This window comes from Erinaceus europaeus, chromosome 8 (genome assembly GCF_950295315.1).
Source record: "Erinaceus europaeus chromosome 8, mEriEur2.1, whole genome shotgun sequence".
NCBI classification, from domain to species: domain Eukaryota; kingdom Metazoa; phylum Chordata; class Mammalia; order Eulipotyphla; family Erinaceidae; genus Erinaceus; species Erinaceus europaeus.
The window spans coordinates 56757892-56829980 of NC_080169.1; the positions used below are offsets into that span (position 1 = coordinate 56757892).

At 39.5% G+C, this 72089-nt stretch overlaps 2 protein-coding genes across 7 annotated transcripts; both read right to left on the reverse strand.

Annotated features, from left to right (window-relative positions):
- Window positions 1–6088: 6088 nt before the first annotated feature.
- On the reverse strand, window positions 6089–20655 carry CLDN12 (claudin 12). Of its 6 annotated transcripts, none has more exons than XM_016191345.2 (4): window positions 20438–20655; window positions 17276–17362; window positions 8911–9373; window positions 6089–7352 (listed from the first exon to the last, which is right to left on the reverse strand). In XM_016191345.2, the coding sequence occupies exons 3-4, from the start codon at window positions 9338–9340 to the stop codon at window positions 7318–7320; spliced, it is 465 nt and encodes a 154-aa protein (XP_016046831.1). In that variant the 5' UTR covers window positions 9341–9373; window positions 17276–17362; window positions 20438–20655; the 3' UTR covers window positions 6089–7317. The 6 variants fall into 6 exon arrangements, with proteins under 6 accessions (XP_016046831.1, XP_060052239.1, XP_060052241.1 ...); XM_060196256.1 differs by adding an exon at window positions 10434–10504 and having other exon boundaries at window positions 6089–9373; window positions 20438–20654; XM_060196258.1 differs by lacking the exon at window positions 20438–20655 and adding exons at window positions 10434–10504; window positions 20307–20405 and having other exon boundaries at window positions 6089–9373.
- Window positions 20656–30603: 9948 nt separating this feature from the next.
- GTPBP10 (GTP binding protein 10) lies at window positions 30604–56103 on the reverse strand. Its single transcript, XM_007530228.3, has 10 exons — window positions 55948–56103; window positions 50477–50670; window positions 48715–48806; window positions 46239–46383; window positions 42204–42277; window positions 40198–40250; window positions 37573–37680; window positions 36100–36177; window positions 33205–33328; window positions 30604–30891 (listed from the first exon to the last, which is right to left on the reverse strand). Exons 1-10 carry the CDS (start codon window positions 55978–55980, stop codon window positions 30641–30643), a joined length of 1152 nt encoding a protein of 383 aa, XP_007530290.1. The 5' UTR covers window positions 55981–56103; the 3' UTR covers window positions 30604–30640.
- Between the last annotated feature and the right edge of the window lie 15986 nt (window positions 56104–72089).

Here is a 72089-nt window from a genome sequence, read left to right on the forward strand (position 1 = left end):
GACTCATCTAACTGGGAACTGTATCTAAGTCCCATGAATAATTGCTAGATTATCTCTCCAGCAAAGCCTGCTACTTTGATGGGGAGAACAGTGGAAAACTTAGTTGTCCCAAAATATCAGAAAGGACACTATAATAAAGATGTATATGTTAAATATATTTTCACTGTGTATTCTAGACACTTTCACATCTCTTTGAAGAATCAGAGAAACTCACTAGCCCTCATTATCCCTGGAATAGAAACATGAAGAGCAAAACTACTCTAAAGTAAGTCACTAACACTTAAGAGAACTGCTTTGGAGTATTGCACTAAAGTAAAGGACTCTGAGATGGGAGGAGGGGGTTCAGGTCCTGAAATATGATGTCCTGAAATAATAAAGGGGGTTGAATTGTTATGTGGAAAACTGAGAAATTTTATGTATGTATAAACTATTATATTTTATTTTTTGTTACTTTATTTTATTGTTGACTGTAAACCATTAATCCCCCAATAAAAAAAGAGAAATAACTGCTAATTTTCTTGTCTTTAGTATCATTTCAACTGAAATAATAAGTCACAAAGATCCTGCCCCCACATAATAGCTGTGGCAATGTAAAACTACAGCTATCTATAAATTGTAAAACAAAAATTTTCATCTGTCTTTATAAGTATACTAATTATTATGACAAACACTAGGAAGAAGTTAGGATCTGACATTTTAACATCACTTTTCTGAATATGATCACAGTGAAGCCAGCTATACCTCACTAGATGCTTTTATCTCCTTTGCCTCACAACTGTAATCTCACAGTAACAACCTAGTGGGCGTAGTTATCATGGTCATCCTTGCAGATGGAAATTTGAGGGTCAGAGTATAAGTAATTGTCTCACTGCATAGCAAATCAAAGGTAGTCAGGATAGAGTCTTAAATCTGTCTGCTTTCAATGCTGGGGTATTGACTTCCATAGAGGGGCCTCAAACTATCTAATTTGTGAGATCTGGTGCAAAATGATAATGCAGGATCCCTTGTTTTTTCAAATTAAGTGTTTCAAGATAGCCACTACAGAATATTGAACCATGAACAGCAAGCAAAATCCTGAACTTAGAGCCTAGTATAACTACATAAATCTCATGCCCGTGAGGCCAGTTCTGTCCTCATGTCTCAGAGCCTTCCCAAAGCACAGGTCCAGAAGATGCTGCAAAAGTGTATGGAAGTAAGAGAACTTCTAACTTCTCCTTGGTATGATTCATGTCTCTGTGGAAGTGTTGCTAATTGCTCTTGGCAGTGTGATTTTATTCCTAACAAAAAATTCAGAAGCATCTGGAGAAATGAAAACAAATTTATAAACACTGAAAGACAGGCTGCCAGTCTTTTGCTGTGTGACTGACAATAGTAGGGATTTTAACTCAAACAAGATGATTTATTTCTTCTTTGTTATTTTACCTCTTTGGAGGACTATAAGTTTGGTTCCTTTGTTCTCTGAATAAGTCTGATTTTTCTTTGTCATTTGTTCACATTATCATTTTCACTTAATTTGGGCTAAACCACAGATAATTCTAGTTTCTCACAAGGTATTAGGGCATCTTTAAGTCCTGCTCTGTCCTCCTTCCAAGCTAGCTTAATTTACAGGTACTGTTGTACCTGGTGAAAATTGACTTCCCATTTCACTTGAGCATGTACAACTTCCCACACTACATGTAGTTCAATCTGTACAGACAAGTAGGGAGAAAAGCAGCTTTAAAAAACAGGAGAAGATATACCTGAAAGGAAAAGTACACAACAGTCTGCAGTGAGTCAGTATGAAGTTCATAATGAAGTAGTGTCTACTTAGACTTAGATACCCTCCTTGCCTGCTTCCTTTACACTTCACTCACTCACTTCAAAGCTAACCTTATCAAAGCAAGGACTGCAAAAGCTGAATAAAGGCAAGAGACTGGCATACTTTAATGATGACTCTTCAGTCACTATCAGGCCCTAGTCGAGGAGTCCTGAGATCCCCAAACAGACATGATGAGCCTAGACCTCCAAAAAATCCCTCTCTCCATGGTTACTGGTCATCTATATCAGGAGCAACAAAACAGACCCCTTTGTGGACCCCCATAGGACCTTGCCCTCAACTTGGATTAATGATGGTAGAGAATGTTCCATCCTCTGAAGGGAGGCTGGACAAAAAACTCAATCTACACCTGAGGAAGATGGGTCCTGAAATTGGGGCAGCTTGGAACATTCCTGCTCATGACCACAGTATGTGAGCTCAGATCTACAGGGATGCAGAGGTCACATAGGCTCCTAAACTGAATATGGGCCTCAGATCACATCAAATCCATGGGGTTTACAGTTAACAGTATTTATACACCTTTCCCATATTTGGGAGCTACTCTCTTCCCTGATCCAGCTTTCTGGTCCTTTTTCTAGCCATGACACCATCTCCCCAGACAATAACTAGGATCAACCTGCATACCAGATGTCAGGTTCAGGGGAAAAAAAACTAGTATAGTCATGGGCTCTTTGGAATATAACTGAAATATGTCTACTAGCTATCTACAAAATGGAGAAACCCCCCCCCCCAACTCTTCATCTGCGCTATTCCAGCCTTTAGATTAATGATTAGTCAACAACTTGTTTGGCTTTATATGTTAACTCTCTTTTCAGTCACCAGGTTCTAGATGCTAGCATGATGACAACAAGACTTCCCTGGACAGGCAGTCCCACCAATGTCCTGGAGCCCGGCTTCCCCAGAGCCCTGCCCCACTAGGGGAAGAGAGAAACAGGCTGGGAGTATGGATCGACCTGTCGATGCCCATGTTCAGCAGGGAAGCAATTTCAGAAGCCAGATCTTCCACCTTCTGTACCCCATAATGACCTTGGGTGCATACTCCCAGAGGGTTAAAGAATAGGAAAGCTATCAGGGGAGAGGAGGGTGCTGGTGCTCAAGTGGGTGGCCTTGCAACAGAGGCAAACCACTGGCTTTCCCGTCAACGATTCAAGGGATGCACGTGATGCAGAAGCAACACCAGGAGAAATTCAAGCATGAACTTCCAATTTTACTCAGAGAGGAGAGGGCTTATATAGCAAAGTGGAACAAAGAACATTTTTCACATATGTCAGTAATCAAAAGGTCAGTACCCCTATGGTGGGGAGGGCTAAGGAATGACCAGAATTGATGAGATAGAAAAAGGTCAAAACAATTAGTTTCCATGAGGCAAAAAATGTTAATTATCTAAAGGTGTTAAGAAAAGCATGGTTGTTAAACCAGCAGAGTGAGATAAAGCATAGAATGGCAGAGTATTGATATAAGACATAACGATCAAAGAACTGGGAAGTGAGGTGTATGGGGTCTCATTTTTATGTTACTGGCAAGGCAGTGTAACAGAATATTCAAGCAGGCAACCATTTGGTTTGTAGCAGGGGAATGAGTTAAGTGTTAGAAGTTGCAGGCTGTGAAGCCTGGGATACTGACAAAGGGGAACTAAGTCAGGAAAGCATTTCCTGCCAAGCTCTATCCCTGAAAGGGAGAGACTGACAGGTGGGGTTTCTTTTCAGACCTCTATCTCAAGGATGGGGGAGTTCCCCTATGCTCTACCATGCTTTCACGCAATCCCAAAGAGGGGATATGGAATTGTGGTGGTGGGAATTGTGTGGAGTTGTACCCCTCTTATCCTATGGTTTTGTCAGTGTTTCCTTTTTATAAATTAAAAAAAAAACATAACAAAGGAAAAAAAAAACAGGAAAAGTAGGGAGCCAGGTGGTAGCCCACCAGGTTAAGTGCACATAGCACAAGGACCACCTCAGTATGCCAGTTAGAGCCCTCGGCTCCACAACTTCAGGGGGCTGCCTCATAAGCAGTGAAACAGTTCTGCAGGTTTCTGTCTTTTCTCTTCTCTTCTCTTCTCTTCTCTTCTCTTCTCTTCTCTTCTCTTCTCTTCTCTTCTCTTCTCTTCTCTTCCCTTCCCTTCCCTTCCCTTCCCTTCCCTTCCCTTCCCTTCCCTTCTCTTCTCTTCTCTTCTTGCCTTCCCCTCCTCTCTCAATTTCTCTCTATTATGTCTAATGACAGCAACAATAAAATTAACAATGGAAAAAAATATGGCCTCTAGAAGCAGTGGGTTCGTAGTACAGACACCAAGCCCCAGTGATAACCCTAGGGGCAAGAGAAAAAAAAAAACAGGAAAAATTTGTTTTTGATATTGTCCATTATTGACTCCACTTGTATCATGTCTCTCCCTCTCTCCCTCTTTTTAATTGCCTCTAGGGCTATGACTAGTGCTCAGTCAGTGTCTGCACAATGAATCCAGGGCTCCTGGCAGCCATTTGCTTTTTCTTTCTATTTTTATTTGACAGGATAGAGACATTGAGAAGAACGGGGAGACAGAGAGGTAGAAAGACACCTGCAGTACTGTTTCACCACTCATGAAATGTACACCCTGCAGGTGACAAGGGCCCCCAAACCCAGTCCTTGTGCTTGGTGATATGTGTGCTTGACTAGCTGAGCCACTGCCTGGCCACCACAATAACTTTTTATCATAGAAAAATAAATATTCATCAGTACTGATCCTCTCATTAGTACTATACTCACTGTACCAATTATCTTTCACAGTTTAACAAATCCCACAACCTAATTTAGCAACTTGAAATGGTAATAAACATCACTTTGAACTATTTTATTTTTAGTTATTGTCCTAAGTAATCTACATTTCTCATTTCTGGCTGGTAAACCAGTCTCTTGTGAATATGGCTAGCATGAACAAATTCATCAGCATTTAGTCCCTCTCAGTGCGTCTAACCCGTGAGGGGCTGACATTGTGGTATAACGGTGCAATCCTTGGGAGGTGGGAGGCTGGGGATACAGAACTTTGGTGGTGGGTGTGATGTGGAACTCTACACTGTAATCTTACAATCTTGTAACAAACTATTAATAATAAATAAAATAAAACAGTGAAATCTTCTGGGGATACTGAGCTTGAGATAGCTCCAGATTTCTAGTGCAGTGCAAGTTCTGCCATCTAAGACACTATCACAAAGATAGGAGTTCAGTGAGAAATCTATGTAAGAACTATTCCCAGGAACTCTAGTCCAAAAACTAAAAGTTCATCCTAAATTTCAGAAATTTTGAGATCATTAACCTAGCGATCTGACCTACAACTGACCACTTCTCTTGATAACCTTAAATTCCAAAGAGTCCTCCTAGTCATTTGAAAATCTCCAAGATTAGACCACTAGAAAACTCCAATTTTTGGGCAAATCTGGAACATAGACTTTTTGTGTGTGTGGCATGTTAATTTAAACCGTCCATGTAACTCCTAGAAAAGAGTTAGGGCCTCTAGCATAATAAATCCATATTTCTGGAGTCGGCTGTGGTGCACCGGGTTAAGAGCACATAGTAGAAGGACCTGTGCAAGGATCCTGGTTCGAGCCCCCAGCTCCCCACCTTACAGGGAGGTTGCTTCACAAATGGTGAAGCAGGTCTGCAGGTCTCTCCCTCTTTATCTCCCCTTCCTCTCTCAATTTCTCTCTGTCCTGTCCAATAAAAATGAAGAATGGCCGTCAGGTGCAGTGAATTCATAGTGTAGGCATCAAAGCCCAGTGATAACACTGGAGACCAAAAAAAAAAAAGAAAGAAAGAAAGAAAAAAAGGAAGGAAAGAAGGAAGGAAGAAAAAGAAAGGAAGTCCTTATTTCCCAACTCCTTTCCAATGGCTATTTTGTAGGATACTTAAATTGGCTTTTTTAGGGAGTCGGGCTGTAGTACAGGGGGCTAAGCGCAGGTGGCGCAAAGCACAAGGACCGGCATAAGGATCCCGGTTCGAACCCCGGCTCCCCACCTGCAGGGGAGTCACTTCACAGGCGGTGAAGCAGGTCTGCAGGTGTCTATCTTTCTCTCCTCCTCTCTGTCTTCCCCTCCCTCTCTCCATTTCTCTCTGTCCTATCCAACAACAACAACAACAATAATAACTACAACAATAAAACAGCAAGGGCAACAAAAGGGAAAAAATAAAATAAATATAAAAAAAAATTGGGCTTTTTTTTCTTTTCCAGCTTACAAATATTAAAGACACATTTCTCAGCAAATTTCACCTTCAAACACTGAGTAAAATAAGGACAGAAACAGAAACTTGTAAAAATACATCTTTTAATAAAACATCAAGAAGTACAGTGTACTTTTATTGAGGTTTACATCACAGTTTATAGCAAACATACCTATTATATTGCATATTTACAAGTAAACTCAAGATTCTCTTTCTTTCAAGGCTTGACAGACTGAATCTGGTGCATCACACCACATTTAAGGTTGTTCTCCAAGCTGGATTCTATAAAAAGGCTTTCAATATTAATAGGCTTTTATAACAAAAAGATATCCCCTGATCACAATGCCAGCCTGATGAATGCTCAAAGGTTACTAAAAGAATTGCAAACTCTTCCCTTTTTTTGGATGGCTTTGAACAACAGCTGCTATCACAAATCTGAAATAGTTAAGATATCAAAAGAAACAGATGTTTCTTTTACCTAGTGAATCCCTTACAAATACTAATTTAAGTACATATAACGAAGCCAAAGATTACTATAAGAAAAGCTGAACATTTCATAATCCCCTGGACTAAATACTATTTAGTGTTTTAATGGCTAATCCCATTTTCCTTTAACACTATTTTTACAAGAGACAGGAGAATTCTTGACACTTCTGGACAGCTTTGGTGGGAGAGTGAAATTAATTAACCAGTGGAAAACTGACATTATCATAAAAATTCTACGTGCCATCATCTTGAAATGATCAAGACTCATCTATATCTGAGGACAGTTAAAAGAAATGAAACTGAACATTAGAAGCTATAACTAAAAAAGAACATAGTCTTGCATGCATTTCAAAGTTAAGCAACTGGATTTATTTACTACATACACAAAGTAGTACTGGGATGGGGGTGGAAGTCCGACTTGTATATACAGAAGTATCAGAATCATACTCAGATTTGCTAAGGAGGCATAATCTGTTTACCATGCAACTGTTTGTGAAATTTAATGGTTAGCAGAACAAAATCTTTATGAATACAGTATTAACATGAAGAAAGCTACACCAGTTAGTTAGCATCATAAATTCATCATGGTAAAGATCCAATAACCCTGTATCAATAGTTTCATCTCAGTGTTAGCACAGTCTCAGCTAAATGTTATACTATCAGAAGAGTGATTTCAAATACTCCTCCCTTTCCAGTATATCCTCATGCTTCCAGATGTGAAAAAGGAACAACTGAATTCTATTTCATTTTACTCATTATCATGAATCTAATATAATAGTAACAGCAATGTAGACTTAAATAGGTTCTCTTAGGATTCAATGAATTCAACTTTAAGACTCCAGAATGTTGCAGGTATTCAATGAGCCTGTTGGCAAAAAAAAAAAAAAAAAAGTCATGTCTTCATAGTTGAAATATACTCTTGAATGGATGATTAAGAATTAAAACTAGCTGCCAATCAAGTCAGAATGTTTTTCTGTCAGCTAACAGTTTGGTGTTATTAAAAATTCCTAGTGGAATGGCCCAGATGTCATACCGTTTTTGTATACTCTATAGCACCTACTCAAGTTGTCAGGCAAAGATAAATGCTCAAGAAAATAATCAGTGATGGAGACAGGAGGTGAATCAAGGATGCATCTGGTCATGGCAAGTCATGATTTACTTCACACTCTAAAGACAGTCACCAGAGCAAATCTCTGATGTCATCAAAAAACAAGACGTTTCCTTATGCTGATTAAATGGAAACAAACACTTGGGGTACTTTATTTCTTACTGTTGGCTACTAAGAGACCATCTATAGACATGAGTACCAACTGGCAGGTGATATCTAGAAAAAAAAAAAAAACTTTTTTTTTTCCTGCCTCAAAGAAAGCACCAATCCAGCATATGATACATTTTTAACTCCAAAAATACAATTTATGGAGTCATTAATTCTGAAAGGATGCTATGTATTAGTCATAACAAGGAGATATTTAAAATGTTAGGTTTATTCTCTGATACCACTTTAAATGTCTTTTATTTCTGAACACTGGCATGAGGTAGAAGATAAAGAAGTCACAAAAGAAAGTAGCCTTTAAAATATCAAACTCTATTCTAATTATATTCATTAGCCCCAAGAGAGTAGTAAGAAAAGTTATAGATTTAAGCTGGTAGACTGTGGACTATTAAAACATCCTTATCTTATAGATATTTCATATATTTTCAAATTACCTTTTCTTTCTAGTTTATGGTATTATAGAAAAAAAATAGTACACATTCTGAAATATCCAATGATTTTACAAAAACAAGTTTCTTTTAGCCATCATTTAAAGTTTTACTTTGCTTTTAAGTCACCTCAACTGAGACATTCATCCTTTCCACTTAAACAAGTGATCAGATAGCAATATGAGATTAAAAAAAAAAAATCCTTTTAGCATGAGAAGAGAAAATGAATGATTCACATTTAAAACAATGTAGTGTTAATAAAAACTAGCAGCACTTCATTTTATTAGCACATATAAATTGGGCTCTGTTCACTGACTGACCAAAAACAAAGGGAAAATGTATACAGGTCCAAAACTAAATATTTGCACAAGGGAGACAAGAGGTCAAAAGAGGTTTTCTTTAACAACTATTTCGCCACTAGTTAGAGTGTGAAACTACTGGAATGTCAATCTCAATGGCAGAGAGGCGGGAGCGTGCTGAATAGGGTTGTGAGTAAGTATGCATACTAGGAGGATGGGAATATAGTGGTTGCCAGAAAGGAGAAGGCAAAGATTTGCATGCACAATACCAAATAAACAGAAGAAGGGAAGTCATAAACAGGCCCGCCGCACTAGCGATAGTGACATACACTGCATAGTCAAATGTAAAGACTGGCTCAAACTTCTTGTTCAGATGGGTGTTATAAAAGATCACCCAGATGGATGGAGAGAGGCTCACAGTACCTGCCAGGAAAAACAGCAGTCCAGCCACCAGGTGGCAGCCTGCACTATTGACCAGACACTTGGCCAGCTTGATGTTAGGCACTGAGGACCTAAAGGCTGTGTTACACATTCCGATCAGGGAGAGTAGCAGGGCACCCATTGCAATCACGATGCTGAGAGGCAAAGCAAACTGGAGGACCCGCAAGTCTAACTGGTCCACTGAGGAGTACCAAGTGGTGTCGTAAACCAGACAGTCACTGCTCCCATCGTATCGAGCGCACTTCACCCACAGGCCTGTGTAAACTGTGAGGTTCTTCTCATTTCTGTTGAATGTGATGAGTCGTAATTTTCTCCAGTTGGGAAGCAAAGTACCGGCAAAAAGGCCTGCTACTGAAGCAATCCCACAGAGGAAGGAGAGGACTGTGGCCGCGTGGACATCCCGACAGCCCATGGCAGGCAGGCTTGTGCAGTACTGTCAGTCAGACTAGGAAATAACATACAAAAGAACATATTATGAGGGGACAACCGGAGAACAGAGTAGGAAGGATGTCAGTTAGCAAAATGACTACTGTTGAAATGATAATGCAAGAAAGGAATTCTGGGTCTTCTTTCCTCTCTCTTTTTTACTAGCTTTGTTTATTGGATAGAGACAGCTAGAAACTGAGAGGGAAGGAGGAGAGAGAGAGAGGGAGAGAGGCAGAGAGACACCCGCAGCCCTACTTCATCACTTGTGAAGCTTTCCCCCTGCATGTGGGGACCAGGAGCTCAAACTCGGGTCCTTGAACACTGTAACATGTGTGCTCAACCAGGTGCACCATCACCTGGCCCCTCCTTCTTTCCTCTCTATATGTACAACAAGAATATGTGTAAACACATGTGCACATGACCTCAGGTACACACACACCCTCAATTATCACTGATTAAGTGGTTGTGTAACAATGAATGTCCTTAGCCATTAGCATTTTTCTTCACAGTAAATCAAAGAAATACCAAAATAATATTGAATTCCCACTCATCAAAACACATTAAGCAAAGCATTTTCATTTAAGCTCAAGTGCTCATGTAAATGTAAAACAAAACTATCACACAGTAGAGGTAGCTCATAAAAGCCAAAGGTGTACAGGGATGCCTGGGAGACAGTATGATGGTTATGCAAAAGACTTTCATGCCTGAGGTTCTAAGGCTCCAGGAACAATTCTCAGCACATATCCAGAGCTGAGCAGTGCTCCAGTCTCTCTCTCTCTCAATAAAGAATAAAGTAAATAAAAAATATATATGTAAAGGGGGAGAGGAGGCACTCTAGAACAGCAGTGTTGTTGACGGCAGACTCTAAGCTTGATGATTTAATACTTAATCCAATTCTTCATTTACTATCAATATGACCTTGCATCAACTGGGTAACTTCTTGTGTCTCCTTCTTTTCCTAAATTGGGAAAATAACACTTCGTCTCTCACTAGTTGTTCTAAGCACCAGTGAGTCAATACAATGTCAAATGCTTAAAATGTGTTTGATACACTGCAAGAAAAATGCAGGTTGTAATTACCTTTCAGCATTCAGAAACCAGTTCAATGCTTCGTAGACTGGAACAATTTAACAAATATCTGTTAAATGAATCTTAAGGGAAGAAAGGGAAAAAAAAAAAAGGCCAATCCCATTATTATATACTAGGACACTGGAAAATTACAAAATGTAAGTGGACTCTTCTTCCAAGAGAACAAATGTCCCTGAAATTACTCTGTTCAATTACTTTCAGGCTAATTCAAGATGAATAGAATGCTTATCAAGTTATTACTGTTAAGTATTATACTACTATTATCCATAAAAGATGAGTGCAAAAATTTCTGAATAGCTACCTATTTCTATTAATATCACTGAAAGTGCAAAAGTACCCAGGCCTTTCTCTGATTTCAGAGTAAAAAAGCTGTGTTCTTTTTCTGCTAAGACAAACTAAAAACCAGTAAATTACTTAGTTTTACTGTCTTTAAGTGTTTGGAATTTATTCTCTAAATACCACTACTCAAAGTATTTTCTCTACCTTCTATCATGCTCCCTTTACGAAGCAGCAAAAGTAAGATACTTCTCTATTAATACTCCGATCATGACAAGGGAGCAATGTTGAGAATATTTTCTTTTTTTTTTTTCCAAACTGATTCAAAATAGAATATTTTCTTTTATTTTCTTTTTTATACCAGAGCACTGCTCAGCTCTGGTTTATGGTGGTGCAGGGACTGAACCTGTGACTTCAGAGCCTCACGCATGAGAGTCTCTTTGCATAACCATTATGCTACCTACTCCCACTGAATATTTTCAATTCTATGTTTATGTTTAAAAAAAATTCCAAAATCCTTTGCAGTCAAATATTATCTGACAAAATGCTGAAGTAGCAGGATGTCAGGAGTTCAGATGTCAGAAAGAAGACCATAACCCAAATGATAGGAAACATGATTCTCATATATGTCTGAACTGCTTCACACAAGTTGGTGTTTAATTTTAGCAACTGACCAGCTTAGCCCAACAAGACACTTTAATGCAATGTTGAAAATGTTTACAACTCAAAAGGCTGACAGCGAATTAGCTGAATGACTATCAAACAGAGAATATTGTTAGATATTAAGCAAAGTGAGCCAATAATCATAAAGTTTACTATCATTCTTATGCTTGAGAAAAACTGAGCAGTGATTTAATCAAAATTGTGTAGACCCGACCAGTCAACACCCATGTTCAGCGGGGAAGCAATTACAGAAGCCAGACCTTCTACCTTCTGCAACCCTCAATGACCCTGGGTCCATGCTCCCAGAGGGCTAGAGAATGGGAAAGCTATCATGGGAGGGGGTGGGTTATGGAGATTGGGTGGTGGGAATTGTGTGGAGTTGTACCCTTCCTACCTTATGTTTTTGTTCATTAATCCTTTCTTAAATAAAAAATTAAAAAAAAAATTGTGTAGACATAAAAAGGTTTTCTCTATTAAAAAAAAAATCTTCAAAATTCCTTCAGAGGTCAGGACAAATACTTTGAAGAATCAATGTAACTGAGACCCCAATCAAGCTGCTCTGTGCCACCGATTGTTAAAATGCAAGCAGGATGAGAAACAAGACTAGAACAAATGAAATGACCTTATTAATAAATTCCAGTAGTTAATGGACCTCTACAGGACTTTGCCCTCAATGTGGGTCAACAATGGGCCTGCCCTACTCTGCAAAGAGAGGTTGGGTCAGCATACTCTTGTCACTCCAGGAAGACAGGTCCAGCAAAGAGTGCAGCCTAGAATGTCTCTAGCTACGAACACATAATGCGAGCTCAGGCCTAAAGGGATGCAGAGGTTACACAGGCTCCTGTGCTGAATATGGACCCCAGATCAAATCAATGCAGTTTGCAGTTAACAATATTTACATACTTTTGCCATACTCTGGAGCAACTCTCTTCCCTGATCCAGCTTTTTAGTCCTATTCTAACCCTGACACCATCTCCTCAGACAATACTTTTAGCCCACCTGCATGTTAGCTGTCGAGAGCAGGCAAAAATTGGTAAAGTCATGGGCCCTTTGGAATATACCTATAATAGACTTACTAGTTTGATTTTTTTTTACAAAATGGAGATCTCAAATTTTATCAGCCATTTTCTTAAATTTAGTTTCCTGATTATTTAACAATTTTTTCTGCTTTATATCTTAATGCTTTTTTAGCCACCAAGTTCCAGATGCTACCATGATGCCAATCTGACTTCCCCCAGCAGATGACCTCATCAATGTACCCTGCAATCCCACCTCTCTAGAGCCCTGCCCCACTAGGGAAAGATAGAAAGAGGCTGAGAGTATGGATCGACCTGCCAATGCCCATGTCCAGCAGAAAAGCAATTATAGAAGTCAGACCTCCCACTTTCTGCACCCCATGATAACCCTGGGTCCATGCTTCCAGAGGGATAAAGAATAGGAAAGCTTCCAATGGAGGCGACGGGATACAGAACTCTGGTGATGGGAATTGTGTGGAGTTGTACCCCTCTAATCCTACAGTCTTATCAATCATATTTAAATCAATAAAAATAAATAAACAAATTCCAGTAGTTGTTAGGCTATAGTCTATTAAATAATATCATAGAACCAAAAAAGAAAACTATAGACCAATACTAATGAACAGAGACAGGGCATTATCAAATGTGTTCAAATTCATCCTGCAACAGATCAATACAAGCATATTTAGTCTACTGAACTTTCAGATACTTTCTATGGTTTCTAAAGTTTCAGTTACTACTACCCAGTGACTGCCAAATTCTCATCTCATCTTATAAAATAATCTTTGAACTTCTCAAACCTTCCATATATAATGAAACTAGTGTCTCATCTCATGCTATTCTTCTTCCATGAATATTCTTAATCTCATTCTATTCTCTACTTAGTCTGCATGTATTCATATTTCTAGTTTCCAAGGAAGCTAATTCTATACCTCTCTTCTCCTCCTCCACCTCTAACCTTCTCTCCTGCCTCTGGTTGCAGGCTCTGGTAGCATCTTTGTACTTTTTCTCCAGTAGCACTGATTACGTTTATAATTCTTTGTTCAGTATTTATCTTTCCCACCAGACTGTGAATTCTAAGAGAACAGAGAACCTTCTGTTTTATTTACTGTGTCCAACACAGGCACACAGAAGACATTCAGCTATTGGTTAATTCAATAAGCAAACACATGGAAGGACCATATGAGAATGTGCTCTTACTTCAAGCTCTTTATGGCTGAAGTTTCTGCCATTTTTTTCCTTCAAAATTCATGTTTTCACCCTACATACTTCCCAAGGAAGACGAAATCATTACCAGGCAGTTACACTCAGATTATGCTTCTAGAAACACATATTAATTACTACAATACAGGTTACTTTCTTCAGTGGCTAGGATGTTAGTGAACTATGACTGTGTTGATTCTTATGTTTTCAACTTACTAGGTATGATATGTATTAGATATCTTCAATGGGAATGGTGAACAAATTATTATCTTCCCTCATCAATGGGAATGGTAAACAAATCAAATTAATGTTTGCCTATAAAAGTTTATTAATTAAGGGGACCATTGCCCTCCCCTGCCTCCTTCTTAGGCACCTGGGAGGCCCCTGGCTGGCACTGTGACCTTCACCTTAGGCTCACTCCCCAACACATTTGTAAAAATGAAACTTGAATAAAATTATAAGTTTAATTACAAAAGTCAGAACTCCCCCCTTCTGCAACCCAGAGTTGGGCAGTGGCGCAGTGGGTTAAGCACATGTGGAGCAAAGCACAAGGACCAGCATAAGGATCCTGGTTTGAGCCCCCGGCTCTCCACCTGCAGGGGAGTCCCTTCACAGGCGGTGAAACAGGTCTGCAGGTGCCTGTCTTTCTCTCCCCCTCTGTCTTCCCCTCTTCTCTCCATTTCTTTCTGTCCTATCCAACAATGCTGACATCAAGAACAACAATAATAACCACAACAATAAAACAACAAGGGCAACAAGAGGGAAAATAAATAAATATATTTTAAAAAGAATTTTTGGTGGTCCGGGAGGTGGCGCAGTGGTGTAGCTTTGGATTCTCAAGCATGAGGTCCTGAGTTTGATCCCCGGCAGCACGTGTGCCAGAGTGATGTCTGGTTCTTTCTCTCTCCTCCTATCTTTCTCATAAATAAATAAAATCTTTAAAAAAAAAAAAAAAAAAAGAATTTTTGTCCACAATCCCAGAGTGGGAGATATGTTAAGTGATGAAGACCAGAGGGCTCTGAACCCCAATTCCATCAGAAATTTTTTGAAGAAAGGACATTTGAAAATGGTAATAGGTGTAGGCATGACTTAGAAAGGAAGAGAAAGTAGGGACATAGAAAAAAATGAGCAAAAATATATATATAAATGTAGGTAAACAGTTATAGAAATAATAATCAACCCATTATCTGTGACCTTGGGAGAACTACTGCAGCTTCCAATGGAAGGAATGGGGGAACACAGATCTCTAGTGGTAGGAACAGTGTGGAATTATACCCATTATCTTATAATTTTGTAAAGCAATTATTAAATCACTAATAAAAATAAATATAAAAAATTCTAAGTTTGATAAAGTTCAAGGAAAGTGCAATGATTATATTTGTATTGAAAGTTTCCTTTCAGATTAGCAAAGAGGAAGTAAAAGAAATAGCTCAACAGTAAAGCTCCCACTTTGCACACATGAGACTTAGGCCAAATCTCTGGCACCACACAAAAGTCATGTAGACAAGTGAGACACATATACAAATATATGGGTTTGCTGCTGCTACCCCTGGAAGGTAGCTTGGTATTGTAGCCTAGGCAAGCAAAGATTCATATGCAGTTACAACCCACCATTTATAAAATGAACAAGTCAACTATGTCCTTTGAACCTCAAATTTCTCAACTGCAAATGTCCTCATAACAACAGAATATGGTCAGAAGTCTAAGTCTGCAATGAGTATCAGTTTAGTCAACTATGACTTATTTACTTTCTTTGGCTAGGAGTATGCTTTTCTTCTGGACTCTACGGAATAACAGATGACTACACCCATATAATAATAATGACAGAGTATTCTCTTTGGAGCAGCAGCTGGCCAAATCAAATAAAGACTGTTTGAAAACAATGACTTCACATTTGCTCCATAGTGACTTTCAGAAAAGTAGATCAAATAAGCTATATGCTCAGACTAATAGGGACTTAGAAGTCACATAGGCTCTGGTGCTAAATATATATATAGGCTCTGGAGCAGGTAGATGCAGGTAGTTAATTTTAGCCACATAACTTTTTTTTTTTCCCCAAGAACAGGAGCTACTCCCTGCCCTAGTCCAACTTTCTAGCCCTTTTTCTCTACGCTGACACCATTCTCTCAGACAATATTCTCATCCAACCTCAGGCTAGCTACCAAACAAACTCAAACAAAACTACCATAGTTGTATGTCCCCGGGAACATGCCTAAAATGGATTTCCTAGCTTTCTTCTACCCTAAAATCCCTAATCTCATCCACTCTAATCCTATTTTTAGGTTCCTGTTCATTAACCATTTTGTCTCAACTTAGGTCATGCCACCTTCCAGACACCAAGTTACAGATGCTGTCAAGACTCCATCCCCAATTACTCTGGGCAGATGACCTCATCAATGTGTCCTGGACCCTCACATCTCCAGAGCTCTGATCCACTAGGGAGAGACAGAGATAGGCTGGAGGTATGGATCAACCTGTCAACACCCAGCTCAGCGGAGAAGCAGCTACAGAAGCCAGAACTCCTACTTTCTGCTCCCTATAAACAATCTTGATCCATACTCCCAGCGGGGGGAGAAGTGGTAGGATGAAGATACGGGGACTCTGCACTCCAGCTCCATCAGCCCAGAGAGAAAGAAGGAAAAGGAGAGGGACATATGGAGGTAGTTATGTTGTCATGAGTGGTTTAGAGGGGAAGACAGGATTGAATCAGGAGAAAAGAGGGGTACTTATGTATAAATGTGGACAAATAGTCGTAAAGATGATGGTTGGCCCATGCCTATAACCTTAGGGAAACTGTGGTGGATTGAAATGGGGAGACTGAAGATTCAGAATTCTGGTGGTGGGAATGGTGTGGATTCAAACCCCTGTTGACATGTAATTCTGTACTATAAAAATAAATTAATTTAGAAAAAAAAACAGAAAAGTAGGTCAAAAAATTTTGGTAGACAATTCCATGTTATCAAAGATATATTTTTTTAACTGGAGCACTGCTCAGCTCTGACTTACAGTGGTGCAAGGGACTGAACCTGGGACCTCAGAGCCTCAAGCATAAAAGTCTATTTGTATGACCATTATGATATCTACCCCTACCCTCAAAGATACAATTTTTGATTAAAATATTTTCAAAAGGATATTTTGCTATGTCTATAAATAAGAGGTCAAGGTACCAGGTGGTGGTACACCTGGTAGAACACACATGTTACAATGCACCTAGGTGTTCAAATCCCTGCTTCCCACTTGCAGAGGGGAAGTTTCATGATTAGTGATGCAGTCCTGTAGGTATCTCTCTCCCTTTATGTCTCCCCCTTCCCTCTTGATTTTTCTGTGTCAGTCAAATAAATTATTTAAAAAATAGAGTTTAAGGAATTTATAGCAGGATAAGTGTCTTATAAACTTCAGAAATTCACAAATTCATTATAAAGCATTTTGTCAAGGACAATTCTAAGGAATAGCTATGTGAGGACACAAGTGTAATAGTGGTTACATTCAATCTTGATGGGAATAACAAAGAAAGTCCTTTTCTCCCTATAATATGGGTTTTCTTAGAAATAGGTCATCAATCATTCCACTGACACAGGAGTCTGACATCAATCTTGCTGAATAGGAGAAAAATGGGTCACCTGACACATGTAGCAAAAGGAAGAGAATTAAGATATAATTAAAGGATGTACTTACTCTTTGAGGTTCTTCTTTGTTCTAAAGCAACTTTAATCAGCTTAGAAGAATATGTGCACATTTGAACAAAGGAGGGATGTTATGGGCCTAAAGGAATAAGGAAAAAATTCCCCAAGTAATTTTTAGTACTTCTTAAAAAAACAATTTGAGTTCGCAAAGAATTGTAACAATAAGCAGTGAACTAAAACCATTGAAAACAATATACCAAAAAAGATGAGCAATTTTTTTTTAGAGAGACATAGAAATTGAAAGGGAAGGGGGAGACAAAGAAGGAGAGAGAAAGAGATATAAACAGCACTGCTTTATCACTGGTGAAGCTTCCCTTTATCACTGGTGAGGACTATAGACAGGGACTGGAGGCTTGACCCCTGGTAATATCTGTGCTCAACCTGATACACCACCACTGAGTTCCAAATTTATTCTTAAATTTACATATTATGTAGCATGTTAAGAAACAGGAAGAAGAGAGACAGATGGTAGCGCAGCAGGTTAAGCACATGTGGTGCTTAGCACAAGGACCAGGTAAGGATCCCGGTTCAAACCCACCCCCTTCCCCACCTGCAGGGGAGTCGCTTCACAGGCGGTGAAGCAGGTCTGCAGGTGCCTGTCTTTCTCTTCCCCTCTGTCTTCCCCTCATCTCTCCATTTCTCTCTGTCCTATCCATCAATGACGACATCAATAACAACAATAATAACAAGGGCAACAAAAGGGGAAATAAATAAATAAATATTAAAAAAAGAAACAGGAAGAAAAAATAAAAAGCTCTGATTTTGATTTTGTGCTCTAAGAAGATGGAAACTAAGGGGAAAATCATCTTACTGTTTTGGAAATACATTACAAATATTTATTTAACATTCAAATTAATTAATTTTTGTCTCTGCCAGGGTGTGAATTCACTGCTCTAGGCTGAGAGAGAAACAGAAAGATCACAGTACATAAGTATCATCCTCCAATGTAGTGCTGGTCACACTTGGCAAAGCAAGCTCACTATCCAGTGAACTATCTTCTTCATCCTTAAACTTTTAAAATCCTTATCAAGACTGTAGAGAAAAAGAAGAGTCAAGGAAATACTGTGCAGGTAGTTGTCTTGGAAGTAAAAACAATTCACTAAGTTTCCCTGTCCTTTTTTTCCCCTTTGGAGGATTGGATGCCAGGAATAGATACCATCTCCCATGTGGTGTAGGACTGGAAGTTGGGTGCAGAGCATGGCAATCCAGGCACCCAAACTGGTAAGCTATCTCCCCACCCAGTTTTTTATACTTTTAAAAGGATATTGACAACAAAACTAGGCAAAAAAAAAAAAAAAAGAAGGAGGAAGAGGAGGAGAAGAAAGAAGGAAGGGAGTAAAGAAAGGAAAGAAGGAGAGCAAAAGAAAAGAAAAAAATCTGCACTGTGCATCATAAAATTTACATCTGGAATGCTATTCTGTTGAATTTACAGTTCCACCAGTGGCTCAAACTACCATTTAAATCCGCTTCCATATATCTTTGTTTAAGCATCAGCAATTTCCTCTTTAAACACTATCTTAAATAGGAAGCATAAGAATAAAAACTTGTAAATGCCCATGCGCTTCCTGGTTCAAAGTAGTCATCAGGAACCCTATTGTCATTATACAGCATAGTTCCTGTGGGAAGAGAGAGATTAACATGTCCCCACCCTGCCAGGTATCAAGCTTAATTACTCCAAATTGAGAGAGAGAGAGAGAAAGAAAGAGACAGAGAAAAGGAAGGAAGGAAAGATAGGGTTAGGCTGTGGTGCCTGGTTAAGAGCACACATTACAACAGTGTGCAAGCCCTAAAGCAACCAGAAGGACGGAAATCACTAAAATTAGAGCAGAAATAAACAACATCGAAAATAAGAGAACCATACAAAAGATCAATGAAGCCAAATGATGGTTCTTTGAAAAATTAAACAAGATTGACAAACCCCTAGCCAAACTCACTAAAAAAAAAAAGGGGGGGGGAACTCACATAAATAGAATTGTAAACCATAGAAGAGATATCACAACTGACACCACAGAAATCCAGAAAATCATGCGAAACTTGTACAAAGAAGTATACACCACCAAGCTAGAGAATCTGAAAGAAATGGAAGAATTCCTAGAAACATTTGCCCTTCCAAAACTGAACCAAGAACTACAAAACCTAAATGCACCAATCACAGGCAAAGAAATTGAAACAGTTATTAAGAGTCTTCCCAACAACCAAAGTCCTGGACCAGATGACTTCACAAATGAATTGAATTCTACAAAACCTTCAGGAAACAGTTAATACCTACACTTCTAAAGCTCTTCCACAAGATAGAAGAAACAACAGTGTGCAAGGACCGGGGTTCAAGCCCCTGGTTTCCAGCTCCAGGGGGGAAGCTTCACAAGTGGTGGAGCAGGGCTGCAGGTGTCTGTCTCTCTCATCTCATTCCTCTCAATCTCTGACTGTCTCTATCTAATAAATCAATAAAAATATATTTTAAAAAAGAGAAAGGGAAATCACAATGGGGTCCAAAAGCAAACATCTTAAGTGAGGTCACCAAGACGGGCCTTTCTTCAGCTAGGTGTTGGGGCTGCAGGAGAGGTCAGGGGAAGGGGACCCCTCCTAGGTCTCTGCTACAGAACTTGGACTTAAGCAGGAAGGAAACGAGCCTCTGGAGTAACCTGCTTCCCCTCTTCCCTCCTTTCCCTCCCTTAGAGCTGACCCGTACGAAGCCCCAGAGTGGGCAGAAAGAAAAGATAAGGGCAGGGGTGATAAACAAAATGATTTCTTCCCAGGTTAGAGCCAATGTTGAGAGACCGCAAGAGTGTCTGTTGAAGTGCTCAGAACAAGCCCATCCCTGCAACAGCGACTAGGTTTGAACCGCAAGCAGGTCAGCATTACACAACCAGCATCAGCCCGGTGATGCAAAAATAGCAACTTGCAAGTCCACACCACACACCGGGCCAAGCAAGACCCCCAGCCCTTAGGGACTCTTGCAAGACCCCCCGACATGTTCAGGCTCTTGCGCACACGCTCATTTTATTTAAGGCTTTATCAAATACCTCCTCACTCCATTTTCACTTCCACAAAACGTAGCCAGCATTTTTCAAGGTTCCCGATTTCCCAAGTCTTCGCTATTTCCTAGCAAAATCCTAACTTATGCAAAAGACCCAGAAATCCTGACCACACCTACCTGCTTCTCAAAGCCAAAGCATTCGGCTCGCCAGCACCCAAGAGCCTCTCAGAGCGGCTCCCTCTCGGCTCCCAGGAAGTAGTTTGCTCCTGGCGAGCTGCACTGGAGGCTTCTGGGAGCACAAGCAGGTTCCCGGAGGCCCTAACCAAGAATGTCCTGGATGACTGGGGGAACTACAATTCCCAGAATCCACGGGGTCTCACCTGCGGCCACTTTCCGCCTTTTCGTCCCGCCCTCAGCTTCCTCACTTCCTCTTGCACCTTCTTTACCGTTCAGGTTAAATCTTAAGCATAGGGAGGGGGTGGGTTATGGGGATTGGGTGTTGGGAATTGTGTGGAGTTGTACCCCTCCTACCTTATGCTTTTGTTCACTAATCCTTTCTTAAATAAAAAATTAAAAAAAAAAAAGTTAAAGGAGACCAGACTGAAAATAATTTTGAGTTGAGTATGCAAGTAAATATTTCCTATTAAAAGTAATTGCCCCAACCGAGTGGTTCTTTGGTAAAATAAAAGTAATATGCAACTTAGGGAGGAGGAAGAAGTGATTTTCTATGACTGAAGATTCAGAACCCTGGTGGTGGGAATGGAGTGGATTTATAACCCTGTTGACATGTAATTCCGTAAATCAATATTAAATCACTAAGAAAATTAGAGAGAGAGAGAGAGAGAGAGGATTGGATCAGGAAGAAAAAAAGGGGGCAATTATGTATAAATGTAGACAGACAGTTGCAGAGATGATGGTTGGCCCATGTCTACAATCTTAGGGGAACTGCAGTGGCTTGCAGTGGGGAGACTGAAGATTCAGAAACCTGGTCGTGGGAATAGAATGAATTTATAGCCCTGCTGACACATACTTTTGTAAACCAATATTAAAACTAATAAAATTTTAAAAATAAATAAATGAAGTGATTTGCACTTAAGGCTTATTTGCAAAAATGTCCATATATACATTTTCCTCCCCTCAGAGTACTTACCTGTGGAAATGAACTCTAAATTCTAGAGCAAACTGCCCAGTTGTAGTCTGCCATATATTAGTTGGGTTAACTATGAGCAACCTAACTCTGAACTTACCTGTAAAATGAGGACAATAAGAGTATCCACATCGGGAGTCGGGCTGTAGTGCAGCGGGTTAAGCGCAGGTTGCGCAAAGCACAAGGACCGGCATAAGGATCCCGGTTCGAATCCCGGCTCCCCACCTGCAGGGGAGTCGCTTCACAGGCGATGAAGCAGGTCTGCAGGTGTCTATCTTTCTCTACCCCTCTCTGTCTTCCTCTCCTCTCTCCGTTTCTCTCTGTCCTATCCAACAACGACAACAACAATAATAACTACAACAATAAAACAACAAGGGGAACAAAAGGGAATAAATAAAATAAAATATTAAAAAAAGAGTACCCACATCACCGTATTTCCTTAATAAAGCTGTTAACTCCACTCTCTGGCACCACTCATTTCAACTGCCTGACTGCCCTATCTCTTTTGCTGGCTTCTAAATGTGAGGTTCTGCATTAACGGATAGCTACATTAAAATAGGTTTCAAAAGTTTAAAGTAATTGATAACTGATCTGATTGATTGTGTCATCCTCATTATAGAAGTTTCACCACTCGAAGCTGACTTTTCCAGATGAAAACCGAGATGGAGGAAGAGAGGAAAAGATCACAGCACTAAAGCTTCCTCTATTGCTGTGGTGGCCATACTAGAACCTTGGCCATGTGCATAGCAAAGCAGATGCACTAACCAGGTGCATCCTGTCACTTGTCTGATTTAAAAAAAAAAAAAAAAGATGTTAAAATGACATGATGCGGGAGTCGGGCGGTAGCGCAGTGGGTTAAGCGCACGTAGCGCAAAGCGCAAGGACCCGGGTAAGGATCCGGGTTCCAGCTCCTGGCTCCCCACCTGCTGGGGAGTCGCTTCACAGGCGGTGAAGCAGGTATGTAGGTGTCTTTCTCTCCCCCTCTCTGTCTTCCCCTCCTCTCTGGATTTCTCTCTGTCCTATCCAACGGCAGCAGCAACAACAACAATAATAATAACCACAACAATGGGGAACAAGGGCAACAAAAGGGGAAAAAATGGTCTCCAGGAGCAGTGTATTTGTGGTGTAGGCACCAAGCCCTGGCAATAATCCTGGAGGCAAAAAAAAAAAAAGTGACATAATGCCTATTTTTCCACACAAGCAATGTGGAAAATGCTTATTGTCATTAATATATGTAGGAAAAGTGTGTAAGTGTTTATTGTACTATTCAAGTTCTGTTTATCTCTGAAATTTTTCAAAATTAAAAAATTAGAGAAGCAATGCATCATCATTTAACACAAAAGCAAAGGATGGTACCCATCCCTATCCCCCTCTGCCCTGGTATGACCTTGGACAAGTAAAGGACTTAATGAGTGGTTTACTATACATAGTGAAGTAGAAAACATAAGGTTACATCATAACAAAGATTTTTACTGCTACTATTTTCAACTTTGTGTTATTATATCTTAGTTATGGAGAAAGTTTACTATCTGTCCACGTTTTAATATTTGATTGTTTTATTAGTGGTTTAATATTTATTTACAAAATTGCAAGATAATGGGTATATAACCTCGCACTGTTCCCACCACCAGAGTCCTGGATCCCCAGTCCCTTCATTGTAAGCTACAGAAGCTCTCTCAAAGTTGCAGATATGGGTCAACTATTATTTCTGTCTATATTTGTATATATTTGGCTTTTTAGGAGGTTCCATCGTCTCTTCCTTTCCAAGTCATACATACACCTATTATTACATCCAAGTATCCCTCCTTTTTAAAAAATATTTATTTCCTTTTGTTGCCATTGTTGTTGTTACTGATGTTGTTGTTGTTGGATAGGACAGAGAGAAATGAAGAGAGAGGGAAAGACAGAAAGGGGGAGAGAAAGACACCTGCAGACCTACTTCACCTTATGCTGGTCTGTGCACTTTACACCACGTGCATTTAACCCACTGCACTACCGCCCAACTAACATATCCCTCCTTTTAACTCTTCTCTCTCAGGTTCCTGATAGAGTTGGAGTTCAGAGCCCTCTGGTTATCTTCCCCATCATTTCCCCTTCCACCGGGTGTATGGATCAAAATTGTTTTGGGGATGCAGAAGGTGGAAAGTTCTGGCTACTGTAATTGATTCTTGGCTGGCTGTTCACTGTTTCAGGGACTAATTAGGCTATACAAGGCTAGAAAAAAATCCTAATATCAAAATCAGTTCTAAAAATGTAATAATGATAACAAAAAATAGCATTAGATTATTAAAGGGTCTTTCAACTGTCTGGCCTCCAGATCATTTGTAATAGCAGCTGATAATGATAATAAGGCACAGAATACACTGTGGCTCAGAACTTAATCTTCTCTACAAAATTCAGTCAGATATAGTGCAAAGTAATTTTTTTTCCAATTTATTGCTGTCAGGGTTATTGCTGGGGCTAGATGCCTGCATAATGAATTTGCTGCTTCCAGTGGCCATTTCCTTCTCTTTCTTTTTTTAGAGAGAGACAGAGACAGAGAAATTTAGAAGTATGACACAGCAAGGAAGAAATAGACACCTGAAGCTGGGTGGTGGTGCACCTGGTTGAACACATTACAGTACACAAGGACCTGGGTTCAAGTCCCCATCTGCCAGGGAAAAGCTTCACGAATGGTGAAGCAGGTCTGCAAATATGTATCTCGCTTCCTTTCTATCTCCCCCTTCCCTCTCAATATCTGGCTTTCTCTAGCAAATAAATAAAGGTAATAAGAAAAAGAAGTTTAAAAAAGAGAAAGAGGGAAATAGACACCTCTAGCACTGCTCAACCACTTGTGAAACTCTCCCCTTGAAGATGGGGTTTGGAGGCTTGAACCTTCGCCCTTGGCCACGATAATGTGTACACTCTGTCTGCACCACCACCTGGCTCTTAAAGTAATTCTATAATTTCTTTCCCAATTACTGATGAATATGATCTGGTATTCAGACTTCAGCTGAGCTATATATGTAGTCAACTACAAGTTAAAAAAAAAAAAAGCAGCTCCAAAGCTGGGCAGTGGCACACCTGGTTAAACATTCATATCACCATGCACAAGAACCCAGGTTCAATTCCCCACTCCCCACCTGCAGGGGGAATACTTCATGAGAGGTGAAGCAGGTCTGCGTATCTTTCCCTCCCCCTTTCACCTCCCCTCTCAGCTTCTCTCTATATAAGATACAGCACATGTCTCTGATCTTTATAAAGTTACTAGTGGAGAAGAAAAGGAAGAAGGAAATGGTACAAAAGAATTGCCTTGGGGCTGGGGATAGTTCATCAGTAGTGAACATGCCTTACAATGCAATTAAGCCAGTAGTTTGAGCTCTGATACATGGGAGCACAATGTCTGACATCCAAAGAGCTATATGAATGGTGGAGCAGTGCTGTGGTGTCTCTCGCTTCTCTTCTTTCTTCTCACCATAATGAAAAAGCTGAGTTCAGAGGTTTTGCATATACTGCTTATATGTGGAATCCTATCACTATTCTCTCTCCTCCCTTTTATATTAAATATATATATATATATGTATCCTAAGCTAGGACAATTAAAACTTTTCCCTGCAATTCTTTTGTTTTACATATTTGGTCTTTACCATGCCTATCACACCTCCTACCACCAACACTCCCCTACCACTTACACAATTATTTTTTTTAATTTAGGTTTATTTATTTATTGACAGTGACAAGAGAGAAATTGAAAGGAAAGGGGAGACAGAACACTCCTTCACCACTCATGAAGCTTCCACGTATAGGTGGAGACCGGGGGGATTGAACCTGGGTTCTTGAGGATTGTAACATGTATGTTCAATCAGATTTGCCACCACTTGGCCCCATATTTTAAAATATTTATTATTTTTTTAACCAGAACACTGCTTAGTTCTGGTTTATGGTGAGACTGGGGACCACTGGTGTCTCAGGCATGGAAGTCTTTTTGAATAACCATTATACTGTCTTCCCAGCTACTTACCCAGTTTTTAAAGAGAAATCTTAAGTGTGGCACTAGTGGTATTATATTACTGATTCCTTGAAGATGAGTTTTTCTGGTTCATATGTTTATAGGAAAGGCCCTGTGTGTTTTTTGTAAAAATATATTTATCTTTAACGAAAGAGACACATAGAGAAAGATAAACACAGAGAGACAGAGACCAGAACACAGCTCAGTTCTGGCTTAGAGTAGGGCTTAGGGTAGACCCTGTAACCTTGGAGTTCCAAGCATGAGTATTTTATATAACCATATGCTATCTCCTCAGCTCCTTGTGTATTCTTTATATTGTTTGTAAAGTTTTTCTTGACCTCAATGTAGTATAATTCATTGAAAGATGTTTTTGGGACTGCAGTTCACTTATTATATTATATAGTTCTCTTATTTCCTCCCGTTAGGATTCAGTTGTTCTAGGGGCTTTTATTTACTGTCATTTTATCTTGTTTCAAATCTATCCAAAGCCACAAGCTTTTAGTAAATGCATGCCTAATTTAAAATATTTTCAGTCTCTCTCAATTTATAGCATACCATATACAAATAAAATTAGGCGTATTTTTTATTTATGTCATTTTTTTCTTACTTTAATCATAGCATGGTCTTAAAACCCCTTTACATACAAGTAGTGCCAATAATGTTTAACAACTAATAAGAAAATGAAGGCATGGTTCAGTAGATAGGGCATTTCAGAAAAAATATATTGAAATATATTATGAATAACAAAGTTGCTTTCAACTTTGAATGCACTTAGAGTTTAGAAAATAGAAAATTACTACCTCACCATGTATTGCTTTAAAATTAGTTGCAAAATAAACTGCCTTTCCTGTTCTTCAAATTCCAAGTATTTCAAAAGACAAGATTCGGATAATAACTATGCTTCACATAGCTTGTTATTCAGGGATCCCTGAAGATTTAATTTCTATTATGGACATATTAATATATACAAAGATGACTGAAGTCTTTCAAGTGTCCAACAACTATCAATTAAACAACTGTCATAGAATGAAAATTAAAAAATTAAATTAGAACCAAAGTAAGTAGCAGGTTTTGATTTTTTAAAAATGATGGAATGGTGGTTAAAATTTTTCTATTTAAGGAAAACTAATTTGTCGCCAAGGTTATTGCTGGAGTATGGTAGTTACCTGACAAATTCACTGCCAGTGTTTCTGGATTTTTTTTTTTTTTTTTTTTGATAGGACAAAGAGAAATTGAGAGGGGTGGAGGAGATAAAAGGGAGAAAGAGGGAGGCACCGAAAGCACTGCTTCACCACTTGTGAGGCTCCCCAGAGGCTTGGGAGATTGAGGCTGTGTCTCTGTACATGGCAACATGTGCTCAACTGGATGTGCTACTGCCCTGCCCTGCTTCTGACTTTTCAGCCAGTTAAGGAAATAATTCCACCTGTTATAAGTTGTCTAATGGTAACCACAAATTTCCAACATACATACTTGTCTTTATTCTCTCCTTTTCTCTTATATTTTGCTTTTTCTTTAGTTGACTCATGATTCACTAAAAGCTAAATCCCTCTATTTTCAAGCTCCAATAAGAATCCATCAACACCAACACCAACTAAATACTCATTTAAGATATCTCTTTTGAAAATCTTTATTTATTGGAATAGATAGCCAGAAATCAAGAGGGAAGGGGGTAATAGAGAGGGAGAGAGAGACACCTGCAGCACTGCTTTACCACTAGCGAAGCTTTCCTCCTGCAGATGGGGACCAGGGGCTTGAACCCGGGTCCTCGCGCACTATAACACATGCACTCAACCAGGTGCGCCACCACCCGGCCCCCCCTCATTAAGATATCTTTTAAGAAGAAAAAAAAGATTAATTTGTCTAGCAGGTCACCCAGTCTACACTGAAGTCCCCTAATCCCTCTTAAAGAGATAAAAACAGATGTTAACTTCCCATTATTGTCTAAATTTAGAGTAAAATTTATAGTATGGTGGTCCAGGAGGTGGTGCAGTGGATAAAGCATTGGATTCTCAACCATGAGGTCCCAAGTTCAGTCCCGAGCAGCACATCTACCAGAGTGATGTCTGATTCTTTCTCTCTCTCTGCCTATCTTTCTTATGAATAACTAAATTCTTTAAAAACATTACCTTTCTAATTATAAAAATATTTTTTTAATTTTTACTTATTATTGGATAGAGATGGAGAAATTGAGAGAGGAGGAGACCAGAGTGGGTCTGCAGATGAGGACTAGAGATTTGAACCGAGGTCTTTGTGAACTGTAGTGAGTGTGCTCAGCCAGGTTCGCCACCACCTGGCCTCTATAAATGTATTTTAAACTCAAAAAGATAAAAAAAAAAGAGATAAAAACTCTTCTTGTGCTCACTATCCAACATATGATAGCTTTCATTAACTTTCTCAAAGGGGCTACTAAAAGAAACACAGTTAAACTTTACAAGAAGACTAAAATATGAAATAAAAATAAAATCTAAAAAAAGGGGTAAAATCTAAAATAAAAACACTCTCAACTTGATTTTTCCCATTATAAAATCCTACTCTTCTCTAAGATATATTTTTATATAGTGTTTACTACTTAAAAGGAAGCAAAATTTATATGAAATCTACTTTGCTATAATGTTGACAAATCTGCAATATGTCATATACTGACATCCTGGGTATTCAGAAATTAATGTCATTATTGTCAGAAAAATAAGTTTTTCTGAATTATCTATTTTGTAAGATAAAAATGAAAAAGTCTTATTCATGGATAAAATATTATTTAAAAATAACTCTTTAAAATTATTAAATGTATATTGGTTCATTTTTATTTTGTTTTCAAAAAGAAATAGGATGGGGGGGGTTTGGTTCAGACCACGTGGAGCCAGCCGGCAATGGCCGTCCCCACTACCTGACCACGGGGGGGGGGGACGTGAGGGGGCTTTTTATAGGGCGACAACCAGGGGTGACGTGTAGGGCCAGGATTAGTTGAAGGGGGCACTGCTAGGATTTTGCGGGACTTAGTAAAACCTGGGGGCGGAGACTGCATCAGAATAACTCCTCAGCAATAGATAAAATATTATTTAAAAATAACTCTTTAAAATTATTAAATGTATATTGGTTCATTTTTATTTTGTTTTCAAAACAAGCATGAGAAGTTCAATCAATACACAGTTCTGGTGCCAATGAATTGACCCTTAACTTATAGACATATAAACCCTGTGGATTATCTTATCTCCCTGACCCTAACAGTTATAAAAAGAAATCCAAATTTTCACCTTTTTTTTTTTTTTTTATAAAACTTAAGCATTGAAGAAAGGTATACAGAAAACACTTTAAGTAACTAAAAAAAAAAAAAAAGTAAATAATGGAACTTTATCACGCGTTACATCAAAATGTATTTCGGTTAGAGTACTGACATGGGCATTGTTGACAGAATAAGATACAATTCCTCTTGAGCCTTTATATCTGCTGCAGTAGACATTTCTCTCTTTCCTCTATTCCCCCTGAGGATTTGCCCTTTGCCAATCCCCCAGGCAAGACAAGGAATGAAACAGAGGAGACACTGTAACACCACTTCACTGGTCCTCTAGCTTCCCGTTAGTGCTCCCAAGTGGTGACTGGGTGCTCAAACCCAGGTCCCACACATGATGAAATGTGCACTCTACCAGGCAACCTGTCTTCTGCTCCACTTTTGTTGAGTTGTCCTGCTTCTGATTTATTTTACTTAACATGCATGACTCCTTCAAGTTGCATCCAAATTGTAGCAAGAGAAAATTTAATAATTTCTTACAGCTGAATTACAGTAATAGTCCATCATGTGTGTGTACACACACACACACACATCATGTGTGTGTACACACACACACACACACACGGACCTTACCATGCATGAGGCCCTGAGTTTGAGCCCTGGTACCATATGGAAGCACAATGGACAGCACAGAGGGTAGAGGGAACTCTATGAATAGTGGAATAGTGCTGTAGTGTTTCTTTTCTGTCTCCTGTCTCTCTAAAATAATAATTAAATTGGTCTGTGGAGGCCACTTGATAGTGGTATCACACATGTGAGGCCCCAATGCTTTTTTTCCACTTAAAAGGAAAAAAGCTCTATGGGAATAAATCGTAAAAAAAGCAAAATCTCAAATTTCCAATTAACTATCTGCTAGTTTCTGTTATATTAGAAACTTTATTATTGTTTGAACAAAAGTCCAAATTTAAGGTTCTGAGTTTCAAAGAGAGAACTAAATTAAATAGAACTAGATATACAACTGCTTAAATTATTAAATATATTAAAGCATTATTTATATATAATACTAATATTAAAATATCAAATCAATAATATTCTAGGTAATCTTTTTATATAATTAACAAAACACCTTACCAGAGAACTAGCAAAACAGCTCACTTGGATAGTATGCTGCTTTGCCATGTGTACAACTTAGCCTTGAGCCTGGTCCCATCACACTGAAGGAAGCTTCAATGCTGTAATCACTTTCACTGTGTGGCTCTATCTTTTTTTTTTTTTTTAATTTATTACTGGCTAAAACAGAAGTGAAAGGGGAGGGGGAAATAGAGAGATGCCTGCAACTCTGCCTCACCACTCGCAAAGCTTTCCCCCTGCAGGTGGAGAGCTGAGACTTGAACCTGGGTCCTTGTGCACTATAATGTGAGCACTTAACTAGGTGTGTAACCACCTAGCCCCCTGTGGCTCTATATTAAAAAAAAAACACCCAATTATCACTAGACATCTCTCATGCAATTTATTATACTATTAAACAGTTTCCTTCTTCCAATTTTCCTATTCTATAGGAAAGAATTCTCTATTCTATAGAGAGAATGATGATAATGACACACACACACACACAATTCACTGTCCTTCCTCTATAGTAATTCCATGGCATCAAAAACTGAATACAGGGTCTCATATATGGTAAGGCACGGACTCTAACAGTCAATCTCCAAGCCCCTAGAGGTATGTTAAGTACAGGAACATGATGATACATACTATTGTAAGTGTGGTGATAATTTTTTTTCTTCAGCAATAGATACAAATCGTTTATGCAGATGCAGAGGTCTATGTGGCCATGAAATTATTAGCTGTCATTTTTAGCTCTCATTTTTACTGCTCTTATTGCAAAACAACTTTTAAAAGCTTTTGAATGACAGTTTATGTGTCCAGGTTGGTAGCAGCCTTCAAAAAGAAATGTTTGTGGAAAAACTTTTCAAATGAAGAAAATTTAAATAAAATTTTTAATAGATGTAAACTGCATCATTGGGGCATGATAACACCACTCGTCAATGGTGGCTCACTGTGTGATGCTGCATTAGTCATCTGTAAATTAAGCAGCTGTTTATGATGGTATGCATCATTTTCTTGGTTGGCTTGTTCATCTAGAGATTTTCTTATATAGTCCTTTAACTTGTCAATTCCTTCCCCAGTAATTGCAGAGATGGGGATGACATGTTGGAACTCCACAGTCTTTTCTGGAATCATATTTTCCTCAAACAAATGCAGAAAATCTGGGGGGGGGGGGGGAGAACAGAAAACTTAGTTCATGTTGTCTTTCAAAGTCAAAAACTGCTAGTGGTTTGATCTGTAAACCAAGGAAGTGAAAACGCAGCATTAATAATTCCTTTTTTTATGCTTACAAGCTCTTAGAGCCTGTGGCTTTTGCTAATGACAATGGCAAGGTTCTTGGCACATGACAGATGCTTAATATTTGTTGAATTAAACATTTCAGACCAAATTAAATATGATGACTTAAGTTTAGATGTATTACAGAAGATAACGTTCTTTTTTTAAAAAATATTTTATTTATTTATTAATGAGAAAGATAGGAGGAGAAAGAAAGAACCAGACATCACTCTGGCACATGTGCTGCCGGGGATTGAACTCAGGGCCTCATGCTTGAGAGTCCAAAGCTTTATCACTGCACCAACTCCCGGACCACGAGAAGATAACGTTCTTATAGAATTAATGTTGTATTCTTTTGGGGGGTGCTAATAAACATGGCAATATAATTCCCCGGGGGGGGGGACTTTCTATAAAAATAATGTAATTCAGAGAGTTGGGCGGTAGAGCAGCAGGTTAAGCGCAAGTGGCGCAAAGCTCAAGGACCAGTGAAAGGATCCTGGTTGGAGCCCCTGGCTCCTCACCTGCAGGGGATTCACTTCACAGGCGGTGAAGCAGGTCTGCAGGTGTCTATCTTTCTCTCCCTGTCTCTGTCTCCCCTCCTCTCTCCATTTCTCTCTGTCTTACTCATTAACAACAACAATAATAACTACAACAATAAAAAACAAGGGCAACAAAATGGAATAAATATTTTTTAAAATAATGTAATTCATTATTTGTAATGTTCTAGCTTGCTTCGGTACATAAGTGGCTTTGAGCTGTGTACAGAATTATCTCAGGTGCTAGGATTCATATTGACATTGAGTACAGGAAGAGTTTTTACTTTTTCCTCATCTCTGCCACTAAGGCAATGAGAAAGAAGATGGCATCTATGGCCATACCACCCTGAACACTCCTGATCTCGTCTGATTTTGGAAGCTAAGCAGGGTCGGGCCTGGTTAGTACTTGGATGGAAGAAAGAAGATGGCATAGTGATGAGATAAGTTAACAGCAGGAGCAAATGATCAGAGTACAAGCAGCAAGGACATTGAGAGATTCCCCCAACCCCCAAAGATGTTCCTAGCACACCCTCCCACCCACCCCCCACACTCCCAAGACAGTAAGTTGCAGTTGGAAGAGATCTCTTAAGATGCAGAACTTTAATTTGGAGAGCAGGGGACGTAATGTAAACTCTTGGTATCCAATCCTATTATGATCGTATTCTTTTTTATTACTATTATTATATTTATTTATTCCCTTTTGTTGCCCTTGTTTTATTGTTGTAGTAATTATTATTGACGTCATTGTTGTTGGATAGGACAGAGAGAATAGGAGACAGGAGGGGAGGACAGAGAGGGGGAGAGAAAGACACCTGCAGACCTGCTTCACCGCTTGTAAAACGACTCCCCCAAACTGGGATCCGTACGCCAATCCTTGGCTTTGCGCCACATGTGCTTAACCTGCTGTGCTACCACCTGACTCCCTATGATTGTATTCTTAACAACACTGCAATGGTAGGCAAGAAACTACAGATTACAAACTGTGTGGAAGTCATGACAGCTGCATCCTGATGACTTTGCTGAGAACAGTGTTAGTGCATACCATATTGATATTCAGACTTCATAGCAACAGACTTCCAGGGCAAGTTCTGTAAGGAGAGCTTACCCACCTCAGCAAGTAAGAGATTTAGCTGGAGAGTGAGAGAAATGTATCATGAGCACTAACTCCTGGCAGAAAAACAGACTTGACTTTAATTAACCCACACGAGATTGCTAAGAAAACAAATTGCATCTTTATAGTTAGCAAACTTTATAAACAACAGTTAAAGAAATTCACTGCCACTAAATTTGTCTTATTGGAAATGCTAAGGGAGGGTGGGCTGGATATGGTGTAGTATTATATTTTTAAGAGGTGTGGTTTTTTACTTCTAAAATATATTCTTATAAACCACTGTCACCTCAAAAGAAAAATAAATAAATGGTTTTTACGGCATGTAATCTTTGAGTCAAAGTACCTGCTCTGGCACATACAATGTTGGGGATCAATCTCAGGGCCTCATACATGTTAAGTCCTATATTCTACCTGCTGAGGCACCTCCCTAGCCTCTACTTTTTTCTTTTCAAAACTAGCAACAATCAGTTTCCCACTGATTACAGCACTTAGCGCTCTATGCACAGAGTAGGTATTCAGTAAACTTGTCATTAAATGAAGAATGGGTTTACCTTTAGGGTTCTGGAGTTGGTTCATCAGTTCATGAAATTTATCTTGGGCACCTGGCAAGTCCATTTTATTAACTGCCAGGAGTGCAGGCTTTGTTTGGAGTTCCTCTTTGTACAATTCCAACTCCTGTCAATTCAAAGAATAAAAAAATAAATCTTGTTAAGATATCAATATAAACTTTCTACTTGGTAATTTCATTTTCTTGATAGACTTGGGTAATCTAAAAGCCATTCATATCTCTGAGATGCAGTCAATTTTATCAGTCACAAAACTAGCTAGCAGCTAGCAGAGGAGATAAAAAAAAAACAAAAAACTTCCTGCTTTTATCATGTAATAGTGTATTTTAGTTCACATTACCTTAAGACACAGATGTGGTATTGTGACCAGAGCTAAATACAAATTTGTGAACTTCTATGAAGCACAAAGATGAAATTTAGAAATGTATGACAATCTAATACTATTCCTGTACTATTCTAAGAGAAAAGTAGATGTGTTCAGGGGTAAACCTTTGTATTAGGCAATGGTTTCTTATTAAAAAAAAAGTGTTGTTGCTGCTGTTGCTATTATATTATTATTATCATTCTTCTTCTTCTTATTATTATTATTATTTTAACCAGAGCACTGCTCAGTTTTGGCTTATGGTGGTCCCAAGGGCTAAACCTAAGAACCTGGAGCCTTGGATATAAAACTTGCCTCACATAATCATTAAGCTGTCTCCCTCGCCCTAGGCAACTAAAAAAAGAAGAAAATAAACCAATGAGACTTCATTAAAATTAAAAATGTGTGCATCAAGGGATGAAAAAAAGAGAGTGAGAGAAAAGATAACTTACAGAATGGGAAAAAAAATTTCAATCAATGTATCTGAAAAGGGACTTGTATACAAAATATAAAGACTTCATCAATAAAAGAGATAAAATTCCAATTCAACAGTGAGAAATGAATCTGTATAGACTCATCTCCAAAGGCATTCAAATGGATAACAATCAAATGAAAAATTTAACATCATTAGTTACTAGAGAATGCAACCCAAAACTACATCCCTACTAGGGTGGCTAAAATTAATAAAACAGATAATTAGTGTTGTCATTTATGTGGAAAAATTAGAACTTTCATATATTTTCACTTGGATTATAAAAAAGGTGCAATGGTGCACCCACTTCGAAAATAGTTTGGCCATGGGAGTCAGGTGGTAGTGCAGCAGGTTAAGCGCACATGGCGCAAAGCGTTAATGGACCGGCATAAGAATCCCGGTTGGAACTATTCCAAGCTTGGGATCCATGATTGCTCAACAAATTGTTTGGCTTCATATGTTAACTCTCTTTTCAATCACCAGGTTCCAGATGCCACCAGGATGCTGGCTAGGCTTCCCTGGATTGAAGACCCCACCAATGTGTCCTGGAGCTCAGCTTCCCCAGAGTCACACCCTACTAGGGAAAGAGAGAGGCAGACTGGGGGTATGGACCGACCAGTCAACGCCCTTGTTCAGCGGGGAAGCAATTACAGAAGCCAGACCTTCTACCTTCTGCAACCCTCAACGACCCTGGGTCCATGCTCCCAGAGGGATAGAGAATGGGAAAGCTACCATGGGAGGGGTTGGGTTATGGGGATTGGGTGTTGGGAATTGTGTGGAGTTGTACCACTCCTACCTTATGCTTTTGTTCACTAATCCTTTCTTAAATAAAAAATTAAAAAAAAAAAAAAAAAAGAATCCCGGTTGGAGCCCCCGGCTCCCCACCTGCAGGGGAGTCGCTTCACAGGCGGTGAAGCAGGTCTGCAGGTGTCTTTCTCTCCCCTTCTCTGTCTTTCCCTTCTCTCTCCATTTCTCTCTGTCCTATTCAACAACGACGACATTATAACAACAATAAAACAAGGGCAATAAAAGGGAATAAATAAATAAATATTTAAAAAGAAAAAAGTTTGGCCATTTCTCAAAATATTGAACACAATTTTACATTCAAGCTAAATAAAAGCAAGTTGCACTAAAACCTATATACAATATCTATAGCAGTAGTATTCATGACAGGAAAAAACAGGCCAAAGGAAATGGGAGTATATAAAATCCCAGAAGTGAATGACACTTTGTGGCAGAACTAAATCATATTGTTACATCCAAACTATAAAGATGATGGGTGCTGGGGCAGAGACAGACAAACTGTAGAGCCAACCTTCCAGACATCATAAATAATGTTCAGGTTAGTCTTTAACCTACTAGCAATGGAAGACAAGGAAAGTGTTTTAATCAAAGAACAAATATCAGTTTTTTTGTTTTTTTTTTTAACATTTTTGTTTATTTGTAATTGACAGAGAGAAATTGAGAGGAGGGGGGAAATGGAGAGAGAAAGAGACAGAGGCACCTGCAGCCCTGCTTCACCACTTTCGAAGCTTTCCTCCCTGCAGGTGGGGACCAGGGGCTTGAACCTGGGTCCTTGCACACTGTAATGTGTGTGCTTAACCAGGTGTGCCACCGCCCAGGCCCTTTTTGGTTTTGTTTTTTTTTTAAGACACTCTATCTGGCAAATGAGAAATGAAGTAAAAGAAATGGGACAGTGGTTCGGAAGAGGCTTACAACATTCCAATGAATAAGGTTGTTGATGACTGTAACAGGGTAGAAAAAGACAAGTAGATAGATTCCACAAAGATTTAGGATATAGTTTGATGTAGATGGCAAGAAAGAAAAAAAATCACCACCCAGTTTTCTGGTTTACATTCTCAGCAAAGTTCTGGAAGAGATTAGAGTTTACAAAAACTTTTTTTTAAAAAAATATTCTCTTTATTTCTCATAAATAAATACATAAACATTTTAAGTAGAGGTGAATAAAAATGTTTATTATATTCACATAATCTTATATGCCTACATATTAGACAAGATGTAGAACACATTAGAACAGAAAACTTACTTTGTTAAGTAGTACTATGGTTTCAAAAGCTGTTCTATAGTGAGTTTGGGAGGAGAGTTGAAAACCACAAATATCAACCTGAAAAAAAAAGGAAAGGTAGTAAGAACATTCAACACAAGGACAACAGCTAAACATTTGTTTTGAAGTAGCTTAGTTCTGTTACACTAAAGCAAACAAACAAACAACAACAACAAAAACTCCCAATGAGAAGGTGCTCAAAGTCACTGATCATCAGAGAAATGTAAATAAAGACAATGATAAGATACCACTTACATTTGTGAGAATGTCATAAATCAGAAAGGACAGAAACAACAAATACTGGAGGGATGTAGTGAAAAAGGGGACACTTCTGCACTGCTGACGGGAGTGTAAAATGGTCCAGCCACTGTGGAAAGCAGTCTGGAGATTTCTCAGAACACTAGAAAGGACCTACCCTATTAACCCACAATTCCTCTTACCCAAAGGAAACAAAAACATCTATCAGAAGAGATCTATGTAGGTCTATGTTCTTGGCAGCACAATCTGTTATCCCCAGAATCTGAAAACATCCCAGATATCCAATGTCAGATGAGTGGCTAAAAAAAAAACTGTGGTATATATACACGGAAGAATACCACTCAGCTGTTAAAAATGACAAAGTCATTTCCTTTGCATCATCTTGGAGAGAATTTAAAGATACCATGTTAAGTGAGATCAACCAAAAGGAGAAGGACAAATACCAAATGATCTCACTCATAAATGGGACTTAGTATATGGAGACAGGGAGGGAGAACAAGTTAAACATGGACTGGACATGGTGCGTCGAAGCGAAAGACTCCAGGAAAGAAGGGGGAAGGAGGAATAAAAGAGAACTGTAGTGTCCTGGTGCATAATGAAACTACACCCATGTGCCAATGAATACACTGTAAACTATTAACCCCCTCAATGAAAATAAAAAATAAATAAGCAGTCCCAAACCATTTAGTTTTTATTTATTAATTCAAAATAAGTCCAAGAAAATGAGATGTCATTATAACTACCATTATCCTGATAAAGTGGCAGTCAATAAAATGAGAAATATAAGATAATTTATACCATAGCCACCATATATATACATACATAGTTATCATCAATAACATAAGGGGAAAGAAAACTTTATCACATAAGAGCACATAAAAATATTAAGGGATCAATCCTTGATAATTATGGGCAAACATATAGCTGATAAACAATGCTGTTGGCACCCCTATATTACAGATGAAGACTATTTACTGTATTTGACCCCCCATCTACATACTTAATAGAGCAACATATGCCAATATTTTTTTTGTTTGTTTGTTTTTTTTGTTGATGACTTTTTTTTAAATTTTTTATTTAAGAAAGGATTAGTGAACAAAAGCATATTTTATCTTTAAATCTCATTACTATGAAAGCATGTTGGCAAACTGACTTTTATATTCATTTGAACATTTCACTGGCATTCATTTAACTTACAACAAAAAGTAGTTGTTTGGTCCTTTCTATATGCTTGAGGAATTTGTGACCCATTCCTTTGTTCATATGTGCTCCTTCTATTAAGCCAGGAAGATCAGCTACTGATATCTAAAACAAAGTCAAATGATTTGATAAAAATAATAATAATAATATATAAAAGCTGCATCCTGAAATTTTAATGACATTTCAATAGAAACAGTTCCTAATTTATGATTACTACAACAGTTTTGCAAAAAGTCAAGAGATCTTGATATTGAAGTTAAGGTATTAAGAGTCAAATGCTGGGCCAGTGAAATAGGCCACCTGGGAAGTAGCCTGCTAGGCCGTACACATGACCTAAGTTCAAGACCAGCTTGTATTCGACTGTCAGAAAAATCATGGAATATTTTTGCACATAAAAATATGTCAAGGGTGGGGGTAGATATCATAATGGTTATGCGAAGAGACTCTCATGCCTGAAGCTCCAAAGTCCTAGGTTCAGTCCTTCGCACCACCATGAGCCAGAGCTGATAGTGCTTTGGGAAGGAAGAAAAAAGGAAGGAAGGAAGGAAGGAAGGAAGGAAGAAAGGAAGGAAGGAAGAAATGTCGTGATTTTTTAACAGTCCAATATATGAAAAAGTCAGTCCTGGAAATGAAGAAAAGTACAAAAAGAGTCAAAGTCTACTGTTATTAGAAACTAGAATTCAGCTGGTAGGAAGCAGAAATTGCATGTCTAAGGTTCCTGGCTGAGTCCCTGGAACTGTGTACTCTGATTTCTATCACTCCATGTGAAATTCTATCTCATAAAAATAAAAAAATAATAAATCTTATAAAAAGGAAACTAGAGTGTCATTTTTATTTATTAACCTAACAATTTATTTAGGAATTTTATGGTTCACTTTAACATGTATTAATTACATACTCTTTTGAATTTCATAAATTATACTGTTTACTATGTACTTTTCAAAATTTTAAATATGAATTCCTGGAAGTTTACAAGAATATTATACCAATAGGCATTTACTAAGTATACTCCTGCAAGGCTGTAGTTGTTGTTTTTTACAGCCAGGAATTCTGTGGGGCTTCCTGCTTGTACAATTTCAACACTTTCTTCCTTTTTTTATTAATAGGAGAGGGGTAGTGAGGGAGAGAAAAGAGAGATACCACAGCACTGTTCAACCACCTGTGAAACTTCCTCTCAGAGTACTGATCCCATTTGGTTGGGGGCTTGAACCTGGTTTTTCACACATGGTGATGTATACATACCAGGTGACTTATCTCCTGGCCTCTACTCCTATAGTTTCATTCTATCTGTATCTGACATTGTTACTTCCCATATATATATATTTTTTTTTTAACCAGAGCACTGCTCAGCTCTGGCTGAGTGTGGGGGATTGAACCTGGAGTTTTGGAGCTATCTACCCCCACCCTCATTGTTATTTTTCTATTTACATTCTACCAGGATTACTGGTCATTCTTTAAAAAGTAAAGGATTTAGTGCTGCTATATTCCTTTTGAAAATGACAAGAGTTATTTATTAACCATGATTCTATACTGGTGGCTTTCAAGATTCACTATGCATTGTATTTATCTAGACAATTTACATTAACTACAAATGACCAGATTCTGCACACCAAAGGTTTAACTTCAAGGTTTCATTTATCATAGCTGTTCTTTTTATTATTATTAATTTATCTTAGTGACTTAATAATGGTTTATAAAGTCATAAAGTGACAGGGGTATAGTTCTATCCCACACCCACCACAAAAGTTCTGTGACACCCTCTGCCCTTGCCCTGGGATAACCAACCACTTTGGGTCTCACAAAGTCTTAGAGACATTTCAGCTGCATTTTTTAAAAATCATGTTCATGTGTTTCAATTCTTTATATAGCACATGTGAGCAAAATCATCCAATAGTTGTTTTTCAGAGAAATGCAGTTCATTTGGTAACAGATATAAAGAGTAACAGATATAAAGGTAACAGATATATAAGAGTCTATAAATGGGGGGGGGCAAAATTCTTCTACTTTACCTCGTAACATAATCATTATGCAAAAAAAAATCATGCCTGAGGCTCTAGGGCCTCATGTTCATTGTACTGTCAAAAAATAGTTTTTAATAGTTAGATGAGGACAGTATTCACTCAATTAAAAAAGAATAAAATCACTTCTATAAATTTTAGGAAAATGTTCTTAGAAAATGAAAACTAATAATAAAATATGGTCATAAAAATGAAATTGCAATGAGGACTCGAAGAGATTAAACAGATAAGGTAGATGTAATGACAAATTGAACCTAATCATTGAAAGAAACAAATTACATTGCAGATAATGAAACAGTTCAATAGTGCTCAGTAAAATTCATATGATCATAGTTTAACTTACTATAAGTCTGGCTACTTTTCCTGTATTATAAAGTCCAACTACCTAAATCAATATTTTTATTTATTTATTGGATAGAGACAGAGAAAAAATGGAGATGAAAGGGGGAGATAGAGACAACTGCAGATGAAATTTCCCTCAGCAGGTGGGGACTTGAACCAGGTCCTTGTGCATTGTTAACATGAGTGGTCAACTGGGTGCATCACTGCCCAACCCCTTAAATACTTTCATTTCTTGGCAAATAGCTTGCTTTTAAAGTCCCACCTGTTTGAAATCATCATACATAATTTTCCCAAGTTCAGGCTTTAACGTTGTAACTAAAAGAAAAAAACAACAATACATTAAGCTAAAGTGAAATATAGTTAAAGTTATCTTAGCATTATGTATAAAACAAATATTTTCTGTAAATAATTTAATTCAGATCATATTCTCAATAGAAGAAACAATTTTTATTGTTATTTATAATGTACTTAGAAAAAGATAAACATAGAATTTTATAATCTGTATATGCATAGATCTAATCAAATTAGTGAATCTCACAGTCCCTCTACTGCATTTTAAATAATATAGTAAACGTGTTAGAGAGTGAGAAACAATTTAGTATTCTTTTTAAAATTTTCTTTTTTTAAATTACCTTTTATTATTTATTTATTTATTTGGATAGAGACAGCCAGAAATCGAGAAGGAAGGGGGTGATAGAGAGGGAGAGAGACACAGAGATACCTGCAGCCCTGCTTTATCTTGTGAAGCTTTCCCCCTGCAGTTGGGGGCCGGGGGCTCAAACCTGGGTCCTTGTGCACTATAACATGTACGCTCAACCAGGTGCACCACCCCCTGGCCTCACAATTTAGTTTTCTACTACTCCATCTGTGAGTGAATTTGTACTCTCCCTCCTTGCCTTCCTTGGTCAACACCAGAAATTCAATCTTTGTGACAACTTTTTCAGGTAGAGGACAGAGACAAAGAAGGTGGGAGGGGGGGAGTCACCAGCACTGAAGCTTCCTTCAGTGTCCTGTGAATCAGGCTTAAACCTGGGTCATATACATGACAAAGCAGCATACTATCCAAGTGAGTTATTTTGCCAGTTCAGTGGCTCACTGTTCTTCCTAGACCGATTTATGCATCATAAAAATCCATTTTTATACTACATGTTGATTCTTTTGGAAAGTAAAGATAAGACTACCGACTGCTTTTAAGATCAAATAGTCTGCACTGCACTGCCTATAACATGTTTTCACATCTTGAGTCCCTCCTGTTCCAGAGACACACAAATCCACTGTCTCCTATCAGAGGGTATATGCTATTACCTCTGACTGAAAGACAAATAACCTCCACTGTCTGTCACTGATTAATTCATATATATTCTTACCACAGTTCCTTAAAAAGTCTACAGCAGTCACCTATGCTCTGCCATAGAAGTCTACACAGGGAGAGGGCTGGCGAATGACATACTTGACTGACTGCACATACTACAATGTGGAAGGACATGGGTTCAAGCTCCTGGTCTCCCACTGCTGGGGGGGGAAGATTCATGAGTGAAGCAGTGCTGCAGGTGTCTCTTTTTCTCTCTCCCTCTCTACTGAGCCCCTCTCCATTTCTTTCTCTATCAAACAAATTAATTTTAAAAATAAGTATACATTTCTTTATTTTCATTGATAGCATATGCCCCCACCCCCCACCCCCGCCAGGTCTGCAAGTTCAATAAAAGTCAGAACAGTTGCTGTTACTGCTTAGCAATCTCTCTAACTCCACAACTCCCTTCTATGGTTCTTATTTAACAAATGAATCAAAGAATTTATCTCTGCCTTTCTAGTATTTATCACAGTGGTCAATAAACAGTAAGTGCTCATAAAATCATAGCTATACTAAACAAATATATGCAACAGGGAAATAAGTGCAACAATCTAAGAATGTAGCAAAAAGTAGAAACTGTTGAGAATTAGAGATTTAAAAGACTGACAGCAAATGAATACAGCCTACAGGCAAGAGTTTTCTAACAACTAAGGTTGCCCTTACAGCTGGCATCTTATTCAAACTCAGAAAAAGATCAATATTTTAAAATTTATCTCCACTTGGAGGCCAGGCAATGGCACAACTAGTTGAGTACACAAGGGCTTGGGTTCAAACCCCAGCTCCACACCTGCAGGAAGGACATTCCCCCCGCCAGCCCCCCCCACACACCACCAATTTCTCTGTCCTATTAAGTAAAATAGAAAGACAGAAAAAACAACTATCTGCACACATTAAAATCCACAACAAATTATACTTGCATGCATAATCTGCAACTGCAGGTTTTGCATAAGAAATCTGACTTAATAATGAGGATTTTCCAGCGTTAGGAAATCTGAAATGAGAAAGAAAAATATATTATAACAAATGCTAATATTACTAGAGAGCCTGGCAGGAGTGCACTGGGCTAAGCACATATAGTACTAAGTGCAAGGATCCCAGCTCAAGCCTCTGGCCCCCCACCTGCAGGGGGGTTACTTTACAGATGATGAAGCATTCTGCAGGTGTCTATCTTTCCTCTATCTTCCCCTCCTAAGCTAAGGCTGCACCATTGTTGTCGTTTTCGACGGGTTAGCTTGTTTTCTCCGGGCTGGCTTCACTGGCGGGTAACAGATGACCCGGGACTCATGGCTGGGTTGTAGGCAGTATCTCTTTATTCATGCAGGACGCAGCATAATCTAAGACGAGCTAAGTTAAACTCAAAGTACAGTACTATAAAACTCACAATGCTGTCTTTATATATACTTCCCAAGTAGGGTGGAAACAGGATGTGACATAGAGAGGGTGGAGAGAAAAGTGACTGGTAAAAATCAGAGTGTGACAAGGAGGGGGCAGATTAGGCGAGAATCCTATCACTGAACCACAAATGCCCTGGGGGGAGGGTGGAACTTGTTAACAGTGGTTATGTAAATAGAATGAAGTGGTTATGTAAATAGAATAGTGTTAAGCAGGGGGGATTTAAACCAAATGAAACAGAAGGGGTCTCATGCATACCAACAATTCCCCTTTTCTTTTTAACTAATGGCCATTGCGGAGTGAACAGAAATGTATATTGTACAGGCGTTTTCAAAAGAACTGGCCTATGACATGGAAAACAAAATAGGCGAGCAGCAATAACCAGTGTGATGCCAAGTGGAGCTTTTCTTGCCTCAAAGGGCAAGGCCTAGCAGGCGAAAGGGTATTTCTTGCCTCTGGGAGTGCTTCATGCCTCTGGGGGCATCTCTTGCCTCAAAGGGCGATTTCTGCCTCTGTGGGCATCTCTTGCCTCTTGGGGCGCTTCATGCCTCTGTGGGCATAACCTAATAAGGAGGGGGAGTTTTCTGCCTCTGGGACAGAGCCTGCAGGCGAGGGGACATGGTCTATAACGTCTCAAGGCAATTGGCTGAAGTTAGTCTTTGAGAAACACAGCTGTGTGTACCAGTAAGTCCGATGGAGGTGTCAGTCCAAAGTAGCTGACCACAGAAGAAAATGCCGGAGGATGAAACGCTGCACGTCTGTCTCGATGGGGAATGTTGGCCACCAGAATTCTGCTTTTCTGTAGAGAGTGAGCTTTCGAGTCTGTGAATCTGTTTCTTCAGGTCGTGCCAGGTCACATCATTGGTTTCCGGGGGCGATGTCAGAGAACAGGGGTCCAAATGGATTTCCGGGAATTCCATTTGAGTAGATGCTTTTTCATGTGAAGACTTGACAGCTGAAATTCACTTACTTGTCAAACAAAACTTGTAGCAGATTAGAAGTTTACTATCATTGATAACTCCATTATAATTGGAAGTCCTTTCTAGTATCATTTCAAGGTTGTTAAAACACTTTAAACTCAATAAAATGTGGAAAGGTAAACAGAAGAACCACGGTTAAAAGCCTTAGGCATGAGAATAATTAACATAATCATTGCACTATCTGCCCCACCCATAACTCATACAGTTTTCAGGATTAAACGTTTCAGATTCAAGTCAAGACGTAAAAGAGAAATCAAAGGAGGGAAAAAACAATTTTTTTGGATTGTTTCTGGATGTCTCTAGAAATCATGGCTGCATCCAGCATTTTTTTTTTAAGTCAATGTCAAACAAAAATTCAGTCATTCAAATCATTCTCTTACGAAACGCAACTTGAACCAGATTATCAAGATCTCACCATGTAGGATTAAGAATCCCCGGAGGGCGTCCTAGTCCAAAAAGCTCCTCAAAATTCCATTTAGGGTGCTTCTGACTGTTCTTGCTGGATTGCTTCAGGCACCCATTTTTAAAAGTGTCTTCCCATCGAAGAAAGAATCCAATCAGGAGAGTAGAACTAACCACATGTCTCCATACTTGGGAACTGCCAGGGTACTCGAGAATGTTCTTCAAATTCGAGTAGTCCTTCTCCATGGGAAACATTCGAGAAGAAGTCCAGAAAGTCCCAGGGGAAATCCCCATGCATATCCCAAGGTCTACGATCACAGTCATAAAGAACCAAACTGTGGCCCGGAGCAAAATGTAGTTCTTTTCCTCGGGAAACATGAGAGAGGGAATCCAGAAAGTCCAAGGAGAAATCTCCGTGCATCTCCCAAGCTCTATGATCCCAGTCATAAGAAACCAAAGTTCTCGGTCAGGGAACCGAAGTGTGGCCCAGAGTAAAATGTTCCAGAGACAGAGTAACTGTCTCATGATGAAACAATAGAGGCTTTGGCAAACCTCTTCATAAGTAGAAGAGAAGACCATGGTGCATAGGTAAGCAAAGTCTTCACTTATCTGGGAGTTGCACAGGTCCGGTCCCACGTTGTAGGCGCCATATGTTGTTTTCGACGGGTTAGCTTGTTTTCTCCGGGCTGGCTTCACTGGCGGGTAACAGATGACCCGGGACTCATGGCTGGGTTGTAGGCAGTATCTCTTTATTCATGCAGGACGCAGCATAATCTAAGACGAGCTAAGTTAAACTCAAAGTACAGTACTATAAAACTCACAATGCTGTCTTTATATATACTTCCCAAGTAGGGTGGAAACAGGATGTGACATAGAGAGGGTGGAGAGAAAAGTGACTGGTAAAAATCAGAGTGTGACAAGGAGGGGGCAGATTAGGCGAGAATCCTATCACTGAACCACAAATGCCCTGGAGGGAGGGTGGAACTTGTTAACAGTGGTTATGTAAATAGAATGAAGTGGTTATGTAAATAGAATAGTGTTAAGCAGGGGGGATTTAAACCAAATGAAACAGAAGGGGTCTCATGCATACCAACACATTGTAGGCCATATTTTCAGATACAGAGCAAGGGACATATAGTACAGCACCAAATGTCCTTCCAGTGTGGCGGGTTTTTGTTGTTGTTGTTGTCATCGTCATGATTTGTTTAACAAATTTCAACTCATAGTGCATAAAAATAATGGGGAATCTACGGAGAGGGTCATATAAGAGATGGTTTTCCTAAATTTCATTCAGATTAGTTTCAATTAATTTATTAAATAAATGAAAATATAAGTTGGTATGGAACTATGGAAAATAATTTTTTTCTTTAAATATTCCAAAAGCCAGAGCTACCATATGATCTATTAATTCCACTCTCAGGTGTTTATCTGGAGAAAAAAAAAAAAAGCCTCAAAAGCACACCCATGATCACTGTAGCATTATTTACATTAGCGAAGACATGCAAGTGTCCTAAGCATCCACTGGTAAGGAAATGGATAAGTGGAAAAAAAATGGATTCAGTCATATGTAAAATATAATCAAATAAACCAAACGCACTCAGAAAAACAAAACACCAAAACTAATTCTTAGATTTGGTGAAAAGTATGATTGTTATTGAAGTAGTGTTGGGGGAGACTAGTGATAGGGTAAAGGAGGAATAAGTAGAAGGTTATTCTCCTTGACAAGCATCTATAAAATTCTGTGTTGGGGGCTAGGCAGTGAAACACCTGGCAGAGCACACACGACCGTGCACTAGGACCAAAATTCAAGTCCTAGTCCCCATCTGTAGGGGTAAAGCTTCATGAGAAAGTACTACAGGTGTCTCTCTTACTCTCCCACCCTCTTCTCCAACCCCTTCTCCCCATCTCTCTATCTTTATGAGAAAAAAGAAGGGGGGAAAAGCCACCAGGAGTGGTAGAGTCATACAGGTAACAAGCCTCAACAATAACACTGGTAGCAAAAAACAAAACCTATGTTGGAAATATAAAAATAACTGCATTTAGTAGTATTCTCAATGTAAACAAACTGTGCACACATTCCATAAATGAGAAAGAAGGCTGGCTCCAGATTACCATTTACATTTATTTTCTACCCATAAGCAATCTCTCTGAAAGTATTAAAATAGTAATGATACTCACCCTACTAGGCCTACATCAGCTATAAGTTTTAGATCAAGATGAATTATTTGTTTCTGGCCTTTCAGTGGTAAGAAGTTTGTAAGTAATTTACCACCGAGACCTCCTTTAGCTACCAAAATTCTGTCATTCTCTTTATTGAGTTCTCCTAAAAAATAAAAATAAATTAGAGCAAAGATTAGTAAGTGAAGCTAATCACAAATGCCATTTTTTTTCTTGTAGAAAGAAATAGAAAAAAAAATCTAATTTACAAATATGAAAGGCTAAGCAATGAATCTGATTTCCATGTGTGCAACCAGTGGAAGAGATTACCTATGTTTTAAAAACAAATACTTATATCTTTAATCTAATCTTATTTTTATTTATTTTACATATTTATTTCAGAGCCGGGGCCTCATATATGTACATTTTCACAGCTCCCAGGCTGCTTTTTAAAAAATATTTATTTATTTATTCCCTTTTGTTGCCCTTGTTATTTTACTGATGTGGTTATTATGCTGACATTGTTGATGTTGTTACTGATGTCACTGTTGTTAGATAGGACAGACAGAAATGGAGAGGGGAGGGGAAGACAGAGAGGGGAGAGAAAGACAGACACCTGCAGACCTGCTTCACCGCCTTGTGAACTGACTCCTCTGCAGGTGGGGAGCTGGGGGCTTGAACCCGGACCCTTACACCAGTCCTTGTGCTTTGCGTCATGTGTGCTTAACCCGCTGCGCTACCGCCCGACTCCCCCTAGGCTGCTTTTTTTCCCTCATTTAGATGAGGGTGGGGGAGATACTACAGTACTAGACCCAACCTTCAAGCCTGGGCTAGGCAAATAGCAAGACATTCATCCTACCAGGTGAGCTCTCTCCAACCTTAGAATTCCTTCCTTCCTTCCTTTCCTCTCTCCCACCTACCAGGGTTATCACTGATGCTTGCTGTCTATAGGACTACACTGTTTACAAAAGCCGATTTTTTTTTTCCCTCTGATAGAGAGTAGGAGACAGAAACAGGAAGAGAAATAGAGAAGAGAGCAGCACTCATCTACCACTCTTGAAACTCCTCCCTGCAAGTGAGGACCAGCAGCTTGAAATTAGATCTTCACCCAGAGCAGTAATGTATGTGCTATTTGAATATGCCTCAACCCAATTTTATTTTTTTAAGATTTTTTATTGATTTAATAATGAGAGAATCAGTGGTCTTGGGAGGTGATGCAGTGGATAAAGCACTGGAACCTCAAGCATGAGGTCCTCAGTTAAAGCCCTGATAGCACATTTACCATAGTGATGTCTAGTTCTTTCTCTCCTCCTACCTTTCTCACTAATAAATACATAAAATCTTTTTTAAAAAATGAGAGAATCAGAACATCACTCTAACATACATGGTACCAGAGATCAAACTCATGACCACATGCTTGCAAGTCCTGCATTCTACATCACCTCTTTTGCTCTTTCCATTTTATTGGATAAGAATATGAGAAACTGGGGGCCAGCAGCAGCACAGCGGGTTAAGAATGTGAGAAATTGAGAGGAATGAGGGAGATAAAAAGGGAACAAGAAAGATAAACACCTGTAGACCTACTTTACTACATGTGAAGCATTCCCCCTGCTGGTGGGGAGTAGGGATTCGATCCCAGGTCCTTATGCATGGTAATGTGTATGCTACTGCCTGACCTCCTCTACCTCATATCTTAAGGGAGCTCTTTAACATAATCTTAAAGCTAGAAGTTAATTTTGAACAGTTTTTATATAAAGTTTTAAAGATATTTATTAGTGGCCAGAGGGGTAGCAGCAGAGTTCATTCCTTGCACGTGTGAGGCCCACAATTCAATATTCGATGCTATATATTATGGAATGGTGCTCTCATGTCTACCTCTCAGAATATAAAAAATAATTTATAAAACACAAAGCAGAACTTGGACTGGAGTCGGTGCACTGCACTCAAGTAAAAGACTCTGTGGTGGGGGGAGAGTTCAGGTCCTGCAACATAATGGCAAAGAAGGACCTATTGAGGGTTGAATTGTTATGTAGAAAACTGACAAATGGTATGCATATACAAACTACTGTATTTTACTGTAGACTGTAAACCACTAATCCCCCAATCAAGAAATTAATAAGGGGCCGGGTGGTGGCACACTTAGTTGAGAGCACATATTTCAGTGCACAAGGACCCAGGCTCGAGCCCCTGGTCCCCCCCTGCAGGGGGAAAGCTTTGCAAGTGGCGAAGCAGTGCTGCAGGTGTCTCTTTCTCTCTCCCTCTCCATCACCCCTTCCCTCATGATTTCTGACTATTTCTATCCAATAAATAAATAAAGATAATAAATTTTTAAAAATTAATAAAAATAAAATGATAAATTATAAAATGCTTTTATAAATAGCAGGACTACTTAATTATTTTAAAAAGCCTAGGACTCAAGAGCTATTCCTCATAATATCTAACCAATACTAAAAAATGTGCACTTATGTCACAACCTTAAAATAAAATGTACACTTACCTATAATTTTACCATTTTCATCAGTTACTGAAATACCTACAGGTACAGGTATTTCACAGTCTTTTCCTTTGGAGCCTTTCAGTGCACTAACCCTACAAAAAATGATCAAGCTAAGTTAAAATAGTAAAAATGACTCGGGCTTCAAGCAAATGTAATGGTTATAAAGATGAATAGCAACCAGTTCTTAAGCAGAGGCTAAATGAACAAATAATAAAGAAAAATGTATCCATTATTTCTTTGCATTTTGTATCACCATATCCCAATAAAAATAATATTAAGTAATAACTCCAGGTATCAAACAAACCAAGAAGTCATTTTAACTCAAAGCTAAAATATCATAGGCCTGAAAAAAATCATTGCTACCTTATAAACTAGAAAAACAGAAAAAATCTATTTAATAACAAATCAAAAACATGACATCAAGAAGCACCACACAGAGCAGGAGGAGATAGCATAATGGTATGCAAACAGAGGCTCTGAGGTCCCAAGTCCCTCATAATACTATAAGCCAGAGCTGAGTAGTGCTCTGGTGAAAAGAAAAGGAAAGGAAAGGAAAGAAAAGGAGGAGGGGAGGGGAGGGGAGGGGAGGGGAGGGGAGGGGAGGGGAGGGGAGGGGAGGGGAGGGGAGGGGAGAGGAGGGAAGAAAAGAAAATGGGGCACCAGAACAACTGGGTAGCTTCAGGGATGGTGGAGTACTATGGTGATAATTCCATCCCTCCTGTCATTCTCTCCCTTTATGAAAAGAAGAAAGAGGAGGAGGAGAAGAAGAAAGAGAAAAAATTGACCCAGGTGGTACAATTTTATATGCAGTGAGGCCCCAGTGCCTTACACACACACGCACGCACGCACGCACGCACCTAACTTTAAATAAGAATACTTTATTCTAGAGTATCTGACTACTTTCAAAACTATTCTCAAGAGAATAAATTAGTACAAACTTCTAACTACACTTCTGGGGATTTACTGTAAAAATGCTATAAAAGTGAACAAGGTGAATATACAAAAGTATATTTATTGTATTTGACTATAAAGTAAAATAATAACATTTACTATGTAGGCATTTTGAACAATTTCCTGATATGGAAAGAGAAGTTAAATACTGTTCTTTCATTTTTATGTCCCCCCATTTTATTTATCTATCTATAATTAATTAATTTTGTATAATTAATTATGTATAAAAGCATAGGAAAATTGTTTAATAGTGGTTATCTCTGGGTGAGAGAATTACAGGTTACTGACATTAATCATTTTATTTTGTTTGATTTGTTGTTGTTGTTGTTGTTGTTGCTGGGGCCTTGCATGGGATGCATGATTTCATTGCTCCAGGCTGACTTCATCATTCAGAGACAGACAGATCACAGCACCAGAGCTTCCTCAGATGTCACTGTGGCACTACCTATGTGGTGTGTTGAGGCTGTATACTCTTTTATGCACCACTAATCTGAACACAGAATAAGACAGCAAATTCAGCAACCTTACTTTTCCACTGAAAATCTCCATTGATAAATCACATTACTTTGGGGGAGCCACGGCAGCCTGACAGCTATGGGTTCAGCTCTGGCACCACACTGGAGCACCACTAATGGGACCAAGGGTGCTCTATAGTACTGTGATATCACATTTTCACTAGAATTGAAACAAATACTATAGACTTTTACAGTTACAAGTGAATGCAAAACATAATTAACTTCAACTTTCATCTTTTCACTTTCTTCCCCGGAGGGATTAATTTATGAACTAAATCTATTCAGTACATACTCACCGACTATTAGCTCCTTCTCCAGCCACAAATCTTTTCTGAGGATACTTGCTTTTAAGTCCTTTTAAAGTAGTCCTGTCATGGGCCACAACCCAGACATCACCACCTTTTCCACCTTCTCCACCTAAACGAGGGTAACCCATTCCACCACTTCCTCCCCTGGTGAAGAGTCTTAGGTTATCAACGAAGTTTCCATACTTTAGAAAAAGAGAAAGAGAAACTTTATATAACAATTGTACTTAACAGCTTTGTTGTCACTCAACTTCTACAACACATTCCATAATGACTTTGTGTATTCCAAATTTCACCAGGTCTACTCTACCTTTCTTATCTTCTCTCTTGAGATATTTTCCTTTATTTTAAAACTACAGATGTTCTGTCCCTCTAAAGGTCTCTGACACTGGCTCACTTTTCAATCTAAACTACACTCCTGGGTGATCACCTAACTACTACTTATCATCTAAGTTGGATAATCTCTACATCTACTATGTTGGAGAGCTCCACCAGGATATAAGTAACTAAGGCAAGATCTGTATTTAATTTCTAGCTGAAGCCCTCAATACATAATTTGCTCCTAAGGTTTTAGTTGACAGGATAATTGTGATGGGGATAGCATTCAGAGCCTCAAGCATGCTCTATCCATTGTGTAATCTTCCAGCCCCACAGTAATTTCTCAAATTCTTAATATTCACAATTACTAGCCCTTTAGGATAGTTACTGCAATGGATTGCAATAGACAGAAACAAAGTGCTGATTCAAAGTATAGGCTTTACCAAGTTGCAGATGCTATCAAGATTCCATCCTGACTTCCTCACCAATGTGTCCCGGAACCTCACCTCTCCAGAGACCTACCTCACTAGGGAAAGGCAGAAATAGGCTGGGGGTATGGACTGACATACTAACGTTCAGTGGAGAAGCAATCACAGAAGCCAGAACTCCCACATTCTGCAACCCAAAAAAAATTTTGGTCCATACTCCCAGTGGGGGGAGAAATTATAGGGGAAGATAACCAGAGGGCTCTGAACTCTTAACTCCATCTGGACCCAGAGAGAAAAGAAAAAAGGAAGAACATAGAGAAGTATCAATAGGTGTAGATGTGACTTAGAAAGAGAAGGCAGGACCATTAAAAAAAAAAATTAAAGGCAAATATACACAAATAAAGACAGTTAAAGAAACAATAGTTAGGGGAGTAGGGTGGTAGCACAGCAGGTTAAATGCAGGTGGTGCAAAGCACAAGGACCAGCATAAGGAAGCAGGTCTGCAGGTATCTTTCTCTCCCCCTCTGTCTTCCCCTCCTCTCTCCATTTCTCTCTGTCCTATCCAACAACAACAACAATAATAACCATGACAATAAAACAACAAGGGCAACAAGAGAATAAATAAATAAATATTAAAAAAAAAACAAAAAACAATAGTTAGCCCATATCTGCAACCATGGGAGAACAACTGTAACTTCTGATGGAAGGAATGGGATACAGAACTCTGGTGATGGGAATGGTGTGGAATTATATCCCTATTATCTTAGAATTTTATAAATCAATATTAAGTCACTAATACAGTTAAAAAAGTAGGGAGGGGAAGGATACCCAGACATAGTAGGTGTGACACAGAAAGGAAGAGAAGGCAACACCATAGAAAAAAAATGGGCAAATGTATAGAAGTATATATAGATAGTTACAGAAATAATAGCCAATCCTTATCTGTGATCTTGGAAGAAGTAATACAGTTCCAACAGAGGGAATGGTGTCACATAACTCCGGTGGTGGGAAAGGTGTGGAATTATATCTGTTATCTTATAATTTTGTAAATCAATATTAACTCACTAATAAAAATACAAATAGGCTTTCAGTTGTATATGCAAATGAAAGCAATATAAGGGGAAATACAGAACTTTTCTCTAGGATGAAAGCTTAATCTTTGGTTTAGAGAGGTTTGGTCAGAAGTGCATCTTATCTCAATCACTCTTAAACTAACTTTTTCAGATAAATGACTACAAAAGCTGGATAAGGGCAAGAGACTGACATACTGTAATGAAAGCTCTTTCGGTCACTACCAGGTCACCCCATCATCTGGGGCCCTAGTCAGGGAGTCCTGGGATTGCCATATAGCTATGATGGACCTAGATCTCTTAACAAATCCCTCTCTCAACCATTGCTGGTCATCTCCATCAAAACAGCAATGTGGACCACCCTGTGGCCCTCTACAGGACCTTGCCCTCAATGTAAAACAACAACAGTAGGGACTAATCCACTCTCTAAAGGGAGGCTGGGTCAACATACTCTATCACTCTAGGAAGACAGGTCCTGAAATAAGTGCAGCCTAGGATATTCCTTGCTATAACCATATGAGCTCATACCTACAGGGACCTAGACGTTATACAGGTTCCTGTGCTGAACACGGACTTCAGATCAAATCTATGGGGTTTACAGTCAACAATATTTATATACTTATCCCATATTTGGGAGCTACTCTCTTCCCGGATCCAGCTTTCTAGTCCTATTTCCAACTCTGACATCATCTCCCCAGACAATACCATTAGCCCATCTGCATGTTAGCTAGCAGGCTCAGGCAAAAATTGGTAAAGTTACGGGACACTTCGAATATACCTAAAATAGACTTCCTAGCTTCTTCCAACATGAAGACCCCAAATCTCATCTGCTATACTCTTAACTTTAGGTTCCTGATTATTAAGCAATGTGTTCTGCTTTCTGTCTTAATCCTTTTCAGCCACCAAGTTGCAGATACTACCATAACGCCAACCTGACTTCCCTGGGCAGATGATCTCACCAATGTGTCCTGAAACCCTACTTCTCCAGAGCCCTGCCCCACTAGGGAAAGATAGAAACAAGCTGGGAGTATGGATCCACCTGCCAACGCCCATCTCCACCTTCTGCACTCCATAATGATCCTAGGTCCATACTCCTAGAGGGATAAAGAATAGGAAAGCTTCCAATGAAGGGCAAGGGAGGGAAGGGGTGGGGAGGGGATGGGATACAGAACTCTGGTGGTGGGAATTGTGTGGAATTGTACCCCACTTGTTCTATGGTCTTGTCTATCATTATTAAATCAATTTAAAAAGTACATCTTTTGTATAAAAATAGTATTCTTATAAACGGCATTCATTGAGAGTGTTGATGGCAGAAAGACTACAAGCAGCCTTTAATCAAATTCATCCACAAAAATGTTATTCTTCTTTAGATGAAGGATTAGTTATCTCATATATCCAAATACATGTTGATTACCTATTCTCTGGGAAAAAAAAAAAGAGCTGAACTGAGTATCTCATTCAGAAATATAGCAATCATGTCTTTCTTCCAATAAAAATTATCCTTTTTTTTTTTTTTTTAAAAACCCTGCTTTTAAAGTTCTATACCATGTATGGCCCTTTTTTTCTTCACCAAACTAATCTAGAGCCTTCAGAGATATCAGAAACCAAACTTAAAAAAGATTATCTCTGGTCAGAGATCTAGTTCAGTGGTAGAGTGCCTGCTTAGCAAGTAAAAGGTCCTGTGGGATGATCTCTAAACACAAACAGCCCCCCCCCCCATCATAATAAGGCAATGGCCAAGGCTGGGGAGATAACATAATGGTTACGCAAAGAGACTCTCAGGCCTGATGCTACAAATTCGCTGATTAGCATCTGGGGCCCTAATCGGGGAGTCCTGAGATTCCCAGACAGACCTGATGGGCCTAGAACTCGAATAAATCCCTCTCTCCATTGTTACCGGTCATTTCTGTCAGGAACAACAAAACTGACCCCTTTGTGGGCCCCCATAGGATCTTGCTCTCAACTTGGATCAACAATGGTAGAGAATGTTCCATCCTCCAAAGGGAGGAGAGGCAACATACTTTATGCTACACCTGAGGAAGATAGGTCAGAAGTGGACAGCTTGGAATGTTCCTATTCATGACCACAGAATGTAAGCTCAGATCTAGAGGGATGCAGAGGTCACACAGGCTCCTAAGCTAATTATGGGCCCCTGATCACATCAATTCTATGGGGCTTACAGTCAACAACATTTATACCACTTCCCCATATTAGGGAGCTACTCTATTCCCTGATCCAGCTTTCTGGTCCTTTTCCCAGCCATGACACCATCTCCCCAGACAGTAACTTGGATCTATCTGCATATCAGATTTCAGGCTCAAGCAAAACAAACAACAACAACAACAAAAAAAAACCAACACTAGTATAGCTACAGGCCCTTTGAAATATAACTAAAATATGCCTACTAGCTATCAACAAAATGGAAGAACCCTTCCCCCCCAACACTTCATCTGCACTATTCAAGCCTTTAAGTCCATGACTGCTCAACAATTTGTTTGGCTTTGCATGTTAACTCTCTTTTCAGACACTAGGTTCCAAATGCTAGCATGATACTGACCAGACTTCCCTGGACAGACAACCCTACCAATGTAATGTGTCCTGGAGCTCCGCTTCCCCAGAGCCCTTCCCCACTAGGGAAAGAGAGAGACAGGCTGGGAGTATGGATCGACCAGTCAACACCCATGTTCAGCGAGGAAGCAATTACAGAAGCCAGACCTTCCACCTTCTGCATCCCACGATGACCTTGGGTCCATACTCCCAGAGGGTTAAAGAAAAGGAAAGCTATCAGGGGAAGGGATGGGATACAGAGTTCTGGTGGTGGGAATTGTGTGAAGTTGTACCCCTCTTATCCTATGGTTTTGTCAATGTTTCTTTTTTATAAATAAAATTTTTTTAAAAAAAAAGAATAGGAAAGCTATCAGGGGAGGGGGTGGAATACAGAGTTCTGGTGGTGGGAACTATGTGGAATTGTACCCCTCTTATTCTATGGTTTTGTCAATGTTTCCTTTTTATAAATAAAAATTGAAAACAAAAAACAAATTCGCTGGTTCAATCTCCTGCTGAGCTGGCCAAATTACAGTACTGACTTACTATCAAGTAACATTACTAGTAAGTCTCTTAAAATTTTTAAATTTGAAGCAAATACATTTATTTTGCAGAAAGGCTTCTAAGACCCGCACAGCACAACTGACCTTGCAAGCGGGCAAACCAATACTTATTTTCGTTCTTAAAAACAACGCACTAGAGGTAGTGTGTGTGTGTATGAACAGGCTGTGATTATAATTACCTAAAACTTAAGTAGTAAAAAAAAAAAAATACCCCCTACATTACACACACCAAATGGTCGAAAAGGCATCGGTAGGTATCCCAGCATTTTCACTCCACGTGCATATTAATTCGCCAGAGGAACCTGAAACCTTCCCGCCCCCAAAACTCCCGTAAACAAACATGAGTCCAAGCTAACCCGGTAAACCCTTCCCACCCCTCCCATATTAAGCCCGACTCCTGGAGAGGCTGAAAGGACAAGGCAGAGGCCTCGAGAAAGAAAAAGTGGGTAGAGAGGGGAGCGAAGGAGAGTCTGAGCCCTCAACCGAGGCTCGAGGTATTAAGGCCTTAAGAGTCAGGCTGGGGAACGTCAGTCACGGACCTTTCTGAAGAACACGCAGCTGCAGCGCACCATCACTGCTACGCCAGGATGCCACGACCCTCTCCCGCTGAAGCTTTGGGCACTGAAGTGCCGCGCGAGCTTTTTACGTCATCTCAGGCCGCCGAGTTTAAATTCCGTCAACTCTCTCCCGATGAGGGGTGGAGCCACCGCGCTTGCGATGAGGGGTGGGGCCATCGTGCTTGCGTCACGTGCAGAGGAGACCCAACAACAAATAGAAAGTGCTTGGCTAGGGTCTGTGGGGTGCGAAAAGGTTATAGTAGTGATGGGGATTTTTTATTTATTTATTTTTTTTGGGGGGGTGCTACACTAAATGAGTAAAAAGTACTAGGGGCTGTTCTCTGTGACTGAGTGAAAAAAACACTGCAAAGCCTTAAAGACCCTGGAGTCCTTCTTACTAGGTCAGAAAATCCCAAAACAGCTGTTGTGTTCTTAAGGAGTTGGTTTATCTCCAGTAAAGGTTTCCGGAAGATAATGGGGGGAAAAAAATACATAACTGTATCAGGGTCTGAAGTCTATAAGGAATTCATTGTGGCAGTGACCCAAAATAGCAAGCAAATAGAAAGACCTAAAAATAAATAAATAAATAAATAAAACTACACTTACATACTTTTCCCATATTTGGGAGCTACTCTCTACTCTGCCCTGATCCAGCTTTCTAGTCCTGTTTCCAACTCTGACACCATCGTCCGAGACAATACTTTTGGTCCACCTGCATGGTAGCTGTCAAGAGCAGGCAAAAACTAGTAAAGCCGTGGGCCCATTGGAATATAGCTAAAATAGGCCTACTAGCTTATTCCAAAATGGGTATCCCAAAACTCATCTGCTATATTCTTGCCTTTATGTTTCTGATTAAACAATTTATTCTGCTTTGTATCTTTATATCTTTTCAGTCACCAAGTTCCAGATGCTACCATGATGCCAACCTGACTTCATGGACTGATGACCTCACTGAGCCTCACTGGAACCCCACCTCCCAGACCCCTCTGGGACTAGGAAAGATAGAAACAGGCTGGGAGTATGGATCAACCTGCCAACGCCCATGTTCAGCAAGAAGTAATTACATCACTATGCCTTCCACCTTCTGCACCTCATAATGACCTTGGGTCCATGCTCCCAGAGGGATAAAGAATAGGGAAGCTTTCAAGGAAGGGGATGGGATATGAAACTCTGGTGGTGGAAATTGGGTTGAATTGTACCCCTCTTATCATATGGTCTTGTCGAAATTTTTATTTCATAAATAAGTTAATAACAATAAAAAGTTTAAAATAATAAACAACAACAACAACAAAAAGAATTTCATTGTGTTTAGAGGGAAGGGATATGACTTCAACTGTCTTGGAGCTGGCAGAGGGCTAATCCACTTCTCTTTTGAACCATACCTTTGTGAGAGAAAATATCTTTTCCCAGCCTGGGTAGGACCAGCAGAGAGTGGTAGAATGATACATTCAATCAGCCCCACACATCTCTATATACCTCAGGCAAATAAAAAAAAAAAAAAACCACCAGACTAGGTGTGTTTGAGCTACACTGCAAGTTTATAATATGTCTTATCCACCAAGACTGTTAATTTCTAATTTTCCATCCACATTTCTATACTAATGACAATGATTATTTGGAGACATACAAAGTCTCAATTCCATTATTGGTACTGAAACTTTCCCTCACCAGTCAGTATCAGTAAGGCTTGAGTTGGCATTCAACATGTAATAATTAATATATCAAAACATTAGGTTGTTGACTATGTAGAATATGTTTAATCTTGGTGGTATTTGCTTACCATTCAGATCACTATCTTTAATAGATCTTCCTATTATTTCAAAATGGCACTACTCCTGGAGGCTATTTTTTCCCATTTTTTTGCCCTTGTTGTTATTGTTATTGTTTCCATCACCTTTTTATTGTTGTTGGATAGGACAAAGAGAAATAGAGAGAGACGGGGAAGACAGAGAGGGGGTAGAAAAATAGACACCTGCAGATCTGCTTCACCACTGTGAAGCAACCCCCCTGCAGGTGGGGAGCCAGGGGCTTAAACAGTGATCCTTGTGTGGGCCTTAGGCTTTGCGCAATGTGCGCTTAACCATCTGCGCTGCCCACCCCCCTTTTTTCCTATTTTCTGAAATTGATTTAATAATGATCAGCAAGACCATACAATAAAAGGGGTATAATTTCCACTACCAAAGTTCTATATCCCATCCTCTCCACTGGAAGCTTTCCTGTTCTTTAACCCTGTGGGAGTATGGACCCAGGGTCATTATGGGGTGCAGAAGGTGGAAGGTCTGGCTTATGTAATTGCTTTCCTGCTGAATGTGGACATTGGCAGGTTGATCCATACTCCCAGCCTGTTTCTATCTTTCCTAGTCCCAGAGGGGTCTGGGGAGGTGAGGTTCCAGGGCGGCTCAGTGAGGTCATCTGTCCATGAAGTCAGGTTGGCATCATGGTAGCATCTGGAGCTTGGTGACTGAAAAGATATAAAGATATAAAACAGAATCAATTGTTTAATAATCAGAAACATAAAGGCAAGAATATAGCAGATGAGTTTTGGGATATCCATTTTGGAAAAAGCTAGTAGGCCTGTTTTAGCTATATTCCAAGGGGACCATGTCTTTACTAGTTTTTGCCTGCTCTTGACAGCTACCATGCAGGTGGACCAAAAGTATTGTCTGGGGCGATGGTGTCAGAGTTGGAAACAGGACTAGAAAGCTGGATCAGGGAAGAGACTCCCTCCAAAGTATAGGGAAAAGTATGTAAATATTGTTAACTGTAAACCCCATCAATTTGATCTGGGGTCCATATTCAGCACAGGAACCTGTGTAACCTGCATCCCTGTAAGTCTGAGGCTGCATTCTATGGTCACAGCTAGGGACATTCTAGGCTGCACTCTTTGTTGGACCTGTCTTCCACAAGTGACAGAGTATGCTGACCCAACCTCCCTTCAGAGAATGGGGCAGTCTCTATCAGTGTTGACCCACATTGGTGTCAAGGTCCTATAAAGGCCCACAAGAGGGTTGACTATGCTGTTCCTGGTGGAAATGTCCAGTGACAGTGGGGAGAGAGATCTGCTAGAGGTGTAGGCCTCTCATATCTACATAGGAATCCCAGGATTCCCCGACTAGGGCCACAGAAGACAGGGTGTCCCAGTAATGGACAAAAGAACCATCATTAAAGTATGCCAGTGTCTTGCCCTTATCCAGCTTTTGTAGTCTTTACCTTGTCTGACAAGATTAGCCTTGGACTGATTGAGTGAAGTGAAACAGGAAGTAGGTGAAGAGGGTATCTAGGTCTAAGTAGAAAATACTTGATTAAGTACTTTATGGTACTTAATACAAAAAGTGTCTTTTTTAAGTCTTTCTACTTGCCCGCTCCACTTATTGAGTCACTGCAAACTACTATGCACATTTACATTAAGGTATATATTTTCCCTTGACTTATGGATATAAGTGCACATGTGTTCTGTCTCATAGCCCAAGCTATTTTTTAATTTTTATTTCTTTTATTTATTAATGAGAAAGGTAGGAGAGAAAGAACTAGACATTACCCTGGTACATGTGATGCCAGAGATTGAACTAGGAACCTCATGCTTGAGGTTTATCCACTGCACCACCTCCTGAACCATCCAAACTTTATTTATTTATTTATTTATTTATTTATTAATGGTGTGAGTAAAGAGTGAAAGAAAGAAAGAGAGAGGAGAATAAAAGAAGGAGAGCATCACTGTGGCAGTGAACTGCCGGGATCAAAGTCAGAACCTCATGCCTCTAAGTCCAGTATTCTAGTCACTGTGCTACCTCCTAGGTCAGGCTATTTATTGCTAAACTGGAGTATTCATCACAGTTCTGATAATTACATAGTCAGATAAATTGGAAACTGTGCCCTTTAAATTGTGCTCTGAATTACTTTTTGGCTTTTTGTCTAAGATCAAGTATAGTCTCTGTTCTTATCAGTTTACATTGTGCTGCTAGATTCAGGGACTCAGAGGAGTAAAGGAGCATTGCTATGTGGAAGTTGAGACCTAAGTCCCTATGGTGGAATAAAAGGATGGTCTGGTTGAGGGTGAGATGTACTGGTACTAACCTTATGGAAATGTAAATATGTGCCCTTGTGGCAACAGTCCTTTAAATCAGCATTTGCTCAATAAAGTGATACTGGAATTGGAAAAAAAAAAAAAAGTTTTTCTAAGATGAACATGAGCAATGATTCAGATTTTATTCTGACTTCATGCAAAACATATTGGAAGAAATCGTTACTGCTTCTGCTATTGAGAGAACAGAATGCCTTTACCATAGTTGCTCTGAAAATTAAAATCCAGGGGGTCAGGCAGTAGCAAAGCACATGTGACATGAGGCGCATGGACACACATTAGGATCCGGTGGAGCCCCTGACTCCCCACCTGCAGGGGGCGCTTCACAAGGAGTGAAGCGGGTCTGCTGGTGTCTATCTTGCTCTCCCCTGCCTCCCCTCCACTCTCGATTTCTTTCTGTCCTATCCAACAACAACAAGTGTAAAAGGGCAACAAAAATGAGTGGAAATGGCCTCCAGGAGCAGGGGATTTGTAGTGCAGGCACTGAGCCTCAGCAATAACACTAGAGACAAAAATAAAGTCCAGTAAAAGGAAACAAAGTGAAAGTATAAGTTGTACTTTATGTTTGACATTACTGTCTTTTGCTTCTTGATTTCTTTTTAAAATTTTTTATATTTATTTATTTATTTATTTCCTTTTGTTGACCTTGTTTTATTGTTGTAGTTATTATTGCTGTTGTTGATGTCATCGTTGTTGGGTAGGACAGAGAGAAATGGAAAGAGGAGGGGAAGACAGAGAGGGGGAGAGAAAGATAGACACCTACCTGCTTCACTGCTTGTGAAGCTACTCCCATGCAGGTGGGGAGCTGGAGGATCGAACCGGGATCCTTCTGCCAGTCCTTGTGCTTTGTGCCACATGCGCTTAACCCGCTGAACTACCGCCGGACTCCTGCGCTTCTTGATCTCTACCTATGAATGAGATCATTCAGTAATAACCCTTCCCTTTCTGGCTTATCTCGCTCAGCATGATACTTTTTGAGATCCATCCAAGATATGATCCTTCTTATTATAGGCTCTTTTGCCCTACTTTCACTATCAAATTTTGTGTATCACAATTAGATTACAGGTATGAATTTAAAGCTGCATTTTGGGACCATGTAGTGATGAAACTAGTTAAGCACATATATTCTCATGCTTAAGGATCTGGCGTCAAGCCCCAGGCCCCCACCTGCAGGGGATAAGAGACATATATAGGTGTCTCTCTATCTCCCCATTCACTCTAAAATTCTCTGTCTCTACCTAAAAACATATTTTTGAAACACTTGCATTTTATAATCTGACATATAAGCTAATGTACCAATTTTCTCAGAGCATTAACTTTTAGTTTTTTAATTTTTAAAACTTTTTTTATATTTATCTCCCATTTTGTTGCCCTTGTTGTTTTTTATTGTTGTTGTAGTTATTATTGTTTTTGTTATAGATGTCTTCATTGTTGGATAGGACAGAGAGAAATGGAGAGAGGAGGGGAAGACAGAGAGGGGGAGAGATAGATAGACACCTGCAAGCCTGCTTCTCGGCCTATGAAGCAACTCCCCTGCAGGTGGGGAACCCGGGGCTCGAACCGGGATCCTTAAGCCAGTCCTTGCGCTTGGCACCACGTGCACTTAACCTGAACTTTTAGTTTGTATCCCTAATTATAAATACAGCACAGGCCCCTGGCTTTTACTAAGGAAATTTCAAGTTTAGTATGGGAACTCTTCAATGGGTTAGACATGGGAAAGCAGAGGATTTTGTTGTTGTTGTTGTTATTGTTATCCTAAGTATAATAGGAGACAGCAACTTATATGACATTTAAAATTTTCAGCTTTCATCCACCAATGCCTCCTGGAGCTCCGCCTCCCCAGAGACTGACCCTACTAGGGAAAGAGAGAGGCAGACTGGGAGTATGGGTCAACCAGTCAATGCCCATGTTCAGCAGGGAAGCAATTACAGAAGCCAGACCTTCCGTCTTCTGCAACCCGCAAGGACCCTGGGTCCATGCTCCCAGAGGGATAGAGAATGGGAAAGCTATCAGGGGAGGGGATGAGATATGGATATTGGGTGGCAGGAATTGTGTGGAGTTGTGACCCCCCCAATACTATGATTTTGTTAATGTCTCCTTTCTTTAATAAATAAAAAAATTTTCAACCTTCATTATTTTGATTCAACTGTTATCAGGCTTTACCAGCTTTTATGTACATAGATGATAGTGATCCAAATATTTTGTTTTTATTTAATCTTTTATCTGTATGATCTCCAGTGATATTCCCCATCCTTTAGCATACAGATATGGCTATATCATTGTATTCAGGATTCCCTTATGGTCTCAGTATTGTTGTAGTTCCAACTATCACAAGCAGATGGGATTTTTACCCTACTAGGATTATCACTAGGGCTCTGTGCTGGCACTAGGAATATATCTCTCCTGGCAGCCTTTTTTTCCTTTTTTTTTTTTTTTTCTATTTTACTTCAGGACAAAGAGAAATTGAGAAGAGAGAGATAGAGAAGGAAAGAGAAAGACAGACATTTGTAGACCTGCTTCACTGCTTGTGAAGTGTCCCCCTGTAGGTGTGTAGTAGGGGCTTTAACCTGGATACTTGCACATGGTAATGCACACTCAACACTTGCCCCTCGATCCCAGATAAGAACTTTTTTTTAAGGAGTTAATGGTTTACGGTATAGTCTTTTATTTTCTCACCACTCCTGTCACCAAAGGTCTGTGTCCCCATCCCTACCCCCACAGATAACCACTATAGTTCTCCCACAGCCTTAGATATAGGTTGACATTTTATTTTCAATTGTATGTTCAATTCTCCATATTCTGAATATGAGTGAAATCATCCTGTAGTTGTACCTTACCTCCTTACTTGATTCACTAAGCACAATCTTATCTAATTCCATCCACTTTACCCCAAGGACACAATATCACCTTTTTATTGTTGAATAATACTCTGTCAAGTATATGTCCCATAAGTTTTGTATCCAGTTATCTGTCAAAGGGCATTTTGGTTGTTTTGAAGTTTTTGCTATTGTGAATAAAGTTGCTATAAACATGGGTTTATATATATATATTTGTTTGTTGGGGGAGTCATCATCGATTGGGGGTGCATATATTTCTTCAAATCAGTGCTATTCTATCTTTTGGGTAAATGCCTAGAAGAATTGCTGGATCATAAGGTATTTTCATTTGTATTTACTTAAGGATTCTCCATACTGTTTTCCATAGTGGCTGCACCAATTTGCCCTCCTATCAGCAGTGTAGTTGAGTTCCTCTCTCTCCACATCCTCTCCAACACTTATCTTCTCTTGTTTTATTGATGAAACCTATTCTCAGATGTGAGGTGGAATCTCAATGTGGTGTTAATTTGCATTTTTCTGATAATAAGAAAGTTAGAACATTTATGTCTATGTCTGTGGGCCATGTGTATCTATTCTTTAGAAAACCATCTATTCATGTCTTTTACTCACTTTTTTTAGTAGGCTGTTCTTTTTCTTTTTGTTGAGCTGTATAAGTTCTTTATAGCTGTTTGTCTGAAATGTAGTGTGCAATTATCTTTTCTCATTTGTTGGGTTTCCTGTTTATCATTATGGAATTTTATTTTGATTTGTAGAAGCTTTCCAATTTAATATAGTTCACTCTTCTCCTTTAATTTTTTCCCTAGAACACTGCTCAGCTATGGTTTATGGTGGTGTTGGGGAATTGAACCTGAGACTTCGGAGCCTCAGGCATGAGAGTCTCTTTGCATAACCATTATTGGACCAAGTAGTGTGGAACACCTGGTTGAGTACACATGGTACAGTGTGCAAAGGCCCAGGCTCAAGTCCCTGGTCCCCACCTGCAAGGGAAAAGCTTCACAAGTGGAGAAGCAGTGCTGTAGGTGCTTCTCTGTCTCTCTCCCTTTCTATCACCCCCTTCCCTCTCAATTTCTGGATATCTCTATCCAACAAATAAATAAAGATAATAATTAAAAAATTAAGTTACATTATGCTATCTACTCCCACCCACCCATTTGTTCATTCTTGTTTTAGTTTCCCTTGCCCAGAGGGTGGATTCTCCAAATATGTCTTTAATGTTAAGGTCCTGAAATGTTTCAACAATGTATTCTTCTATGTATTTTATAGTTTCAGGTCTAATATCTAGATCTTTGATCCATTTTGAGTTAATTCTGGTTCAAGGTGTTTGGTGGTGGTCTAGTTTCACTATGCTACATATAATTGTCCAATTCATCCAACACCATTTGTTAAAAAGACTTTCTTATTCCCATTGGGCAATTTCCCCCCCTTTATTGTATATAATGTGTCTATACATATGTGGGTTTCATTATGGTATCTCTATCCTGTTCCATTGGTCCATATATCCGATATGTTTGCTTTACTACCTCACTGTTTTTTTTAAATATTTATTTTTATTATGTATTCCATTTTGTTGCCCTTATTGTTTTATTGCTGTAGTTATTATTGATGTTGTTGTTGTTGGATAGGACAGAGAGAAATGGAGAGAGGAGGGAAAGACAGAGAGGGGGAGAGAAAGATAGACACCTGCAGACCTGCTTCACTGCCTGTGAAGGGACTCCCCTGCAGGTGGGGAGCCAGGGGCTCGAACCGGGATCCTTTAGCCGGTCCTTGCACTTCGCATCACGTGTGCTTAACCCGCTGGGCTACCACCTGACTCCCTACCTCACTGTTTTAACTGCTATTGCTTTGTAATATAAACTGAAGTCAGGAATTGTGATGATTTTTTTCCCCTCAGAGTATTCCTGCTATCCATGCATTTTTTTATAGTTCCACAAGAATTTTTGTATAAGTTTTTCAATTTTTTAAAAATATGTCATTGGGTGGGGGGTAGATAGCATAATGGTTATGCAAAGAGACTCTCCTGCCTGAAGCTCCAAAGTTCCAGCTTCAGTCCCCCACACCACCATAAACCAGAGCTGAGCAATGCTCTGGTTAAAAGTAAAAAAAAAAAAAATATATATATATATATATATATATGTCATTGGGATTTTAATAGAGATTGCATTGAATCTATATATAGATTGCTTTAATGAGGCTGAAGGGTTGACATTCCAAGTCTAACTTCTCTGGACACAGTCTGAAGTGAAGCATGTTGAGGTAGTACTCGTAGCATTGATTAGGTTAGGATCTGCAGATGCAATATCATTTGGTATGAATTGAGAGAGGCATGCAGGAAAGTGAGCCCCACACTAGAGGTCCCTGGACTGGGGGAAATATAGGCTCTATAGAGGGAGTGGGAGATAATTATTGCTGTAATCAAATTATTTGTCAATTGGGTTAACTTTGAAAATCCCATTGTTAGGATTTGCTGTATCATACGGAGCATCACCATAATTTATATCCTTTGACATTATTTGTGTATAGCTGTGTCTTACGGAGTAATGCCACCGTTTGCCCTAAGCTGAATATGGGCCCCAGATCAGATCAAATCAGTGGGGTTTACAGTCAACAATATTTATACACCTTTCCCATATTTTGGAGCTTCTCTCTTCCCTGATCCAGTTTACTGGTCCTTTTTCTAGCTATGATGTCATCTCCCTAGACAATAACTAGGATCCACTTGCATATCAGATGTCAGGATCAAGGAAAAAAAAAAAGCTAGTATAGTCATGGGCTCTTTGGAATATAACTAAAATAGGACTACTAACTATCTACATAATGGAGACCACCCCCCAACTCTTCATCTGAACTATTCCAACCTTGAGGTTCATGATTAGTCAACAAATTGTTTAGCTCTATATGTTAACTCTTTTTTCAGCCACCAGGTTCCAGATGCTCAGATGATTCCATCCGGACTTCCATGGACAGACAACCCCACCAATGTGTCCTGGAGCCCTGCTTCCCCAGAGCCCCACCCTACTAGGGAAAGAGAGAGACAGGCTGGGAGTATGGATCAACCTGCCAATGCCCATGTTCTGTGGAGAAGCAATTACAGAAGCCAGACCTTTCACCTTCTGCACTCCATAATGACCCTGGGTCCATAATCCCAGAGGGATAAAGAATAGGAAAGCTATCAGGGGAGGGGATGGGATATGGAGATCTGGTGGTGGGAATTGTATGGAGTTATACCCCTCTCATCCTATGGTTTTTGTCAGTGTTTCCTTTTTATCAATAAAGATTATATATATGTATATATACATATATACATTTATACACATACACACACACACACACACACACACACACACACACACACACATATAAGTTCCCTCTCCCTATAGTACTGCCAACTCAGTTTTGAAAAGATCTATTTGGCAGTAGGAGGATATGTAAAGGTGGTTGAGGATCCAGTGTTCCATAAGAGAGGAACATATTAAGTTGATAGAAGGTATGGTGTGTTGACATCTACCATGGGGAGATAAGAAACTGTATACATATGGCAACAACAGTCTTCTAAATCAACATTTCTCAATAAAGTATATTTTAAAATAATTTTTAAAAAGCTGAATACATTGTAGTCTACAATTATTATTATTTATTTATTTTTACCAGATCACTGCTCAGCTTTGGCTTATGGTGGTATAGAGGATTGAACCTGGGACTTTGAAGCCTCAGGCATGAGAGTCTCTTTGCATAACTATTATGCTATCTACCCATAGCCCTTTATAATTATTTCTTATCCTTTTCATATATCCTGACAAGATCCATCTGGACATAGTAGATAGTATCTGAATACTTATTAATTACTTATTAATTTGTTTATTATTAAGAAAATACAATAGCTAGGTTGTAATACCTATGACAAAAAGATTGCCCAAAATAAGGCATAAAATTATTCTCACCTATGTTCCATCCTCTGAAGGGAGGATGGACAACATACTCTATGCTACACTTGAGGAAGATGGGTTGATATTGGGGCAGCTTGGAAAGTTCCTACTCATGACCACAGAATGTGAGCTCAGATCTACAGGGATGCGGTGATCACAATGGCTCCTAAGCTGAATGTGGGCCCCAACCTAGTCAAATAGATGGGGCTTACAGTCAACAGTATTTATACCCCTTTCCCATATTAGCTACTCCCTTCCCTGATCCAGCTTTCCATCCCTTTTCCAGCCATGACATCATCTCCCCAGACAATAATTTGGATCCATCTGTATATCAGATTTCAGGCTCAGGGGAAAAAAAAAAAACTAATATAGCCACAGGCCCTTTGGAATATAACTAAAATATGCCTACCAGCTATCTTCAAATGGAGTACCCCCCAACTCTTCATCTGCACTATTCCAGCCTTTAAGTTCATGATTGATCAACAATTTGTTTGGCTTTGTATATTGACTCTCTTTTCAGCCACCAGATTCAAATGCTAGCATGATGCAGACCAGACTTCTATGGACAGAGAACCCTACCAGTGTATCCTGGAGCTCTGTTTCCCCAGAGCCCCACCCCACTAGGGAAAGAGAGAGGCAGGCTGGGAGTATGGATGGACCTGTCAATGCCCTTGTTCAGCGGGGAAGCAATTACAAAAGCCAGACCTTCCACCTTCTGCATCCCACAATGACCTTGGGTCCATACTCCCAGAGTGCTAAAGAATAGGAAAGCTATCAGGGGAGGGGGTGGGATATGGAGTTCTGGTGGTGGGAATTGTGTGGAGTTGTACCCCCCTTATCCTATGGTTTCACCAATGTTTCCTTTTTATAAATAAAGATATATATGTACATAAAAAATTTCAAAAAAATCATTCTCACCTATTAGTCCGATAAATTTCCCCCAAAGTAACAAATTCTGTGTGGTTCTAGGATTTAAACGGTGGAGTTCCATGCTTGGTAAGTTGTATACCCTTCCAGGTGAGCTATCTCTTGTCTTTTTAGTGCTACTTTAAATTAAAGTCTTCTAATCTATAATTAAATTAAGTCTGCCCAAATTATACAGATAAAATGATTAAGCAAATGAGCAGTACATATCAGAAAAATTCTTTATTTCTCTGAATTAGAATGTGGAACTGTCCCCACACCTATGGACATCTAATCTTTGATAAGGGGGCCCAAAGCATTAAGTGGAAGAAGGAGGCTCTCTTCAATAAAAAAAACTGGGTTGAAACACGCAGAAGAATGAAATTGAACCACTTTATCTAGCCAGAAACAAAAATCAACTCCAAATGGATCAAAGACCTAGATGTCAGACCAGAAACAATAAATACTTAGAGGAAAACATTGGTAAAACACTTTCCCACCTACACCTCTAGGACATCTTTGATGAATCAAACCCAATTGCAAGGAAGACTAAAGCAGAAACAAACCAATGGGACTACATCAAATTGAAAAGCTTCTGCACAGCAAAAGAAACTATTAAACAAACAAAGAGACACCTCACAGAATGGGAGAAGATCTTCACATGCCAAACATCAGACAAGAAACTAATCACCAAAATATATAAAGAACTCAGCAAACTTAGCACCAAAAAAGCAAATGACCCCATCCAAAAATGGGCAGAGGATATGAACAAAATACTCACCTCAGAGGAGATCCAAAAGGCTAACAAACATATGAAAAACTGCTCCAGGTCACTGATTGTCAGAGAAATGCAACTTAAGACAACACTGAAATACCACCTCACTCCTGTAAGAATGGCATACATCAAAAAGGACAGCAGCAACAAATGCTAGAGAGGCTGTGGGGACAGAGGAACCCTTCTGCACTACTGGTGGGAATGTAAATTGGTCCAGCCTCTGTGGAGAGCAGTCTGGAGAACTCTCACAAGGCTAGACATGGACCTTCCATATGATCCAGTAATTCCTCTCCTGGGGTTATACCCCAAGGACTCCATAACACCCAACCAAAAAGAGGTGTGTACTCCTATGTTCATAGCAGCACAATTCATAATAGCTAAAACCTGGAAGCAACCCAGGTGCCCAACAACAGATGTGGCTGAGAAAGCTGTGCTATATATACACAGTGGAATACTATATAACTATCAAGAACAATGAACCCACTTTATCTGACCCATCTTGGACAGAGCTAGATGGAATTATGTTAAGTGAGCTAAGTCAGAAAGATAAAGATTAGTATGGGATGATCCCACTCATCAACAGAAGGTGAGAAAGAAGATCTGAAAGGGAAACTAAAAGCAGGATTTGACTAAATTGAAAGTAGAGCACCAAAGTAAAAACCCTGTGCTGAGGGGGAGGGTGGACATGTGGCTTCCTGGGCTGGTGGGGGTGGGTGGGTGGGATGGGACACAGTCTTTTGGTGGTGGGAATGGTATTTATGTACACTCCTAGTAAAGTGTAGTCATATAAATCACTAGTTAATAATGACATCTGCTGTGCAACTCAGGCATCAAAGTTCGACATCCTCGAGGAAACACTCACTAAAGACATGTCTCTGATATCTGATTACTGTAAAAAATGGCGACTAATCCCTAGCACTGCAAAAACGGTATCATCTGTTTTCCATCTACACCATGCCTCGGCCTCGTGTGAGCTTAATGTGCAGCTTGGCGGTACGAGAATCCGGCATGAAGCCCAGCCAGTCTATCTTGGCGTTACTCTCGATCGCACTCTGACATTTCACGAACATCTCATAAAAACTGCAGCAAAGGTGGGCGCGAGGAATAACATCATTGCAAGACTGTCCAGCTCCTCATGGGGCACGAGCACTTCCACACTACGATCATCATCTCTGGCATTATGCTATTCCACTGCAGAATACTGTGCCCCAGTATGGTTCCGTAGCCCCCATGTCCACTTGGTCGATTCCAAATTATATTCCTCCATGAGGATAATTTCTGGAACCATCCGTTCCACCCCGGTTCCATGGCTGCCAGTTCTTAGCAACATCGCCCCGCCAGATATTTGTCGGGATGCAGCATCATCTAAGTTCATTTCCCACGTCTACACTCGACTGGACCTGCCAATATATGCGTATATCTTCGCCCACCCTGTCCAACGCTTGACGTCTCGTCACCCAATCTGGTCCCCTATGCCTACACTGAACTTCTCTGTTCCAGTCTCTTGGAAACAGAGTTGGCAGTCAGCTGAGGTAAAGAAGAAGCACCTCATCACAGACCTCTGCAAGCGTCAACCCGGCTTTGACCTAGCACGTTATGATTGGGCCCTCCTCAATCGCTATCGAACAGGCCATGGCCGGTGCGCCGCTATGTTCCATCGCTGGGGAGCCAGAGACGACCCGAATTGCCCCTGCGGCTACAAACAGACTATGACCCACATAGTCAATGACTGCCACCTCTCCAGATTCAAAGGAGGTCTCGAAACTTTACATCAGGCTCTACCTGATGCTGTTGACTGGCTACGGAAGAAGGGCAAACGCTAGAAGAAGAAGAACTAGTTAATTAATCTCAGAGGGGGAAAATTAATTTTTAAAACACAGACTGAGTCTTCTTAATATATAGGCTGTGCATTTGATATGCGGACTCTCTCAAAAGCCTAGACCAAGTAGATCAGAAACAACCAGTGGCATAACAATATAAGATACTGGGTATTATACAGCAAACCCTAACAAAAGGACTTTTCAAAGTTAACCCAATTACCAAATAATGTGATGATAACATTAACTATCCATTGTCTTTTTGAACCCTAAGACAGCAGGAACCTCACATCTCCACTACAGAGCCTATATTTCCCCCAGTCCTGGAACCTTAGGATAGGGCTCACTTTGCCGCATGCCTCTCCCAATCCATATCAAATAATATTGCATCTGCCGATCTCAACCTAATCAATGCAATGATTGCCACCTCAACATGCTTCAGATCAGACTGTGTCCAGAGACTTCAGGTATGGAATGACAATCCTTCAGCTTCATTACTGGGGTGAGACCTTTCCTTTCATAGTATTCTCTAATTCCATCCCTGGTGGATCACTTTCTAACAAAGTCCCAAAACCTAGATATAGACCAGGCTCTGTGAGAGAGAGCATATGTTCACACGTATCCATAAACTAGTGCAAAATATATACCTGAAAGCAGAAGTACACTAGAGTTTGCAGTGAGTCTCCCCCCCCCCAACATTTCCTCTCCACTATTCTAACCTTTGGGTCCATGATTGCTCAACAATTTGTTTGGCTTTGTATGTTAACTCTCTTTTCAGCCACCAGGTTCCAGATGCCATGAGGATGCCAGCCAGGCTTCCCTGGACTGAAGACCCCACCAATGTGTCCTGGAGCTCTGCTTCCCCAGAGCCCCACCCTACTAGGGAAAGAGAGAGGCAGACTGGGAGTATGGACCGACCAGTCAACATCCACGTTCAGCGGGGAAGCAATTACAGAAGCCAGACCTTCTACCTTCTGCAACCCACAACGACCCTGGGTCCATGCTCCCAGAGGGATAGAGAATGGGAAAGCTATCAGGGGAGGGGAAGGGATATGGAGATTGGGTGGTGGGAATTGTGTGGAGTTGTACCCCTCCTACCCTATGGCTTTGTTAATTTTTCCTTTCTTAAATAAAAAATAAATTAAAAAAATATGTGAAGAGTCTAAAAAATGATCAAAGCAGGACAAAAAAAAAAGAATGTGGAACTGTTAAATTGAGGGTCCAAGGTTATGTAATTACTCCATTGAAACAAGACCTATATAAAGGAAGGAAAAAAGTGAATTTATTGTATTTATTTTTTCTATAATTTTAGTTTGTTTATTCATTTATTTAAGAATTCCTGAGTCCCTAATTTGTCTCACTGATCTTTATGTTGGGACACTGCTGTTGTTACTAGAATAAGTAAGAATAACTAGATTAAGAGTACTAGTGGAACACACAAGCAAATTTCAATATTCTTGTGACATTAATTCATAGTGAATGGAGAAAGTTTATTCTAGTTGAATATGATTTTACTTTGATCTTAATGCACTCTGTTTTTAATGTAAAAGATATCATTGAAAGGTTGCTTTCTTAGAAATATTTAGAGAAATCCTAAGAATTAGTTGAATCATGTTCTTAAGGTCCCTATAGTCAACCACTTGCAGTAGAGGAATAATTATATTTTAAGGAGCTCCTACTTCACTATGAGTCATTAATTGCTCTCTTTTTTATCCTTTCATTTAATCATCTACATATATGAGAATAGTGGAGTCACCAAAAGAACCTTAGATAATGATGCTTTCTGTC

Bases quoted from the DNA above. Each gene is read 5' to 3' on its own strand.
- CLDN12 (XM_007530220.3), bottom strand. From the start codon at position 9,340: ATGGGCTGTCGGGATGTCCACGCGGCCACAGTCCTCTCCTTCCTCTGT.
- GTPBP10 (XM_007530228.3), bottom strand. From the start codon at position 55,980: ATGGTGCGCTGCAGCTGCGTGTTCTTCAGAAAG. The intron at 37,681-40,197 runs GTGGGACTTTAA...ACTTTGTTTTAG, and splicing joins TGTATGATGATTTCAAACAG to ATATCAGTAGCTGATCTTCC. The intron at 33,329-36,099 runs GTAAGTTTTCTG...TTGAATTGACAG, and splicing joins CCATAGTACTACTTAACAAA to GAGTTGGAATTGTACAAAGA.